Source organism: Sorex fumeus, unplaced genomic scaffold (assembly GCF_029834395.1).
Source record: "Sorex fumeus unplaced genomic scaffold, SorFum_2.1 ptg000122l, whole genome shotgun sequence".
In the NCBI taxonomy this organism is placed as follows: Eukaryota; Metazoa; Chordata; class Mammalia; order Eulipotyphla; family Soricidae; genus Sorex; species Sorex fumeus.
The window spans coordinates 39,923,926-39,993,844 of NW_026606179.1; the positions used below are offsets into that span (position 1 = coordinate 39,923,926).

General features: G+C 56.3%; 1 protein-coding gene and 1 pseudogene across 1 annotated transcript; both read left to right on the forward strand.

The window, feature by feature from the left end:
• Window positions 1–12,419: 12,419 nt before the first annotated feature.
• On the forward strand, window positions 12,420–32,410 carry MMP15 (matrix metallopeptidase 15). Its single transcript, XM_056137134.1, has 10 exons — window positions 12,420–12,675; window positions 22,604–22,752; window positions 23,211–23,339; window positions 24,303–24,610; window positions 26,466–26,627; window positions 27,320–27,549; window positions 28,059–28,197; window positions 29,518–29,668; window positions 29,740–29,855; window positions 30,590–32,410. The coding sequence occupies exons 1-10, from the start codon at window positions 12,481–12,483 to the stop codon at window positions 31,051–31,053; spliced, it is 2,043 nt and encodes a 680-aa protein (XP_055993109.1). The 5' UTR covers window positions 12,420–12,480; the 3' UTR covers window positions 31,054–32,410.
• Window positions 32,411–62,465: 30,055 nt separating this feature from the next.
• LOC130044125 (60S ribosomal protein L7-like) lies at window positions 62,466–63,313 on the forward strand (annotated as a pseudogene).
• The last annotated feature ends 6,606 nt before the right edge of the window (window positions 63,314–69,919 follow it).

Consider the following 69,919-nt stretch of genomic DNA (forward strand, 5'->3'; position numbering starts at 1 on the left):
CTTGCTTGGAATGCTTGTAAGACAAAAGGATACGAGGTCTGGCAGTGCCCAGACTTCGAAGGAAGAGAAATGATCTGGGGTCCATTTCAACCAGAAAAACAAAACAGTCTCAGGGCTGGAGCGATAGCAAAGCTTTGCCTTGCATGTGCCGACCCAGGTTCAATTCCCAGCATCCCATATGGTCCCCTGAGCACCGCCAGGAGTAATTCCTAAGTGCAAAGCCAGGAGGAACCCTTGTGCATCACCAGGTGTGACCCAAAAAATAAAAAAAAAAAAACAGTCTCCAAGGAGGTAAATGCCGACTCTCAATTGCTACTGAATGCACAGGGAGAAAGAACCCCTGGCGCCGAAAGGCAGCCTCCTGTTCTCCTACACGGACATTCAGCCCTTCCTGATGAGCCTCTATCCTGATTCCTTGACACTCCCCTGCGGCTCTCAGAGCACAACACAATTTTCCTCTCATTCTCCAGCCAGTCAGAACCTGTCAGGAAGGAATCTTGTGCATTAGGATTTAGCAGTTCACTGTGTCCCTGAAGGACCCCTGCAGTACCTGAGCCCTCATAGCCCCGCTCATCTAACCCCTCCAACCTAACACACACTCACGCATCACGCACATGCACACGCACGCAGACACACACACACACGTTCCGGATTTTAGTCCCTGTACTTCTCCATCAAAAGCCCCTGCATGGGGGCAAGAGCGATAGTACAGTGGGGAGGGCGTTTGTTTTGCATGCAGCTGACCCGAGTTCGATCCCCAGCATTCCATATGTCCCCCAAGCACCGCCAGGAGTAATTCCTGAGTGGCAGAGCCAGGAGTAGCTCCCCGAGCAATGCCGAGTGTGACGCCCCCCACCAAAAAAAAGCAAAAAAGAAAAAAAGTTCGTGCATGGCTCAGTGGCTGACAGCCTGCCCTGCAGGGATGATGCCATGAGTTTGGTCCCCAGGCCTACCCACGTGTGCTGAGGGTGGACCCAGAAACTCAGCTGTGCAGGCAGCCACGGGACCTAGCAAAATGTGTGGTCTCTGGCGAAAACCCCAGCTACAGGGAGGCAAGCACTACAGCGAGGAGCACAGGCGTGAGCGTGACAGAGACCCCTTGTTGAGTTCTAACACCGCCACCACCACCCTCTCCCCCAACCCCCAGACAAGCACACAGTAGTGGCAACCAGAGGAAGGGGAGGGGGCTGGGCAAGTGTGTCAGACAGCCCAAGGTCTGGAGTCTGTCCAGACAGTGGTCACACTGGTTTTAGTCCCCTCATTCAGCATTTTAGTCCCGAGATTCCTAGTTCTGAGGGTTCTTGTTTGCCTTTACCTGGGGTCCCTCCACAGGATGCCTGGACAATAGGCACAAGGTTTGTCCTCTCACACCTAAGTGCCAAAGAGAGGGACCACCCTTTAGCTCTCTTTGGGTGACACCTTCTTCCCACGTCTTCAGGAAAGGGCCCGGGGGCGGGGGGGGGGGGGGCAGGTAGCTGAGGAGGGAACCACTTCTCAGAAAGTGCGGGAATGTGGGTCAGGACTCCACCACAGACCAGCCTCCGTGGCTCCGCAGTCAGTGCCTGCTCTCTGGAAGGTTTGGGGGAACAGATGTGTTACTGGTGTCTCCATGTGTGTCTCACCGCGCCTTACAGTGACTGCGGAGCACCCACCGGCTGCCGGGACCCTCAGGGCTCTCCCCTTCCAGCACGGCCCTGGGCTTCCTTCCCCTGGATCCCGCATGAGCTGGAGGGGTGAGTGTGAGCGTGAGTGCAAGGGGCATGTCTGTGAATGAGGGGTGTGTCTGGGATTGTGAGGGCCATGTCTATGAGGGACATGTCTGAGTGTGAGGGGCATGTGTGTGACGGAGGGGGCATGTCTGTGTGTGCGGAGGCATGTCTCTGGAGGGAGAGGTGTGTCTGTGAGTGTAAGAGGACCTGTTTGTGTGAGGGGGCATGTCTGTGAGTGTGAAGGGGGGTGTCTATGAGTGGGCATGTTTGAGTGGGAGGAGGCAGGTCTGTGGGCATGAGGGGCATGTCTGTGAGTGTGAGGGGCGTGTCTGAGTGTGAGGGGGTGTGTCTGTGAGTGTGAGGGTCATGTCTGTGGGCGTGAGGGGCATGTCTGTGAGTGTGAGGGGCGTGTGTGTGCATGAGGGGCATGGCTATGGGCGTGAGGGTCATGTCTGTGGATGTGAGGGGTGTGTCTGAGTGTGAGGGGTATGTCTGTGAGTGTGAGGGACTTGTCTATTGGTGTGACGGGGAGTGTCTGGGTGTGAGGGGGTGTGTCTGTGAGTGGGAGAGGAGGAGCTTGTCTGTGAGTGTGATCGGATACGCAGCTGACACTGGAGCCTACTGGGATGTCACAAGTTGGCCTTCAGCCCAGGAGCAAAGGCACAGAGAGCGCCTTGCCAACAGGCGACCGCCACCAGCCCCTGGCACTCAGGAGGAGGCCACCTCGGGGCCCTGTGCTGATTGCTTCCTGAAAGGCCCAACCCTTTTCCACATACTGGTGACCTCTTATCAAATCTTATGATTCCTCTGTCACCACACATTTATGTCAAACCCTAATCCTGCCAACATGCTTCTCTTATCACTGCCGGGACACCCTGAGTCATCGGAAAACCCTCTCCCCTTTGGGCCTCATTTTTCATTTCAAAACCCAGAACGGAAAATGTGCCTTTTGGGGCTGGCCATGCCATCCACTGCCCGTTGAGATGCACCTTCTGGAATCTCCGACGCTTCGTGGAGCTTCTGGAATCGTGAGCCCTGCCAAACGTCAATGCCGCCCTGAGAGCTGAGTTAATTGCTTCTCCTCAGGCTGGCAGAAGAGCAGAGCAAGGGAAGGATAATATTTCTACTGGTAGCTGCCGTGCCTTTGAGTCTGTTACGGAAACAAAGGATTCATGAGCTCTCCCTCTCAATAGCGCAATTTCTAGAGGATTGTTATTGCTCTGACAGATCATTAGATCATTAGATCATTAGAGTTAAAGCCGAGGGACACAGGGACAGGATGCAGGGACAGGGCCAGAGCACACACGCTGCTTATGCAAGGCACAGAGTTTGATCCTGGTATCACAGTCTGCCCCATGCATCCCCCCACCCCCCCACCCCTGAATCACCAACTGCTGGGCATGGCCCTGGTCGCATTCATCACCGGGCCCAGGCAGCATTAAGTTGCAGGACCCGAGCATTGAAATGTCCAGCTTGGTTGGTCAAATATTCCAGGGGCTCCTGAGCATTGATTAGGAGATTCCCCACCAGGACAAAAACAACCAACACAAAAACTGAGGGTCATAACCAAAATACCCAGCCAGGCTCAGGGAAACAGATTGACAGGCACAAACACTAAGCTGCCTCTTCCTCAGTCACCCAAGAAATCCAGTGTCCAGAACTTGGGGTTATGGCCCTGCCTGGATCCCACCTTTAACTCCCGGGGAAGGGACGGCTCCCTGTGGAGGGCAGGAGAAACTTAGCACCACCCCTGAATGAGAGCCACTGAGTCCAGTGAAAGGTCAGTACCAGGAAGGAGTCTTCAGACCCAGAGAGGAAATCTGGATGGCCAGTCCCTTCCGATAGACTTTGGAATCAACCAGAGAGAGCCCGGTGGCCCCAAGTCTATCTGTCCTGTCATCATAACTCACTGTAGGGACCTCTCACTCCTCAGGAGGTGTGCCCCCCCCCTTTGGGGACAACTGTAGACTCCGCTGTGTACACTCTATAGGATACAGGGACCCTAAGGGACTCACACACCTTATGGGACACATAGACTCTATGGGACACTCAGACCCTATGGGACACACACACTCTATGGAACACTTGACCCTATGGGACACACATACTCCATGGGACACAAAGACCCTATAGGACACACACACCCTGTGGAACTCACATACTCTATGGGACACACACATTCTATGGGACACACATTCTCTATGTGACACACAGACCCTATGGGACACTCACACCCTCTATGGGACACACACACCCTCTGTGGACACACACACCCTATGGGGCACACACTATGGAACACTTGGACCCTAAGGGACACACATACTTTATGTGACACACTGACCCTATAGGACACACACATTCTATGGGACATACATATTCTATGTGACACACAGACCCGATGGGACACAGACATGCTATGGGACATGTAGTGGTTTGCGTCCTTTAGCTTTCTTTTGGACCACGCAGTTGTCCCCTGATACAGCTCTGAGAAACAGTCATCCCAGAAAACGGTACAGGCAGGGCTGGGAAGAGAGGGGTTCCCCTTCCTTTCCTGGGTGAATATCTGCCAAGTCGAACTCACTTTCTGAGCAGCAGGAGGGTCTCCCGCTGCAAGGACAAAGAACCCCTCCCCACCGCAGAGACACAGGCCCTCATTTCCTTGGCAAAATTGAACAGGAAGCGGAAAAGGCAGCAAGACTCCATCCTGTGTCAGTCACCAGGCCCCACCAAAAGAGCCAACAGCATGTGCAAGTGGCCAGTGTCTGCAGATCTGGACTTCCCGGGACCCTGAGCACCGGTCTCTGTGCTGGAACTCGGGTTCTCTACCATCTCTGTGACCAGGACCCTAGCTTCATTCACTGTGACCGTCCTAGGCACTCTCGAGGGTTAATGAAATATAAGCCAGCTTCTAGCTACAACTTCGGGTGCCCCTTGGCTGCCTTCCCTGTAGAAGGTCCTGACCCGGGGCTGGAGAGATAGTCCAGCGGCTAAGACGTTTTTGCCTTGCACGCAGCTGACCTGGTTCAAACCCAAGACTCCATATGCTCCTCTGAGCACCACCAGGAGTGATTTCTTGAGTGCAGAGCCAAGAGTAAGTCCTGAGCACAGCTGGTTGTGACCCAACAACCAAAAAAAGAAAAAAAATTAAATAAAAAACATCCCACCCATCCCTTGACATGGCTTTCAGTTTGTTATTAAGGTTTCCTAGAAACGCCACTACTGCAAACAGAGCCCAGATGGAAGGGGTTTTCACTCTCTTTGCTTACATGGCTCTCACCGCAGGGCACTTGACCTCAAGGGGGCATGCTGGGTCATGTCTCACAGGACATAAAAGAACCCTCCAGGCTTGCTCGGGATGGGAGATGCGTGCTGAAAGTAAACTATGGACCAAACATGATGGCCACTTCGTACCTGTATTGCAAACCATAACACCAAGAGGGAAAGAGAGAGTAAGAGGGAATGTGCCTGCCACAGAGGCGGCAGGGCGGAAGGGGAAGGGTGGCAGGAAGGATACTGGAAACATTGGTGATGGAGAATGGGCATGGGTGGAGGGATGGATACTCGAACACTCTATGACCAAAACGTAATCATGCAAGTTTGTAAGCCTATAACTGTATCTTACGGTGATTCACTAAAATAAAAATAATTTTTTGTTTGCTTTTTGGGTCACACCCGGTGATGCACAGGGGTTACTCCTGGCTCATGCACTCAGGAATCACTCCTGGTGGTGCTTGGGGGACCATATGGGATGCTGGGAATTGAACCCGGGTCAGCCGCGTGCAAGGCAAACGCCCTACCCGCTGTGCTATTGCTCCAGCCCCAAATAAAAATAATTTAAAAAAAGAGCCCTCCAGACTGTAGAAGTGTTGGGCTGGAGTGATAGTATAGTGGGTTGCAACTTGGAGGTTGCACATGGCCAAGCCGGGTTCCATCCTGACACCCCACATGGTTCCCCAAGCCCTCCAGGAGTGATTACTCCCTGAGCAGAGTCGGGAGTAAACCCTGAGCACTGCTCAGTATGGCCCCCAAACAAACAAAAAGAAGTGTTCTAAGAACCATCAAACCAAGGTTCTATAGGGCCCCTCCAGAAGCACATGACAGCAGAGGCAACAGCCTCCCCAAGGACTTCGCCAAACTAATGAGGCCAGGAGGTAGCCAAGAGCACATAACCACTCTCTCCTTTCTTCCTCCTCTCCCCCTGCATCTTTGTTGCTGTTTTGCGTCACACCCAGAGATGCTCAGGTCTTACTCCTGGTTCTGCACTTAGAGATCACCCCTGGCGGTGCTGGGGGGACCATACGGGATGCCAGGGATCAAATCTGGGTTGGTTTTGAGCAAGGCAAAAGCTCTCCCGGTGGTACTACTCATCCAGCCCCTTCCCCTGAATAGTCATCCTTGCCTGTGGCCATGAGATGCTCCCTCCTCCCATAAGCACCCTTTGCCTTTGGGGGAGCTTCCCGCCTTCACATTTCCCTCTTTTAGGGGTTCTGGCTCCTCTCCCTCTTCTAGCCTCTCATCAAGTCCACTGGCCCACAAAACCTTTGGCTCAGATGAATCAAACTTGTCTCCAGGGGCCGGATCGATAGTACAAAGGGTAGGCCGTTTGCTTTGCACATGGCCGACCGGGGTTCAATCCCCGGCATTCCATATGGCTCCCCGAGCACTGCCAGGAGTAATTCCTTGAGTGCAGAGCCAGGAGTAACCCCTGAGCATCGCCACGTGTGACCCAAAAAGCAAAACAAAACAAAAAATAAAAAAACTTGCCTCCACTTACCTTCATGCCACAGTCTGCCCTCCAGGGGGCCCTAGCATCCCCTGGGGTGCCTAGTATGCTAGCACCCCTCTTCTCCTCCCTCCACCCTTTCTGACTGGACAGCTGCTAGCTGTGAGAAACGATGACCTCTCCCCAGCTCCGCTTACAAGGCTCAGGTCTGTGTCCCACGGACTTGCACCCGGCCCCTTTCTGGGAGTGGACATCTGTCATCACTTACTAGCTGTCACTAAATCCAGCAGAAAGCCCCAGTGCAGGCAGTGGCCCCCTGGTTCCCCCTCGGAAGGAGGAAGATGGCCCGTCCCTGCCCGCCCGCCTTGCTGCCCTGAGCCAGCCACATGAGGATGGCCTCTTTTTTTTTAAGAGGCTTTTATTTCTTTTTTCCTTTTTTTTTGGGGGGGGGGGGGGTCACACCCAGCAATGCTCAAGGCTTACTCCTGGCTTTGCACTCAGGAATTACTCCTGGCAGTGCTCAGGGGACCATATGGGATACCGGGGATCGAACCCGGCTCGGTCGCATGCAAGGCAAACCCCCTACCCATTGTGCTATCGCTCCAGCCCCGAGGACGGCCTCTTGCCAGCCTTCCCCACCTTCATCAACTTGTGGAGGTCGCCCCTGGGTAACCTTTTTCTCCCCCCCCCCCCCCCCCCCCGGCTTACCCCATGGTTGCCTTTGACTGTGAAGCCCAGGTTTCTTGGTTGTTAGCTGCTACCATGCTAATCTTCCTAATCCCTTCCCTCCGCTCAGCTTTATTCCTGGCTCCAAATCCAGGGATCACTCCTGGAGGGGCTCAAGAGACCATGGGCACAGATAAGACCCAGGTTGGCTGTGCAGCGCAGCGCCCTGCCCACTGTGCTAGCTCTCCAGCCCCTCCCTTTGTTATTTAGTTTAGTTTTTTTTTTTTTCCTTTTTGGGTCACACCCAGCAATGCACAGGGGTTACTCCTGGCTCTGCGCTCAGGAATTACTCCTGGCGGTGCTCAGGGGACCATATGGGATGCTGGGAATCGAACCCGGGCTGGCCGCGTGCAAGGCAAACGCCCTACCTGCTGTGCTGTTGCTCCAGCCCCACTTAATTAGTTTTTGATATAGGGCCCGCAATGCTGAAGGCACATTAGCACTATCCCTAGTGTTGCGAGGGGGCCATGCAGTGCCGTGGGTCAAAGGTGGGGTGTCCCCGAGCCAGATCTCTGCTCTCCCACTTGTGTTACTCCCCAGCCTACTTTCTACCTTTCCTGAACTTTCTAAACTGATCACTGATCCGTCTAGTTTCCCTTGCCTCCCTAACAGAACAAGAGGTATCTAGGGGGGGCAGAGTGATAGCACAGTGTTTGCCATGCACGCGGCCAACCCTGGTTCCATCCCCGGCATCCCATAGGGTCCCCCGAGCACCACCAGGAGTAACTCCTGAGTGCAGATGCCCAGGAGTAACCCCTCAGCATCGCTGGGTGTGACCTAAAAAGCAAAAAAAAAAAAAGAGGTATCCAAATCATCACAGGTCCCCTGAGGAGATTTATCCAAAGCAGGTACAGACGGGGCATACGCTCAGCCCACAGCCTCACAACCTGAGGATTCCGTCTCCTGACTGAAGAATTTAGGCTCAGGCTGAGAGAGATATTCTTGGGGGGGGTGAAGGTCTTTGCCGTGCATGTGACCAACCCCAGTTCAATCCCCACATGGTCCCGCGAACCACCAAAAATGACCCCAAGTGCACAGAGCCAGGAGTGGCCCCCGGCACGGCAGAGTGGCCCTCCTTTCCTCTCCCCACTCCCCAGGAAGGTGGACTCCACAACGGAACCTTGGGGTCACAGACCCAACAGAGCCCTGGGGTCACAGCTGTCCTCTGGCTAGCCTCCGTCTGGCGTCAGGTCAGTGAGCCCCGCCTAGGAGAACACCAGTGCTCTGTTCTCTGTTCTCCAGAATGAGCCTGTCTGCCCTGGGGGGCACTTACCCAGAGGCTGCGGTGAGTGATTCACCCGTGTCCCCAGCCATGCAGGTCTCTAGCCTAACTAGACAGATGACAGACAGGAAGAAACATGTGCAGCTGGGCCAGGGCATTGCCACCTCTGGGAAGGACATGGTTCCAGGCCCCTGCTGGTCCAGGGACGCTGGGCAGATATATTCAGCGTCTCTCCTACCCCCCCCCTCAATTTGTTGGGGGAGGGCTGTGTTGCAGGAATCAAGCCAGGGCCTCACACATGGAAAGCAAGCATTCCGTCGCTGAGCTATGTCCCCTCTGAAGACAAGGCCCTCACATCTGTCTTTCTGTTTCCTTTCGAGGTTTTCTTTCTCACTGAAAGTCTGCACACCCAGATAATCTCATCATCGGCCACCATCCAGAGTCACATGTCCTTCTCTCCCGGAAGGGAGCATAACATGACACTCACTATAACCATGCCGCCAGACCCTGCCGCACCAGGCTGTTTCACTCAGGGAGCCCCCGAGGGGGGTGGGTAAGACCCCTTCCTCCCCCAAAGGACCCAGCCCCAGCGGCTGGAATCCTCCAGAACCCAACCACTGCCATGCTCACGGCCGCTCCCCATGAGTGAACCTATCCTGGACCATGTGACCGCACATGCAGCCACGTGACACTTCGTACCACATACCCTACCCATACTCCAAGAGTACCACACCACATTTGATGGGGTTCAAATGGGGAAGCAACTAATCTTAGAGGGAATTTATTTTTACACACACACACATATATATATACATGCATGCAAGGCTCAACCTTTAATAACATGTTAATGATCTCTTATAGAAGGGCTTAATGGCTCTTGGGTGAAATACAACAATCTTCACACTCTTTCCTCGCTAAGGAAACTTTTTTGTAGCATTTTCAGCAGTTTTTCATAACAAACAATACTGTCAATACAAAACGTATTATTTTGGTTCTGCTTTGGGACAGGGGTTGGGGTTTCTGATGGAAATCCAAAATATGGTGGTGGGAAGGTGTAATGGTGGGATTGGTATTTGAATATCAAATGTAATCAAATATTGTGAACTACTTTATAAATTTTTTTTGGGTCACACCCGGCAATGCACAGGCGATGCACACTCCTGGGATGCTGGGAATTGAACCCGGGTCAGCCGCATGCAAGGCAAATGCCCTACCCACTGTGCTATCACTCCAACCCCACTTTATAAAATTTTCAAAAATTAAAATAAAATAAAAGTCTTCACACATGAGGCTGGAGCAACATGCGGGAGGGCATTGGCCTTGCACGTGGCCGACCTGGGTTCAATTCCCCGTTTCCCATATGGTTCTCCGAGCACCACAAAAGTAATTCCTGAGTACAGAGCCAGGAGTATGCCCTGTGCATCACCAGATGTGGCCCCCAAACAGAACAACAACAACAAGAAACTAAAGTCAAGGCACAGCCACCTGTAACCGTCACTAAATCTTGACTGTTCAGCGGAGCCTGGAGGAAACAAAGGACTTGCACTGCTGAGAGGAAAGAAGGCTTCTTCCCTGGAAGGAGAGGGATGAAAATCCCTTCCTTAGCCGCAGGTGAGTCCTGCTCCCTTGAGCCCTACCCCAGAAGGCCCATCACAGTACTTCCTCATAGGACGCAGTTTTATCACAAAACCTGCTAAGTCAGTTGGAGCAGAATCTCCCACCCTCAATATCTGATCCAGCCGGAATCCCCACTGCCCCCCAGGTGATATCTGATCTCACACACACACACACACACACACACACACACACACACCCTTCTCAGACTGGCCTCCTCTTGGCAATTTTCCATCCCCAGTGGCCACTCCCCCCTCCCCCACACTTGCCTCGTGGCTATAAATCCCTACTTGTTCTGGCTGTATTTTGGATTGAGCCCAATCCTATACTAGAATCCCTCTTCCCCTATAGCATTTTTTTTAAAGGGAGGGGGGTGGGGTGGGAAGAAGGGTGGGGAGGGCCAAGGTTCATTTACCAGAAGTTGGCTCCTGTATTTTTATTTATTTGGGTGTTTTTTGGGTGTTTTTTTTTCCACACCTAGAGGTGCTCTGCACGCAAGAATTTGTCCTGGCAGTGCTTGGGGGACCATAAGGGATGCCAAGGATGCAACCTGGGTCGGCCTGTGCAAGGCGAACGCCTTATCCCTTGTACCAGCCTCTGACGCCCCCTACCCACCCGCTCCCCCCTCCACAGCAATTTTTAAAAGAGGAAATCTGTCATTGTTACCACTTTGACTTTTATCTGTTCTCTTTAACAGCGCGTTTCCCCTCCCCCCTTCACCTGTGGGTTCAAACAGGTATTTTCTAATAAACTCTCCCAGATCCCTGCGGATTTCCGGAGGTGAGGCGGGTGGGCGCGCAGGTAAGGAAAGCTGCGATTTCCGGGACCGGGAGGGGAGCAGGCGGGGACGGTCCCCGCCCTCCCGCGCCCTCCGCCTGCCCTCACCTCCGGACCCTGCCGCCCCTGCCCTGGCCGGGACTGCCCCGATCTGCAATCGCAGCCTCATGGACCTTGCACTAGCCCCCACCTCCAGGGCCGCGAGCTCAGGCCTTCCGCATCCACCCACCCCACCCCACCTGCGGGTCCCAAGCGAGCAGAGTAAGATCGAGCAGACTCAGCCACAACGTGGCGTGTCACTGGCAGCACGCACTGGCCACTGCATGGTCCCCTCCTGTGCTCTAGGACCGGAGAGGAAACAGACTGAAGTTCTCGCCCCAGCCCGTGATCCCTGTCCTGGAGAAGGACGTGGAAACTGAGAAAGCCCCAGGGAAGTGGCCGGAATATGCTCTGTCCACCGCGGCCCTCATGTGGCACCTGGGGCAGGTGGCCAGGTCAGCTAAAGACACCCTTGCCTCGGACCAACACGTGCCTAGGGCTTTGCCGAAAGCAGCACCCCTTGGGTGCCTCCTCCCCTGGCCCTCCTTCCAGCCCTTCTCCCACCCTGCATCCCCCCAGGTGGAAGAAAGGGGCCTCTCCAGTCTTCTTCTTCTTTTTTCTTTTTTATTTTTTTCTTTTTGCTTTTTGGGTCACACCCAGCGATGCTCAGGGGTTCTTCCTGGCTCTGCACTCAGGAATCACTCCTGGCAGTGCTCAGGGGACCCTGTGGGATGCCGGGGATCGAACCCAGGTTGGCCGCGTGCACCCGCTGTACTGTCGCTCAAGCCCCTCCAGACAGTCTTGTCATCGCCCCCTTCGGAGGCGGGGGGTAGCTTTGGAAGTCCATCTCCCGGCCACCCCTCCCCTGCACCCCTAGCACCGATCGGGAGTGACTGGGAAAGTGGGCGGGCAGGGACGCCTCCCGCCGTCTGGGAACCGTCGCCCCAGAGCCACCCCCGTGGGGCCTGGCCGCCGGCACCTGCCGCTGGGGGTCCCGCCCCCCCGGCCCCGGCGCGGGCGGCGCGCAGAGAAGGCGCGGGCCCTTTAAGAGCGCGACGGCCGCGGCGCGCGGGGAGGAGGGCCGGGAGCGCCCCGAGCTGCGCCGAAGTCGCCGGGGACGTCGGGCGCCGGCTCCCCGGCTCCCTCGCTTGCTCGCTCGCTCGCTCGCTCCCGCCGGCCGCCGGCTGCGCCTCCTCCCGGGACCTCGCGGGGCAGCCGGGCCCGGTGGGGCGCGGGAAGCGCGGAGCGCCCGGGCGGGCGGGAGGGCGCGCGCCCTGCCCCGGGCATGGGCAGAGGGAGCCGGGCGCGCGGGGGGCGCCGCGGGACCGGGCGGCCGGAGCGCTGAGCCAGACAAAGGCGCGGGACTTGCGCCCACTCTCGGCCGCCGGGCCCCGGGCGCGGGGCTGCGGGACGCCCCCGGCGGTGGGCGCGGGCCGGCCAGCTCGGTGCGCGGGGGACCTGCCGTGCGCCCCGCGTCCCCGTCGGCCGTGGGAATTTGCCGGGACGTGGCGGCGGTGGTGTGGGGGGGCGGGGGGACGCCTCGGCGGACCCCGGGACCGGGCGGGCAGGCGGGCAGCGTCGCAAGTTTCGGCGGCGCGTGCGGAGCCCGGGCGAGCCGGCCGGCCCCGCGCTCTTGCCGCGCGCCCGGCCGGACCCCCCGCGCCCCGAGCATGGGCGGCGGCGACGCGGGCGCGCCCGGACGGTCGGGCCGGCCGAGAAGCCCCCTAGGCGGCCGGGAGGAGGAGGAGGAGGAGGCGGCGGCGGCGAAGGCGCGGCCCCGGCGGCTGCCGCTGCTCCTGCTGCTGCTGCTGCTGGGCTGCCTGGGCCGCGGCGCCGCGGCGGAGGACGCGCAAGTCAACGCCGAGGTAAGGACCCCCGCCCCCCCCCCCACGCCTAGCCCCCTCGGCCCCGGGGCCGGGGTCTTGCGGGGGGTTGGGGGGGGCGGAGGTAGCCACGCCCGCCGGCTGGAGCTCGGAGATGGAGGGCGCCCACTCGAGCCCCCCTCCCCCCCGGGGGCGGGGAGGAAAGGGGACCTGGCCGGCTGTCCCCTCTCCAGCTCGCCCGCCGCGGGGTGCCTCTCTCCAAGTCCCCGAGGACGCTTGGCTCGCGCCCGCTCCGCACCCCGCCGCCCGGCTCCGTGCACCGATGATGCCTCTGCGCCCCCACTCCCGGACCTTGCCTCCCCCTTCCTTCCTGTGTGGGCCCCCCTGGATTCCTCGAGAGCCCTGCGGGCGCGACGGGATGAGCTTGGCTAGCGGGCCGGGGGCCGCTCCGGGCGGGGGTGGGGAGACCCCGGGTGAAGCCGCTGTCGCCTGGGGAGTCGCTGATCCGAGTGGCACAGCCGCGCGCGCGGTGAGGCGGAATGGGTGGTGGGAAATGGGGAGTGCGAATCCGCGGGGCAACAGACCGTGGGGTGCTTGGGCGACTTTTTCTGGACTCTCGCGCAGGTCAGAGGGAGACGCTCTCTCTCCCGGAGCTGCCTCCCCGCTGACCCCCCAGCGCTGCGCGCGGGGTGGGGCGCGCGCGCTCCGTGCATCTTCTGCCCGGAGCCCGCCTGACGTCCCCGCGGGCCCTTCTCGGGATCGGTCCCGGGGGTGACAAAGCACGGCCTTCTGGTGCAGGGCCGGGTCCAGCAAGAGCCCCAGGCTCCGTGGGGTGCCTCAGCACCGCCCTCCCGAGCAGCAGTGAGCGCACCAGCTCCGGCTGCCCCGCAGCAAAATGGGGAGTCGTTCTTTCCCGACTCGGCGCGACCTCGCCTCCAGTCCAAGAGACTGGACAGCGAGCATGGGGACTTGAGATGCAGCCGGCTGGAGCCTGGGTGTCCTTGGGGCGGCTGGAGCCTCCCTGCGGGGCCCAGTGCCTTGTTTCTATTTGCAGCCGGTGGGTGCTCCCTCCCAGTCCCAGTCGCTTCCCCACCTCCCCGGGCAGCCTGGGAGATTTTTCTTATGGAAGCCTGCCCTTCCCCGCCCTACTTTAATAAAAGCCGGGGACGAAGGGCAGGGAATTCCTCCAGGCTCGAGTTACACCTCCCGTCAGTCTCCCACCTGCTCACCGTCCTCCCTCCTCCCCTCCCTCCCAGGCCAGCCTGGCGAGTAACTGCCGAGCACTGGCCCCTGGCAGCCTGGCAGGAGACAGAGGCGGAGCCCAGCAGCCAGCCATCCCCATTCACACAGAAGCTCAGGCGGGGGACTGGTGGCCTGCCAGCCCTGCAGGGAACAGAAGAGTGCCTGTGGGTACACCTGCCACTCGGGAGCAGAGTCCAGGGAAGCACCGCAAGTCCCAGGCCCTCCCGGAGTTTGAGTCTCTGGAGATCGGAAGCTGCTAGGGATGTAGCCAGCGCGGCTGACCGTGCCCTGTGCATTGGCCTCCAAGATGGCCAGGCTTTGGGCGCTGCAGCTGAGCTGCAAGGGGCTTCCTGCTCTTCTTTGCTTCGGTCTGCTGCCGCCCATTCCCCCGCCAGCCCCAGAGGGGGCCCACAGACTACACAGCACCCAAACGTCATGGTGGCACCAGTTTCTCTGACCGGCCCGCAGCCCATCTCTGGGTCCTGCCTGGGAACCCACAGGGCTTACAGGACCTTCGGATATTGGCGGCGGGGAGGTAGATGAAGTTGGATGGAGGGTCCGGGCAGAATGTTCTTCCCAGCTCCGGTCATCTCTGGGCTGGATCTGTTCTTTGGAGTCTGTCCCTTCTGACCCGATTGGGCGCAGAGGATTTTCCCAGCTCCAGACTTGGAGCCTCCTGCCCCCGAGCAGGGCTGAGTGGGCAGGCGGGACCCCAGACTGCAGTTGGTTCGGGCTGGAGGTGCCCCAGTACCTCGATGGGGGCGGAGTGGGCCAGCCCCTCCCCTCCCAGTGTTCTCTGCTCCCCTCTCCCCCCACACAAACACACATGCACATGCCCTGGGAGGGTTAGGGTTAGGGTTAGGGTGCTGCAGGTGTTCTGCCCCACCAGGCTCCCACCCAGCCTGACTTGGTGCTTCTCACCTAAGCACCCTCCTGCTCTCTGCCCTTCTCTCTCTCTGCCCCTCCCCCCGTCTCTCTGTCTCTCTGTCTCTCTGTCTGTCTGTCTCTCTCTCTCTCTTTTACTCTATTCTGCCCTCCCTCACTTTCTTCCTCTCTGTCTCTCCCTCTCTCCTGCTCTCTCCTCTCTCTGTCACACTACCTCTCGCTCTCAGTCTGTCCCTCCCTCTCTCACTCACTTGCTTTCACCCTCTCTTTTGCTCTCTCTTTGCTCTCTAACTAGCTCTCTCTCTCCCTCCCTCTCTTTCAATCTCGCTCTCCCTCTGACTGTCTCGCTCTGTCTCTGTCTCTGTCTCTGTCTCTCTCTCTCTCCCCTGCGGGCCACACCCAGCTGTGCTCAGGCCTTACTCCTGGCAGGGCTCAGGGACCATATGGGATGCCGGGATCAAAACTGGACTGCCCACACGCAAGGCAGGTGCCCTCCCAGCCTCACCCTTCTGACCTGCCCACCCTGCAGAAGTCAGTTTTTTTCAAGGAAGCCCCGTCCCTTCCAGCTGTCCTCGCCCCTCCCCCACTCACCCTCCCTGCAGGTGACTCACCTGCCCGCTGCCTCCACAAGTGTGGTAACTGCCACTGACACACAGACACACCAGATGGCCAAGATGTGCAGAAGGAGGGCAGAGGGAGCTAGAACTGGGGTGCTGCCCCTTGGGTCTGCTCGAAGTCACAGCCCCCTTTCCTGTGCTTCCCTGTCCGTCCCCCTGCCCCCAACAACCCCCTTTTTTTTTTGCTTTTTGGGTCACACCCAGCAATGCTCAGGGGCTACTCCTGGCTCATCCACTCAGGAATTACGCCTAGTGGTGCTCGTAGGACCATAGGGGATGCTGGGAATCGAACCCGGATCAGCCTCATGCAAAGCAAACACCCTACCTACTGTACTATCGCTCCAGCCATCACACCCTTTATGAGGCTATGATGAGTTCCCCCCCCACCCCCATCCTTTCAGGGTCCGGCGTAATGTGAGGACCAGTGAAAGCCCATAGAAGCTGCATCTTCTCTCTTCTCATCCTGGCACCGTTGTGTGTGTGTGTGTGTGTGTGTGTGTGTGTGTGTGTGTCCTTTGTTCCTTCTCTTCTCCATCTTCTAGTTCCAACCCCAGAGAAACGCAGACCATTGGGCATGGTGGGGGGCTGGTTGCTGTGATTTGAACCGCATGGGATGCCCCTGAGTGGAAGTCAGATGCCTCCTCATGGGAAACAGCAGAGGGACTGGGCACCAGCCCTGAGGCCTTTTGAAGACTGGGCACAGATCTGTTCACCCACTCCTAGGGTGGGGAGAGGCAAGATAGGGACACATCCAGGCCTCGCCAAAGACGACTGCCAGAATCCCCATGCCCATGGCCCCATACTCTGATGCCAGCTCGGGTTAGCAGAGCTGCCAGGCGTGGCCCTCCCTGCCAAGCACTCAGTTCTGGTCACCCCACCCTCCTTCGGCCTCATCTAGTAATTCCCTGCCATCAGCTGTTATCAGTTCAGCTGGGCCGGGAGCGGGGACTCAGGCCTGAATCCGGGTGTCCCCATGGGCTGCCCCTGGACTGGGAGTGAGCCTGGCTCCGGTTGTAGCCAGTGCAGTCCAGTGATGCCCACATACGCAGCACACCCCGATTCATACAGCAGAAGCTTACGTCCAGAGTAGTGATAATGAGGGGTGGGGGGTCAGGTTGGTAGCCAGAGCCTCTGGGGTGGGATTTGTGCCTGAGGACCTGTCTGGACATCTGCCCTTGCCCCGGATGAGGGCCCGTGAGAAGGTGGCAGAAGGTGACACCCAGGAAGAGGGCTCTTCCCAGCCCCCAGCACCCCAGTCTTGAACTCCCAGCTCCAGGGCCAGAGAGACAGTACAGTGGAGAGGGCATTTACCTCACCTGAAGCTGACCCAGTTCGATCCCCAGCATTCCATACTTAGGGTTCCTGAACCCCAGCCGGTGTAATCCCTCAGTGCAGAGACTAGAGTAACCCCTGAGCATCTCTGGGTGTGCCTCCCCACTCCAAAAAAGACTTGGAATTCCCAGCGCATAGAACTGTGAGGAGTCGTGGCAGGTCAGGGGAGCTGCTGGCTGTGGGGTGCTTGTTCCGGCAGTGCAGGGAGGAGGGGAGTTACCAAGCCCCATGGCCAGACATTTCTGGTGCTGCAGAAACACAAGTCAGAGGCCTCTGCTGGGTTCCCACTCCTTTCCCAGGCATCCTGAAAAGCACCCACCCCCAGATATGTGTGAGGCCCAGGTACTCGGGGCGCCTTGGCTGGAGGAGCCCTGGAAGGAAGGAGGCTGCCCCTGCAGACACTGTCCCGGGGGCTGGAGTCATAGTGCAGAGGCACTGCATTGCACGCCGCTGTCCCAGGTTTGATTCCTGGCACCCCATATGGTGCCCTGAGCCCCACCCAGAGTGATCCCCAAGTATCGCCCGCCGGGTGTGGCCCAGAGACTAAAGAGAAAGTGTTCGGGCAGCCTAGGCGCAGTAGCTGTCGGCGGCTGGTCTGCGGGCGGGTCTGTTGGTTCTGCAGCCGCAGGCAGGAATCTCAGAGGTGTGCCGGCTTGGCCAAGCGCCAGGACAAAGCCGAGCTCTCTTTCCACACCCCATTCCCCTCGTGGGGCTTTGGGAAGTGAGCGTGGCAGCCCAACCCCCACACTCGTCTTGATAGACCCGGGTCCCTGTGGGCAGCCACCCTGGAGACCAGGGTCTGGGTCGGCTCTTGGGCTGGCCCCTAGCCCTGGGTCCTCACTTCCTCTTTCCTGTCACCCTTGGGTGAGAGCCCAGATCTACACCCAGCATGTACAGGCAGGGCCCTTGGGACCCAGGAAGCATTTGGGAGACGGTGGCAGCACCCACTGACGGGTGAAAAGCAAGGGGCGGACACACATGGTTGGGCCTGTTTTTCTGGGCTTATAGAAGGGGAATACTCCTGGGGCCAGAGCAAGAGTCGGGGGGGGGGGGGCGCTTGCCACGCACACAGCTGACCCGGGTGTGATTCCCAGCATCCCATGGGGTTCCCCCGAGTGCCGCCAGGAATGATTCCTATGCAGGAGTAAGCCCTGAGCATAGCCAGGTGTGAGCCCCAGACATCAAAAAGATTCCAGCACCTCTTGGGGCAGCACTGGGGAAAGGCTGACCAGTGTGTCCAGGACTGAAACAAGGCGCCTGTCCGGGGCTGAGGAGGGGTGTCTGTGAGGGGGGCAGTGGGCTTCTCAACCTCCTCCACACGCTGTCTCTGGCCCCCACTTTTTACTTCAATGCTGCTTTTTTCTTCATTGGAGTGTTAGGACTTGGGGGCTACACCCAGCTCTGCTCCAGTCTTACTCTGGGCTCCAGGATCATTCCTGGTGGGGCTCAGGGGGTCACACGTGGTTTTGGAGAAGGACCCGGCCTTTCTATGAGCAAGGCAAGTGCCTTACCCGTGCTATGATCTCTTTAGCCCTGGACGCTGCCTGTGTACTTGATAGGCATAGGTATACGGTTGCTACCTCATTATACAGCAGGGGAAACTGAGACCGAGGTCGGAGAAGTGACCCCAGATCTCTGTAGCCAGTGGGGTGACGTCAGGGCAGAGCTGAGTCCAGATGACCGGTCTGGCTTGGAGCCCGGGTTGCCAGCCTCAGGCTTGGTGGAAACTGTCGGGCAGGGCCTTGCTGCCCTGCTGAGGCCATGTCATCTGAGGAGCCTGCTGGGCGGCCGGAGGGGGCGTGGGAGCCAGAGGGTCCTAGTCTCCAGCACCAGCCCAGCCCCCTGGAAAGCAGCACCCACAGGGGTTCCCATGGAGGCCCCTAGCCCTGACCGGCAGCCCACCTGAAGCTTCTAGGAAGCAGGGCGCCCCCCACTGCTGGGCCCTGCTGGCTTTTCCTCTAGGTTGGGGGTAGAACTGGGGGTGTCTCCTTCCTGCCCCTGGACTGGACAGCCCCCTATGCCAGCCACTTTCCCTGTCAGTCATCCAGAGCTCCATTCTCTGCTCACGGTTCTTTTGAGGTGGGAAGATCTGAGCCCCTCCCCCTCTAAGTGACTGTGTCCTCCTCATCCTGTCCAGCCCAGGTGATAGAAGCAGGAGGTGGGGCTGGGCCTCTCCCACCCTAGAACGTGGTCTGGACCCAGGCAGATGGTGCCAGGGGCAGATTTCTGCTCAGCCTAAGAACTTTCTAGCATCCTGTGCACAGGCTAGAGAGCTCCCTGAGTGGCAGTTGGGGGAACCCGTCTCTGCAGGGGTGCTGGCCTGGCGGCTGAGGTCCCTGGAGGTATCTCAAGGTAGCTGGACTTAAGGGCCTTTAGGTCACCCCTAGCTGGTTTGTGAGCTCCTGGGTGAGGTGCGCCTGGGGCCAGGGCCTGGCCAGGGTCCGCCTGCTCCACGCCCGCCCCGTGACCCTGGTCATGGCTGAGATTGAGGAGCCCACCCCCCCCCGCCCCAGGCTAATGCTGGCAGGGAGGAAAGTGCGGGCAGGCGGGCATGCTGCCCAGGTCTGGTGCCATCGCGGGGCCGGCTGGGGCCGCCCTGCCCTCCCGGGCAGCTGGGCCAGGACTGCAGAAGGCCTGGTGACAGCCCCAGAGCTGACAGACCCCAGACTGTCCTCATGGCAGCCCAGCGCGGGCAGCCCCTCCCCGGGGCTACTTAATGCTGGCTATTGATCGGAGCTGCCGGCCTTGGCCTGCACTCCCGCAGGGGGCGGGGAGGACCTGTCCCGCCGATGACATGGCCCTGCGCCCAGCCCAGCCGGCAGAGGTGGGGGTGCAGGGAGGGTCTGCTGCTACGGTCACGGCTCCCAAGCCTGGCCAGGCCTGTGTCTCCCAGAGGGTCCTAGTCTCCAGCACCGGGAGGAGCCGATCTCTCGAACTGCTGACCCTAGCACCTGGGTGGCCTGCTGTGTTGCTGCCCATCTGTGGGGGCTGCAGTGACTCTTGCTACGCTGGGAGCAGGGTCACTCTCAGGGGTGCTCAGGGATCCGGAAGTGGCAGGGATCAGAGCCTGCTGAGTGCATGCAGCCCTCTGACCATCTCCCTGGCCCCCACTGCCCCTCTCTGAACCCCACCATTCATCTGCGGGGAATGGCCTTAGAGACCTGCTTGGGGGACCCGTTTCCAGCCTCCGCTGCAGGTGGAGAAGGTTGGCAAACAGTGCTTTGGGATGCAGTGACTTGAATGGCTGAGCGGGCGGGCGGGCTGATCGGGCTGGCCCCTGACAGCCGCAGCTCTTGGCTGCTGCCTATGTGGGCTGCCGGGAAGGCCAGGCACCAGGAATCCCCCCTGACTCTGGGGGGCCCGTTCTCACCTCTCCCCTGAGGCATCTGTACTGAAGACAGGCTGGGTCTAAGCTCAGGAAAGAGGAGGAGAACCGGGGCGCAGCCTTCCTTCCCCGGCCTTCTGTGCCTCAGTTTCTCCACCTGCACAGCTTTGGGGGTCAGGCCAGGGTGCTTGTATGAGCCCTGCCCTGGGTCACCCTGGGCTGGAGGCTGAGGGGCCGTCCACCCCTTCCCCGTTTTGAGACTGGGAGGCGATCACGAAAATTGGGAATTGTTCCCTGCCCCCCTTTTGTTGTTGTTTTGGGGCCACACCCGTTGTTTTTGGGGGGTTTGCTCCAGGCAGGCTTGGGGCACCATATGGGGTGCCAGGGATCAGAGTCGGGTCAGCCATGAGCAAGGCAAGAGCCCTGCCCCTCCCCCCCCACTGTACTGTTGCTGCTCCCCCTGTTTGAGCCCTGGCAGCAGAGCACCCGAGCGGGTTGGGGTCCCTGGGGTGTGGGCGTCCCCACCCCCAGCACGAGAAGCACTGTCCCCGGTGCACCCCTGACCAGGCTCCCCACACGCCCCAACACAGCACTGCAGGGGGTGCGGGCCGGATGCCAGGACCAGCCTCCACTTGCCCCTGCCAACGGCAGGTTCCCTGGCACCACTGGCCCTTGGCACCCAGCCCCTGGCCTGCTTCTGCCGAGCTCGGGCTGCCGCCCGCCCTGAATGCCTGCTCAGCGGGGACTCTCCTGCCCCGCGGGGACCCTGAGGCTGGGGGTGTTCAGGGCAGCTGACACACAGCCGGCCATTTCCCTAGTCTTCTAAGAAGGGTCCCCAGCCACCGGGGGAGCTGCCCGCCAGCCTCTGTGCTGCCCCCTCGGGGGCCTCCCTCCCCGGGTAGATAGGCCCAGCGCCCCTCCCCCACTGCCCCAGCCCCCCTCAGCTGCCTCCTGTCACTGGCAGACACTAATCAGCCCCTTGGTGGCCCGTGATTGCGCTCGCTCGCGCGGAGATATTTTTACCCTCCGAGCAGGGTGGCGGCGAGGTGCCCTTGTCGCGGCAGCACCCCCTGCCTCGCCTGCGCCCTCAGACCTCCCCGCTCCCTGGACGCCCGTTCCCCGCCCCCAGGCACCCAGAACCGCCACCTCGGGAGGGGTTTTCCGCATGCAGGCCCCAAGCTGGGCCCCCCTTGGTGAGGTGGCCATAGGGGCACCGGGGAGCTCCTGTCCCCTCTTGAGGGGGCCTTCTGCGCCCTAGAGGCAGGGCACTTGGGCCCTGGGCGAGCTTGTGCCCTTCCACCCAAAATGCATTGCGTGGGGGCCACCACAAGGGCCACTCCCTTCCCTCAGAAGCCCCTGTGAGACCCCCTTATGCTGACTATGGGCGAGGCCCAGGGAGGCCTCGCCTCCCTCCCTCCTTACTCTCCCTCCCCCCTTCTCCCTCCCTCTTCCTTCCCTCCCTCCTTCCTTCACTCCCTTCCCCCTTCCTTCCTTCCTTCCTTCCTTCCTCCCTCCCTCCCTCCATCCATCCATCCTTCCTTTCTTTCCCTCCTTCCCTCCTCCCTCCCTCCTTTCCTCCCTCCCTCCTTCCTTCCCTCTCTGCCTCCTTCCCTTCTTTCCTTCCCTCCCTCCCTCCTACCCTCCCTTCCTCCCTCCCTCCCTTCCTTCCTTCCTTCCTTCCTCCCTCCCTCCCTCCCTCCCTCCCTCCCTCCCTCTCTTCCTCCCTTCCTCTCTTCTTCCCTTCCTTGGATGTCACTCTAGTGGCAGGCAGGTGTGGGTATGGCCAGTGACACATGTTTGCTCACTGTTAGCCAGCCTTGCTCCGTCTAAGACCCCCAAAGAACTTCACAGCGCCTGGCTTTGGGGGCCTGTGGAGCCAAGGTGGGCCAGGAAGGTGCTGGGGACATGGTCCCATGAGGACACGCCCCCAGCAGCCCCCTGCAGTGGACTTCATGCTCTCCCAGCCCGGGGGCTTCAGTTGTCTGGAACCTTTAGGGTTCCCAGTAGTTTGTCCCATGAGGGGCTAGTGGGAATAATTAGGGCCACAGCTTCCGGGAGAAGCACACGGGGAAAGCTCTCGGTAGAGTGCGTCGATGGCCTCTGAGGGGAATGAGGAGAGGGAAAGATCTGAGCTTTTCCACATCGATATTCCTCGAACACCTCCCTGGGTGATGCAGAGACCTGGAACAAGCGAGGTTCTGAGCCACCCAGGCACTGCAGGAAGCAGGGAGGTCTCCTGGCAGTAGGAGCAGCGAGTGCAAAGGCCCTGTGGCCCCCAGGGAGAGCCTGCCTGGATGGTTGAGTGAGAGCTGAGCGGAATCAGGCCCAGGTGGTGAGGGCCTGGTCACTCCCACAGGGCTTGGCTTTTCCTCTGAAATAAGAAGCTTCCGGAGCATTTAAAGCATTGGGCAGATCCCATGGAGGGGACCTTTGGTCCAGGTTTTCGAGAACAGCTCTCAGAGGCGGAGGCAGGGAGAGCAAGGAGCAGGGTCCGGCTGGAGGTAGCGGGTGTGTGTGTGTTGGGCGCGGGGGGCTGACCCACTGAGCGGTCATGGCCTTGTCTCTGCAGAACTGGCTGCGCCTCTACGGTTACTTGCCCCAGCCCAGTCGCCACATGTCCACCCTGCGCTCCGCCCAGATCCTGGCCTCCGCCCTGGCTGAGATGCAGCGCTTCTATGGCATCCCCGTCACAGGTGTCCTGGACAAAGAGACCAAGGCGTGAGTCCCTGTAGCAGGACGGCTCTTCCCCGCCTCTGCCAGGCACTATCTGGGCACGCGGAGTTACAGGAGAGAGATCTGGTCCTCGGGGTCCTTCCAACAGGTCGGGAGGGGCCCCGTGTGGATCTTGGCTTGGAACTGCCGAGTGACGTCTGGCACAGGCGGGGAACTGGTGCCATGTCGTGTGTCCGGGGCCACAGCCCAGCCTGGCCTTGCTCTGAGTCAGGGACGCCCCCTCCCTGCTGAGCAGAACTACTCACGGACAGGCTTCCAGAATGCCCCTCCTGGGTGACATGGGGCACCCCATCCTCCAGCTCATTGGTTCTCCTGATGAGCCCCCAGGAGTCTCCCGCTTCTGCACCAGGGCCTGTTGGAGGGGCTGGCCGAAGGGGGGCACCCTTGGGAAAGGCAGAGCTGTGGAAGGCAGGCTGGGGGCTTACTCCCCACCTCTGGCCCAGGTGGATGAAGCGGCCTCGCTGTGGGGTGCCAGACCAGTTTGGGGTGCGTGTGAAGGCTAATTTGCGGCGGCGGCGGAAGCGCTACGCCCTCACCGGGAGGAAGTGGAACAGCCATCACCTGACCTTCAGGTAGGGACCCCTCGGGAGGCTTCCTCTCCCAGTAGTACACCCTGGGGTACTGGTCAGTGCCATAGGGTCTTGCTCCCACGCTGATCACTGTGAAGCTGCTTCCACCCGGGAGTCCTCCCCCCTGACCCCAGCGGCAGAAGCAGCTCCACCCAGAAGGACTCCTGGGGCCCACGCTGGGCATGGGGGCAAGCCAGGCAACACCAGGTGCGGGAATCCTGGCATCTGTCAGGGGGGCAGGCAGCCAGGCACCCACATGAGCCCCAGTCCTGGCACCTTCTTCCTTTCCACGAGTCCCCTGGATCCCAGTCCCCAGGGGGCTCTGTTCCAGCCCAGCCACCCAGAACCTGGGGACTGGAGGAGGAGCAGCTGAGCCGACAGCTTGGACCCCAGCTCCCCTCTGGGGTCCAAGCCCCTGGCCGTGGAGGTCTGGTCAGCTCCCTGATGCTTAACCAGGTTTATGGGGTGATCGTGGGCCTCTTCTCACTTGGCGGTGCACGCCCAACCCGAGTTCACTGATTCAGTCCTCCTGGGGACCCCAGGGCGGAAGCAGTGGTCACCTGGAACTAAGACTAGCAAGGCCGAGTCCCCTGCCCAAGGTCACGGCGATAAGGTTAGAGCCCAGCCTGGAATCGGCCCAGCGCCCAGCAGCGCTCGGCCGGCATTTCCCCCCCAACCCTCAGCCCTTCGCCCGCCTCCCACCTTCTAGGACCTTTTCTTGGCCGTCTGTCATCTGTACTTTTTTTTTTTTTAACTTAATGGCTTTCTTAATTAAATAAGCTTGTTGGGCACAGTGCAGTCTTATTTCATGATACCCCGACGAGCCCCCAGGCCTGGCATGGCAGTTCCCTTGGGCAGGGAGCTGGTCAGTCTTGTCCCTGGGCTCTGTCAGGCCATGTGTGAGTCCCGGCCACCTGCCTAGAGCCCCAGGCTCACTGGCCCGTGTTGCTGCGCCCTCCCCCACAGCATCCAGAACTACACGGAGAAGCTGGGCTGGTACCACTCCCTGGAGGCAGTGCGCAGGGCCTTCCGGGTGTGGGAGCAGGCCACGCCGCTGGTCTTCCAGGAGGTGCCCTACGAGGACATCCGGCTGCGGCGGCAGAAGGAGGCTGACATCATGGTGCTCTTCGCCTCTGGCTTCCACGGGGACAGCTCCCCCTTCGATGGCATGGGGGGCTTCCTGGCCCACGCCTATTTCCCCGGCCCGGGCCTGGGTGGGGACACCCATTTCGACGCTGATGAGCCCTGGACCTTCTCCAGCACAGACCTGCATGGTGAGGACAGCTCGCTGGGACAGTGGGGCCAGGAGGGCCCCCTGATAGCCAAGCCCGACACTTGAGCTGTCAGTCATCCCTGTCCACAGGCTGGTAGGGAAGGGCTGGGATCAGTGGGGATCATTGTCCCCATTTCTCAGATGGGAAGTTAGAGGCACAACAAACAGCCTGTTTTTTTTTTTTATTTTGTTGGGTTTTTTTGGTTCCCCCCCACCCCACCCCCACACACAGAGCACATGGGAACACTGGAATCAGGTCTTACTCCTGGCTCTTGCTCAAGGATCACTCCAGGTGGTGCTTGGGGGACCATATGCAGTGCCAGGAATTATGCTGGGGTCCTGTACAGGCAAAGCAAGTGCCTTACCCACTATACTATTTTTCTGAACCCTTTGCCCCCCTCTTTTTTTTTTCTTTTGCTTTTTGGGTCACAACTGGTGGTGCACAGAGGTTATTCCTGGCTCATGCACTCAGGAATTACTCCTGGTGGTGCTCGGGGGATCATATGGGATGCCGGGAATCAAACCCAGGTCGACAGCATGCAAGGCAAACACTATGTTATTGCTCCAGCCCCCCCTTTTTTTAAAATGTAGGAGTACTGCTATTTACTCAACTATTGTTTAGGCTGATTGAATTGGGAATGAACTCCACCTTACTTTATTATTTTTTTTATTTTTTATGATTTTATTTATGGAATCACCATGAGAGCAGTTACAAAGCTTTCGGGTTTAAGTCTCGGTCATCCAGTGATACACTCATACCTTCACCAGTGCCCATTCTCCACCCCCAACAACCCCAGTCTACCCCCATTCCACACCCTCCCCCTACCTGTGGGGCAGATGATTTCCATATTACTCTCTCTCTCTACTTTGATCACATTCAATATTTTGACACCAGACCCACCATTATTATTTGGGATTTTACCCCAACACTCAGATCTCCTGAAAAGCAAGAGTAGACAATTTGTTTTTTTTTATTCCTGGTTAAGAATGACCTATGATGGCGTGTGGCTGCAGTAGTGGCTGCGCAATTTTGAAATTCCGAAACTTTAACACTTAAATCTGGAGGGATTTCTGCCAAAACCTGCTGGGTTCTGAGGTTTATTCCTGAGTCTCTGGGATCATGGCCGTTAAGCAGCTTGACGAAAGGCCATTCATGGGCGGCAACTCGGGGTCTCATTGGGACGGGAAGGAAAGGGCCGGCTCCACCCCCATCCCATGAGGGCCCAAACCTGACTGTCCAGTGACCTCTGAAGGATGGCGGCCACCAAGCCGCCTAGAGGGAGCAGGTGGAGGGACAGCACCCTTTCCCCGCTGGGGTGGCCCGGTGACAGTAACCTACTGCGGGGTCCGGACACATTTCTGCCAAAAGCCACTGGGTTCCGAGATTTGTTTCTGAGTCTCTGGGATCATGGCCATTAAGCAGCTTGATCAGGAGCCAGAGAGGCCATTCATGGGCAACGACTTGGGGTCTTGTTGGGGTGGGGAGAAAAGGTCTGGCTCCACCCCTATCCCGTGAGGCCCCACATGTCTTGTCACTGAGGGCCCAAACCTGACCAATGGCCTCTGGAGGATGGCAGCCACCGAGCTGCCTAGGGGGAGCAGGCGGAGGGACAGCACCCTTACCCCCCTGGAGTTCCAACCCCTCTTTTTTTAAAAAAAAAAAAAAAAAAACTTTGTGCCACACCATTGGTGCTGGGAGAAATACCTGCCTGTGCCCGGGGTTGTAGCCAGTGGTGCTCAGGGCACTGTGCTGTGCTGGTGATGGAACCCAGACCTCCCCCATGGCACACTCACTCTTCTGGGAGTGAGGCAGCAGCCAGGAGAAGCCTGAGCTGACCGCGCCACCACCTCCCCAGGGAACAGCCTCTTCCTGGTGGCTGTGCACGAGCTGGGCCATGCACTGGGGCTGGAGCACTCTAGCAACCCCAGTGCCATCATGGCACCCTTCTACCAGTGGATGGACACCGACAGCTTCCAGCTGCCTGAGGACGACCTGCGGGGCATCCAGCAGCTCTACGGTGAGGGGCGCAGGGAGGTCGGGCGCCACAGTGGGGCCCAGAGGGCCAGGGTCATCTCCCCTAGCATAACTGACCACCCCCCACTCACCTGTAGAGACATTCTCTCATTGGCCCCCACTTCCACCTCGGCCGCCCTGATAGGCTCCTTAGACCTGGGGTTCCTGAGACCCAGACCCCGTTCCTCTCAGTCTGCCGTGTTGCAGAGTGCTGCCGGCTTGTCACATCCTGGGGGTTTTAAAGCAGGTGGCAGCCGCTCCCTTGGTATCTCCCTCCCCAGGCCCCACCTGAGAAACCCTCTGGGTGAGGCCTCCTGAGGGCCGTTAGGTGGGTCAGGGCCTATTCTGGCTCTTTACGGAGGCTCCCACAGGAGGCCCAGGACCAGGTGAGTGGGTCCCCGCAGGGACCTCTGCCTGTGTCCACTGCTTCTTTGTGGCTGTTGAGAACAGCAGCCAGAAGAGGATGTCCCTGGGGCATGTGGAGGCAGGGGTGGCCTGGGCACAGCACCCCAGCCCCGGTGTGGGAAGTGGAGAAGGGGGTCCTGAGGGTGGTGGGTGTGGGCAAGGGTCCACTGTGGGAGGAGTTTTCACAGCTGGGTACCCTGCCCATCCAGACTGGGGTGCTGGGACAACCTGGCATTCTAGCTCGATTCTGGGGCTCTCCCTCATTACCCTCTCTTTACCCCTGCTCTGCAGGCACCCCAGATGGTCGACCACAGCCCACCCGGCCTCTCCCCACGGTGACACCCGGGCGGCCAGGACGACCAGACCATCGGCCTCCCAGGCCCCCGCAGTCGCGACCCCCCAAGCCAGGACCCCCAGCTCAACCTCGTGCCACTGACCGCCCCGACCAGTATGGTCCCAACATCTGTGATGGGAACTTCGACACAGTGGCGGTGCTTAGAGGGGAGATGTTTGTGTTCAAGGTCAGCCTGCCCTGCCTGTGGCCCCGCCCATCCCCCAGCCATTGGCTCCTCCCAGACCCTACTCCAGCCCCGCCTCCTCATCTCAGGCCCCGCCTCTGCCTTTGACCCCGCCCAGGACCCGCCTCCCTCACTGGCCCCACCCACACCCTCCCTTCCTGACACTGGCCCCGCCTCCAGTTTGTGGTCCCGCCCATTCCCCGCCTCCCTGGCACTGGCCCCGCCCCTGGCCACACCCCCACCTGCCCCCCATCCTAGCAGCTCCTGCCCAAGCAAGAGGAGCCAGTTCCTGGGCGAGGGTAGGACCCAGTTAACGTAGGGGTTAACTACGTCCCACAGTTAACGTAGGGGTCTCCCACTGCCAGCGTGCTCCCCCTGCTGCCGCCCCAGTTTTCTCAGCCACCCTCCTCCCTCAGTGACCTCCACAGCCTCCTGAGCTGAGCTGGGAAGAAGGGGAGCAGGGAGCTCCCAGGATTGGGCGGTGCAGTGAGCCTACTTTACTCCATCCCCAGGGCCGCTGGTTCTGGCGCGTCCGGCACAACCGGGTCCTGGACAACTACCCCATGCCCATCGGGCACTTCTGGCGTGGACTGCCCAGTGACATCAGTGCCGCCTATGAGCGCCAGGATGGGCGCTTCGTCTTCTTCAAAGGTAAGTCTTCTCCTGTTATCATATCTGACGTCGGACTCCGCTGGGCTCAGGAGGGGAGTCCAGATCAGGGCCTGACGTCCACTCGGGGCTCCTCTGAGGGATGGGGGTGAGGCCCCCAGCACAAGTGGGGGGGGTGGATAGACAAACCCTGAGCCTGCCTAAGTGAGGGCAAGCGTGCACTCTATTCTCGTCCTCCTCGCCTCCCCCACACCCACTCCTCTCTGCCCTGGTCAGGCAGGATTTCTAGGGTCTGTCTGCAGAGACAGCAGCCTCCTTGGGCGGCTCCTCAAGGCTGTGTCCTAGCCCCACCAACCTCAATGAAGTGAGGAGTGCTGGGCCATGTGCTGGGGTACCCTAGGTTGCAGCCCCTACACCCAGACACCCGCTCTCCCTCTGTCCAAGAACCGTGGGGTGAGGGTTTCACAAGTGAAGTGTGAGGAATGTGGGTCATTGGTTCTGGTACCTGGGAGAGCCGAGTGTGCCCGACATGGGGGTGAGTGAGGTTGCGTGTGGCTGTGAGTCTGTGGGTGTCAGTCAGTGGATTTCTGCCTGTGGGTTGGGGTGTGGAATGTTTATATATGGGGGTAATGGGTGTGTGTGGGATGTGTGTATCTGTATTTGTGGGTGTTTATGTGTGGACATGGGTGTGTTGTGTGTGTATATGGGTGGAATGTTTGTATATGGGTGTGTGTATGTGTGTATGGATATTAGTGTGGAAAGATGTGTGTGTCTACATTATAGGGGTGTTTATGTGTGTACATGGGTGTGTTTGTATATGGGTGTGTGTATAGGTATGCATGTATAAGTCTGTGTCTGTGTATGTATGTATGTGTCTGTGTGTATGTGGGTGGAATGTTTGTATATGGGTGTGTGTGTGTATGGGTGCATATTGGTGTGTAAGGGTTGTGTGGGTGTTTATGTGTGTACATATGTGTGTGTATTAGTGTGGAAGGGTGTGTGTATATTAAAGGTAAAGGTAAAGGCCCTCCCGTTGATCGTCGATTTGCTCGAGCGGGCCCAGTAACGTCTCCATTGGAGACTTTGTTGTTACTGTGTCTGGCATATCGAATACTCTCGGTAGCTTGCCGGGCTCTCCGAGAGGGGCGGAGGAATCGAACTCGGGTCGGCCATGTTGGCCGCATGTAAGGCGAACACCCTACCCGCTGTGCTATCGCTCCAGCCCAATGTATATTACATGGGTGTTTATGTGTGTACTGGTGTGTGTGTATGAGGGGTGTGTGTGTATGGGGGGTGTGTGTCTGTGTTGAGTGTGATGGTGCACTCTGCCCTCCTTCAGCGCCCCTCTGCCCCTTCCCACAGGTGATCGCTACTGGCTCTTCCGGGAAGCAAACCTGGAGCCGGGTTACCCGCAGCCTCTGACCAGCTACGGTCTGGGCATCCCCTACGACCGCATCGACACGGCCATCTGGTGGGAGCCCACGGGCCACACCTTCTTCTTCCAGCAGGACAGGTGAGTGCCACTCCCTGCGCCCGCACCCCTGCAGCTGTGGGGTGAAGTGCTCCAGCTCCCACTTCCCACAGGTACTGGCGCTTCAATGAGGAGACGCAGCGTGGGGACCCCGGCTACCCCAAGCCCATCAGCATCTGGCAGGGCGTCCCCGTCTCCCCCAAAGGGGCCTTCCTGAGCAACGACGCAGGTACCCAGCACCCCTGCCCTGGCTGTCCAGCACTTGCTACCCCTGGGAACTGATACTGTGAGGGCTTAGACAGAGGACATCGGTCAGATCTGAAGTCCCTGGCATCCTCCCCGAGCCCCTTGGAGCAGCCGGACATGAACATGAACCAGAGAGCTGGAGCCTGTGCCCAGATCCCACCCAGGACTGCCCGTGCCCATCACACTTGCTTGTGGCTCTCTCCTGCAGCTTGAGGGGTGGCAGGGTGCAGCCCCTCCTAGAGCAGCCAGGCTCTGTCAGTATCACCCAGCCATGGAGAAATCCCCTCCCCAGAACAGCGGGGGGACAGGTGAGTCCAGAACCGCCACTAGCGCCCTCCCGCGACAGCTATTCTGGGCCCTCCCTCCCCCCAACCCGTTCTGCTCAGCAGAGCCCAGGCGGTCCCCAGGCCTGAAGGGCTGACGGGCCATGGCGGGTGGCAGGAGGCTGGGTCCAGCTTAGCCTAGGTCTCCACTGCACTGTCAGGTGGGTGAGGCCGGTAGTGCCTCCAGCTGCTGCCCCTCCCTAGCCGAGGTTAGTGGTCAGCCCTGGGTGCTGGACCCACACCCGAGGTCCTCTGTGTCTTGGAGGGTGCAGAGCCAGGAAGCAGAAAATTCATCCAGGGCACAGGAGGTGTTGGAAAGTGGGTCTGCTCAGCGGAGTGGGGGATCCCCGTGCCCTGACCCCTCTCCGGCCTGCGTGTCCCCCCCTGCCTGCAGCCTACACCTACTTCTACAAGGGCACCAAGTACTGGAAGTTCGACAACGAGCGCCTGCGGATAGAGCCCGGCTACCCCAAGTCCATCCTGCGGGACTTAATGGGCTGCCAAGAGCACGGGGAGCCGGGATCCCGCTGGCCCGACGTGGCCCGGCCGCCCTTCAACCCCGACGTGGGTGCCGAGCCCGGGGCGGGCCGGGAGGAGGAGGAGGCAGAGGAGGAAGAGGAGGAGGAGGACAGCGCCCGGCCCCGGGGACCCGACGGCGGGGCCGGGGACGGCGGCAGCCGCGTGGTGGTGCAGATGGAGGAGGTGACGCGGACGGTGAACATGGTGCTGGTGCTGGTGCCGCCGCTGCTGCTGCTGCTGTGCGTGCTGGGTCTCACCTACGCACTCGTGCAGCTGCAGCGCAAGGGCGCCCCGCGCATGCTCCTCTACTGCAAGCGCTCGCTGCAGGAGTGGGTCTGAGCCCGGGCACGGTGCTAGGGGCGTCCGGGCCACGCCCGGGCGTGGTGCTGCAGAGAGGGGGTACCCCGGCGGCGGCTGCTGCTGCTGGGGCCCCGCTGCTCTGAGAATTGCCCAGTGCCGAGCAAGCACGTGGCTGGTGGGTAGAGCTTCAGCCGCCCCCTACCCCCGCCTCCGCCCCGCCGGCGTGCCCCCTTTTTTATTTATGCCCGGATTACTCTTCCTTGGTGGGCGCCTAGCTCACTAACTGCATTTGTTTCCCCCTCCCGCAGCAGCCTAGAGCAGGGAGGGGGCTCGGGCTTTGTAATTGGGGGGCTGGGGGGTCACAGCCCTGCCGGGGGCAAAGTGGGCCCCCCTTTCCCATGGGGTGGTTGGGGTTCCGCCCAGCCCACCCTCTGTGGCCGGAAGCTTCTGGTTGTGGGAACTGCTGGGCCCGAAGGGGGGGTCCGCAGCCCCCAGTCTCTGCCTTAGGAAGCAGTAGGGTCTTTCCTTCTGCCCCAAGCCAGCCCCAGTGGGAGGTGGCCGTGATGCCGAGTGTCCCCCGTGAGGTTGGCCTCCTTCCCGGCCCACCCCTGACCACACCAGTTCACTCAGCTGCTGCTGTCCCAGGGCCCACACTGCTCTGGGCTTGCCGAGGGGCCAGCATCCCCCAGCCCCCATGTCCCATCCCTGCCACCCGCCCCCCATCCCCGAGCCCACACTCCTTCCCTCTGGAGAAGGGGCCCTAGGCCTGCCTTACCAAGGACCAAAGGGGTCTGCCAAGGCCCCTCCCTGTCGGGGAGCCCTGGGCCACCCCCAGCTACTTCCCAGCCCCTTCCACCCACTCTTCTCTCCCTGTTGCCACACCTGCCCTCTCCCTGCCTCCCTTTTGCCCCCTGGTACCCATGCCACTGTCCTCAGGGGTCTCAGGAACCCCCCACCCCGGTGTGCCAGTGCCCCCGCCGCCCTCCAGGAAGAGGGACTGCTAAGTCCGGGGTTGCCTGCTTGCAGCCCCTGTGCTGGAAGATGGGGAGAGGCCAGCTGCCCAGTTCCATGCTGCCTGCTGTGTGCTGGTGACCCCAGAGACCGCTGGCCTGAGAGATGCTCCCCACCCCCCAGCCCAGAGAGAACGGGGGTGCGGCTGTGGCGGGAACAGGGAACAGTACTGTCCTTGGACCTAGTCCTGTCCCCGGAGCTCCCTTGCCCTCCGAGCCGGGGCACCCGGGTTCCCCACATAGGTCTCGCCTGTAAATAACCTGCGTTGATTAAACTGGTGGCTGGCGTGGCCTCCTTTGTCAGAGGCCTTGCGCTGTGGGGGCTGCGGCCTGGGGGGTGGGGGCCCCTTCCTTCCCCAGGGCCTGTGGACGGGACACCCTGGGCAGGCTGAGCTGGGAAGGGGGGGTGCGGTTCACTCAGGGGGAGAGAGGGCCAGGCGGGGAGCAGTCCAGGCCCCCGTCTTCCGGGGTTCCCCAGGGGAGAAGAGGCGGGGCAGAGCCTCCCGCCCTGTGCCTGCTTCTGCTCTAGCTTCCCTCTGCATACAGCCTGCCCACCCCGCCCCCCAATCCCTGCCCCCTCCTTTCTGAAGCAGGAAACCTGGACAGGCTCAGGGGCCTCTGCCCTGGTGTCGGGCAAGCCTGGGACCCCACATTCGTGCTCCAGGCTGAGTCTCGGGTCTGACTGGCTGTCAGGAGTGTGTTCAGCTGCGAGGGTCCCACCACCAGCTGGCCCCCAGCAGGTCAGGCCCCCCCGCAGGGCCACGGGCAGGGTCCTTCCACCCGCCCCTGCAGCTGTGCACCCCTTCCTAGCCCCCCTGGATCCCACCCTTTCCTCTCTTTGTGTTGAAAGCTGGCTGCGCAGAGTAGGAAACACAGGCCCTCGGGAAGCCCAAAGGCCTCTCAGGCAGTCGAGGAAACGGCCTGCGGGCGTCCCCCCCAGCAACACACAGGCCTTGGCAGCCCACATGGGGGCGGGGGCCAGGCAGGCGCCCTCTTGCCCACTTTCCTGTGTGGACTCCTGGCGCCCCACACCCCCGCCTTTCACCCTGAGCCCCCCACAGAAGTCGGTGTGAGGTGGGCAGCCACGTGCGGGTCCAGGAGGGAGCTGGCCAAGCGGAGGGCAGGCTTCAAGGAGCCGCCAACCCCCAAGTCTGGCCAGTCTCAGGGTGGCCCACCTCAGAGCTCAGCTGAGCCCGCCAAGGGGACCCAGATGAGTGAGAGGCGGGCGGAACACCCCTCACCCCACCTCCTGCGCACATCAAACAAGAACCCGCATATTTATTTCATTTTCTTTGTTTTGTGTGTGTGTGTGTGTGTATGGGGGAGGGGGTTACTGTGGGGGGGGCTGCTCTCTGCTCAGTGCTCTCTCTCTCAGGGGTCTCCTGTCAGTGCTCAGGGGACCATGTGGTGGCAGGGATGGAACCTGGGGTTCTCCCAGGTGTGCTGAGCGCTTCCCAACCCCACCCCGGGCCTGATTCGGGAAGTTGTTTTCTGTGCGATTCTGACCTCAGCTCACCCTGGGTCCCTTTCCCTCTGGCTAATTCCCAAGTGCCACAATTCAGACATCCCAGACAAAGAAGTGTCACCTCCATTCTCCCAGCCCGGTCACCCCCCAGCGTGCCTTTTGTTTTCACTTCTGCGGCTGCAGAGTTCCGAGGTCTCAAATGTTGAGAGGCTCAGGCCCAGAGTCATAGTACTGCAGGGAAGCCATTTGCCTTGCACACAGCCAGCCTGGGTTTGATCCCCAACACCCCCATACGGTCCCCTGAGCTCAGCCAGGAGTGATTTATTTTTTTTTCTTTTTGGGTCACATCCAGCGATGCACAGGGGTTACTCCTGGCTCTGCACTCAGGAATTCCTCCTGGCGGTGCTCGGGGGACCCTATGGGATGCTGGGGATTGAACCTGGGTTGGCCGCATGTAAGGCAAACGCCCTACCCGCTGTGCTATCGCTCCAGCTCTATCCAGAAGTGATTTCTGAGTGCAGAGCCAGGTGTGCCCCCCCCCCCCCCGCCCCAAACAAAAAAGTGCGAAGCACTCCTGCCTCGCCACTGTGAACTCTTGAGCTGGTGAGGGGGTGACCCCACCCACCTCTCAGGCTACAGGGAGAATGAATGGCCAGGTGGCTGGCACTTGGCGAGAACCCCGTGTGCCAGCATGCCCTCTGGCTCACGGGTCCCCACTCCTCAGGAGAGATGTGCAGTCCAGGCCCCTCTGCTGCCCGCATGGATGCTGGGCACCGCACCCAGACAGCCTGACGTCCATAGCCAGGCGCACCCACCCTGGGGCTGCTGGAGAATCAGGATGGGTGGGGGCCCCGTGCATCCCCCCCCCCCCCGCCCCACACACACACATTCTCCGCAGGGGAGACCCCAGGGTCACCAACAGAGCCTCCTTTCAGGCTGGGGTGGGGGGAGCAGTCGCCTCCTCCCCCTCGGTCGAACTTGGCAGAAAAGCCTTTTTGTTGTGGTGCACACAGAGACCATTCTGCGGGGCTCGCAGGGAGGAATGGCCGGCTTCCTGTCCACCCACGGCCTCCCGGGCCTCCGTGCCCTCCACCCTCCGGTCTCCCTGCCGGGCGATGTCCCCCACCCCATGAAGCCAGACCAGGCGGTGGGGGTGGCCTCGGCCCCTCCGGTTATCCTGGGGGGATTCTAGGCCTGTGGGCATTCTCAGGGTGCCGCTGGTGACCCCTGTCCACTGCGTGACCCACAATGCCTTGATTCCAGCGTTGCTGGCGCTTGCCTCACCCCTTCGCTCAGGCTGTTCCCACGTTCTGGAAAAACCCTTCCCTGCCCGATTCGTTCGGCCTGAGCCACATGGATAGCCTTGGCAGCGTGCACTCGCACCCCTGCTTGCAGCCACCGTCTCCTCCCTCCGTTGCTCACCCAGCACCTGTGCCCTGGCTGGGCTCCCCTCACCGCCGAGTGTAGCCTCTCGAGCCTCACCCACATGCCGACGGAGACGACATCACTCAGGCTGTGTGTCCTTGGGCAAGTCCCTTGGTCTCTCTGAGTCCAGATTCCCCTTCTGTAGAATGGGGTGGATTCCATGTCTGTTTGGGGCCACAGTGAAGCCCAACAGTGATGGCAGCACTTGGCCCTATGGGAGACTCAATTCTGTTTTTGTTTTGGGGGTCTCGGCTGATGGTACTTGGGCTATGCCTGATGTGTTGCTTGGGGTGGGGGGTGGGGTCAATCAGGGTGGCCCTCGGGGGTCAGGTGGGATTGACCCTTGGCCGCCTTGCAGATGGACAGCCCTCTTAAGACTCACCTTCCCCAGAAGGCTCTTGCGTTGGTTACTGAGCCAAAGAGACAGTCTGGGGTTCAGGTGCTCACTTGCCTGCAGCCGACCCTGGCTCCATCCGAGTGACTCCTGAGCACGGAGCCAGGATCCTTGCCAGCACCGTGAAACCAGCAGCTGCGGCCCCGAAGAGAATTCCGTTACTGCATCTCTGTTAGGGGTGCACAGTGCAGCCAGGCACCAGGACCAAGAGATGGAGGGGCCTTCCTCCTGGTCCAGGAGTGTGGGGGATGGGGCCCAGGGTCAGCGTCCTGGGGCCAGACAGTGGCGGGTGGGTCAGCTCTGCCCTGCCAACTCGTCTGAGGCCTCTCAGGAAGGATCCCGGGGCCGAGTGCCCAGACCCAGCCCATCTGAGACCCTGGCATTCTGCCCCGGCTGAGTCTCCCCAAATGCCCCAGTACCTCCCTAACCCAGCGCTGCACCCACCTCCATCTCCACCGGGAGCAGCCGCCAAATCCCCTAACAGACAAGCCAAAGGGCCCTACCTGGAAAAAAAACTGCGTCGCTCCCCTCACCAAGGGTCCCAGGGGCGAGCTACAGGGACTGAGAATCCCTCGGTCAGGTGCCTGTGATGCCAGGAGAGGTCAGGCACTCAGGACCCTCCTGCAGCCTGCCAGCCTTTGACAGGTGGGGACACTGAGGCCCGGTCACACTAAAGCCTTGGGACTGTCAGGCTTCTGCCTCCCAGGCAGGACTCTTCCCTGCCCCCCCCCCCGTGTCCCCCGCCACCCTGATCCCTTTGCATGGGGCCAGTCCCCTTTTCTGCTCTTTGGAGGAACTGAGAGCAGAGAGGTATAATCCATCTGGCTTTCCTGATAAAGGGCACCTTCTGGGGTACCTCTTTCCTCCCCACTCCAGCAGTGCGCACACACACACACACGCACGCGCACGCCCTTGTTCTGGGGAACCTCTTCACTCTTCCATGGAACCTGATAGAATGAGCCCATCCCCGTCATGACCCTGCATCTGCCACTCGGCCCTCAGTGCCTGGGCGTCCCTGTGTCCTCAAACCTGCAAGAAGCCCCTTGTGGACCTGGGCTGCTGAGCTGCTGGAGTAGGAGCCTGACATCATTAATGGTTCCGCCCGCACCGCTGAGAAAACCGACCTCAGAGTGCGTGACCAGCACAGAGGCAAAAAAGAATCGTGAAGGTTCTAAAGGCCCTGTTTGTGCGCCTGCACCCAGCTGTTCCTGAAACAGCATAGCCCACTCGCCGGCTGCATCTATCACGAAGTTCCCTTCAGGTCTAGAGCCCGAGCCGCTTGCTAGTGTCTCACGTTTCCCCCTGGCGGGTGCCCCCAAAGCCCCAAGATCCAAGCCTGAGCTTAGCTTCGCCCTTCTCCAGCCTCGAGCATGGCAGCTTAAGCATCTCCCTCAAGCACTTCGCTTTTCAGTAGAGACACTGGACAGGGTGGGGGCGCCCCCAGAAACACCTGGAGGGTGAGCCAGCTTGATCTGCATCATTTGGTCACCGCACATTCAGAAACCTCTCCTGTGGCCACGTTCTTCTATCTCCACTTGCTGGCACGGCCAGGAGCTAGGCTCCAGGCTGCTTCTCAAGGCCCAGCGAAATTCTCAGCACCTCCGATGATTTACAGTTTTGGTTCTTGTGCTTCCCGAGCAGGGCTTGGCTGGAGGAATGGGGCCAGGAGCTTCCTTGGGTTATTTTTGACCAACTGGACCAGAGTAGTCCATGGGAGGCCAGGAGTTGGTGCAGCTTGGGCCCTGCGATTCCAGGAGTTGCCCACATGACCCCAGGGGTGCTCAGGGCCTCCAGGTCTGCACCTCGTGGTGCCTGGGAGCAGACACGTGTTTCTGGGGACCAAACTGAGGCTGGCGGCTTACGCGCCGAGCGCGTTAACCCCTACATCTCTCCTGCTCTGCACCTTAGTGTTGACTGAGGAGGACCCAGGGCACACCTGGGGCCCCTGGGACCCCCATCCCCAGGCCCCACGTGCTGCCTGAGACTGCCGCGGCCCTTGCGTCCCTGCCAGCCATTCTAGGAACCAGGTAGGGGACAGGCATAGCTGTGTGAGCTGCTTGCATGGCAAAGCCTGGAAATGACTGAAAGCACGAAAAAAGGGCTGGAGAGATGGTCCAGCGGGCAGTGGTTGACCCAGGTTTCACCCCAGCACCATAAAAGGTCCCCTGAGCCCTGCCAGGAGCCCCGCAGGCTGCCTGCACAGCCTCCTGTAAGTCTGACAGGCTTCCTTACAAATAGGTTGCCATTTCACGTCTGAAAAGAGACCAGGGTGGGAGCGATAGTACAGTGGGAAGGGCGTTTGCCTTGCACGCAGCCAACCCGGGTTCAGTCTCCCCGAGCACTGCCAGGAGTAATTCCTGAGTGCAGAGCCAGGAGGAACCTCTGCTGAGCATTGCCAGGTGTGAGCCAAAAAAGCAGAGAGAGAGAGAGAGAGAGAGAAGAGAGAAGAACGAGTTCAGGAGGGGCTGGAGTGGGTAGGGCATTTGCCTTGCATGCGGCAGACCCGGGTTCAATTCCCAGCATCCCATATGGTCCCCTGAGCACTGCCAAGACAATTCCTGAGTGCAAAGCCAGGAGTAACCCCTGAGCATCACCAGGTGTGACACAAAAAGCAAAAAAAAAAAAAAAAGTTCAAACCAGAGGCTTCGATATGGCTCAATTGGTATCACAGGCTGGAGGGAGGCCCTGGATCCCATCCCCCACATTGGACCATCCCAGAGCACCTCTGGGCCCAAGTGCCCAACCATCGGGTCTGGGCCCCCTGTCAGTTTTCCCAGAACCTCTGAATATGGCCTCTGTAAAAGTAAAAATAAAACTGGGGCTGGAGAAGTAGTACAGTAGCTGAGATGCCTGCCCTGCATATGTTCCACTGAGCGCCATCAAGAGTGACCCCTGAGCACTGTCGGATAGAGCCCCCAAACCAAACAAAAAAATAATAAAGTAAAATATTGAGGACAGTACAGCAGTTGAGGCACTAGCCCTGCATGTGGCTCACCCGGGTTTGACCCCTGGCATCCCATAACACCCCTTGAGCACCACCAGAAGTGATCCCTGAGCACAGAGCTGAGAGTAAGCCCTGAGGGTAGTTGAGTGTGGCCCCCAAATAAACAAAAATAGTAATAATTAAATAGAATACTGGGCCCGCTCGAGCCAATCAATGAACAACAGGAGGACAGTGACAGTGAGAATATTTTTAAATACATTTTTTTTATCACAAATCATCCTCGAGGGCTTTTGCAACCCTCTTCCCTGCTTGACTGTAGTTAATCCTGATGAGACCCCCCTCCCCCACCCAGGAGATTTCCCCCCACTTTACCCCAGAGGGGTACAAAGCTCTCCTCAGTGGTGGCTTTTTATGAATCAGTAAGTTTTGCAGCTACTGGGGACACCTCCCAAACAATGCTTGGATCTGGCAGAGCTCAGAGACCAGCAGGGTTTCACCCAGGGGTATCCTAGAAACTATGCAGAGAAGGATCGAACCCCGGGTCTCAGCCCTGCAAGGCCTGGGCCCAGTCGCTTAAGGATAAAATCTTATCCTCAGCCAGTAAGTAAGTTATAGAGCTATAAGTCTAGTTATGTTTTTGTTTTGTTTTGGGCTCAGGTCACACCCAGAGATGCTCAGGGTTACTCTTCCTGGCTCTGTGCTCAGGAATTATTTCTGGCGGTGCTCAGGGGCCCATTAGGGATGCCAGGAATTGAGCCCTGGTTGGCAGCCTGCAAGGTAAATGCTGTACCTGCAATACTGTCACTTGGCCCCTAGAGCTAGAATGTTCTTATCCCACACCAAGTATCTATAAGGCCGCCCCCTGGCCCTGGCCCTGAGGACTTTCTCTGACATTGACAGATGTGCAAATGATGTCAGCCCTGGAGGAACTGGTCCCAGGGTACAGAGCTGCCCTTCAGGAGAGGCAGGAAGGGGCCCCCCTCGCCTCTTTGTCCCAGACACCAGGATGAGCCCCAGACGTGGCTGGAGATGGCCGCACCCACGCCATGCTACCGCAATCTGTTCCAGGCGGAAGTTCAGCCTTGGGCTTGCAGAGGTTCCCAGCAGGGCCAGTGGGGCTTGGGTAAGACACACGTGCTGATAACTCAGTCCTCAGAAACTCAGGGTCGAGCCATAGTACAATGGGGAGAGCATTTGCCTTGCATGAGCCAACCCAGGTTTGATCCCCAGCATCCCATAGGGTCAAGAGCATGGCCAAGAGTGATCTCTGAGTGCAGAGCCAGGAGTAAGCCCTGAGCATGACTGGGTGTGGCCCAAACACAAAAAAGCAAAATAAAGAAAAATTCCTTCTTAAAAAAGAAAGAAAGGTGCTGGAGCGATAGCACAGTGGGCAGGGCATTTGCCTTGCATGCGGCTGATTGGGTTTGATTCCCAGTAACCCTTGTGGTCCTCCAAGTATTGCCAGGAGTAACCCCTGAGCATCGCCAGGTGTGACCCAAAAAGAAAAAAAAAAGAAAGATAGAAAGAAAAGAAAAGAAATGCAGGGTCCAGCTGTGCCTTGGTAGTCCTATGCTCTCAGTCTTGGCTGGAATGGGGGGTCAGGTTCCCGGAGCCAGTGCTGAGAACCAATGAAATGATGAAGAAAGTGAGCACAGGGCGAGTGAGCAAGGCCCAGCCCCTGCTGTGCTCATGGTCCATGCTCACGTGTGAGGAAGAAGCTCTGGGTTCCAGGACAGTCCTGTTGCCCTGCCCCATCCCAGGCCCTTCCCGCCTTCAGACTGCTTCTGTTACAGTGGACAAGCTACGGCCCTTTAGTTCTGTGTTTGGCTTTGGGGGCCACAGCCAGCGGTGCTCAGGAATCCCTCCTGGCAGGCCCAGGGACGGGGTGCCAGGGCTAGAACTGGGGTCAATGGCATGCAAGGCAAGTGCCTTACCTGCAGTCCTGGCTCCCGGGACCCTGCTTCTGCTTTTAGGGTCACTTCTAAAGAAAGAGAGGTGGTCGGAAGAAGAGTTTCCACTCGGTCCCCTGGATGGTGGGTCCTGAGGCCCCTGGGCAGGATGGAAGCAGCCTCGGCGACCCCAGGGAACCAAGGAACCCCAGGTGACCCCATAGACCCAAGGATCCCCCCACCCCACCACCCACAGGGACACGGGCTGAGCAGATACAGCGCACATGCCCCCTGCCCCGCCTTGTGGTTTTGTGCCCCCTAGTTTTCTTTATAACCCTGGTGCATGGGGTACACGCTGCCTCGTCACCCTTTCTTTATAGAGACCCCCATTAAGACTCGCACGGGGGGCTGGAGCGATAGCACAGCGGGCAGGGCATTTGCCTTGCATGCGGCCAACCCGGGTTTGAATCCCAGCATCCCATATGGTCCCCTGAGCACCACCAGGAGTAATACCTGAGTGCAGAGCCAGGAGTAACTCCTGTGTATCACTGGGTGTGACCCAAAAAAAGCAAAAAAAAATAGACTCGCATGGGGGGTGGCCGAGAGATAAGAACAGGCCTGAAAGCATGTGCCTTGTATAAGGCTGGCTCTGGTTTGATCCCCGTATGTTCTTGCAAACCCTGCCAGCAATGATCCCTGAGCACAGAGACAGGAGTGAGCCCTGCGCCCTGTAGGGTCTGACCCCCAAACAGAAGCCAACACACACAGAACAGGGTTGGCGACATAGTCAGGTGGGCAGAGCATTTGCCTTGCATGCAGCTGACCTGGGTTCATTTCCCAGCGCCCCCCATATGGTCCCCCGAGCTGATGCTCCCCATATGGTCCCCCGAGCTGATCAGGAGCGAACTCTGAGCACAGAGCAAGGCGTAAGGCCTGAGCACTGCTGGGTGTAGCCCCCAAAACCAATAAAACAGGAACAAAATCAAAAAATGACTCCTTAGGCATAAGTCCTGGGTTTGAGTCTCAGCACGCAGGGTCCCAGAGCACTACTCACAGTGACCCCTAAGCACAGAGCCAGGAATAGCTCCCAAGGGCTGCTGGAGGGAACCCCCAAACCAAATAGCAGTAGTAACGCTGTGTCCTGCCTGGCACTGTGTGGCCCAGCGGAGAGCAAACTGCCCTCCCCTGGTGTGACAGTTTTAATGCTCACCAAGTTAGAGCCATCGCACCCAGCCCCAGGGCAGCCTGCAGGGGATGTGAGACCTGGAACCGCCCCCAGTGGCATGGGGGCCACACACTGGTCCGAGAGTTTCCAGAACCAGTCGGCTTCCAGGCCGATCAGTGATCCCACTGGGGCCCCGCCGGTCACCTCCAACTGGACGCGTGCCCAGGAGCACGTGAGGGGTCAGCTGGTGCCAGCTGCGACTAGTCCCGGCCACTTTCCCCTGCCCTGCTCAGGGGCGTGTTCTCAGCAACCTGAGAGTTTCGGGCCCTCTCAGGGGGGCCTGTTTGTGTATCGGGTCATGCAGTTGGCTGCCCTCACCCCTTTCTTTTCTCTGCCAAAGTGACATTTCCCCGGCGGCGGCCCCTGGGAAGCTGCACAGGGCGAGTATCTGTTTCCCTGTCCTTGGTGCCTTTCGTCCTCTGCTCCTGATTGATACGCCCCACCTGACCACCCGCGGAGGCCCAGCCAGGGGCTGCCACTGGGCCAAGGTCACACAACAAGTTAGTCACAGTGTTAAATTGAAGATTGGTGGGGCTGGAGCGATAGCACAGTGGGTAGGGTGTTTGCTTTGCATGCGGCCGAACAGGGTTTAATTCCCAGCATCCCATATGGTCCCCGAGCACCGCCAGGAGTAATTCCTGAGTGTATGAGCCAGGAGTAACCCCTATGCATCGCTGGGTGTGACCCAAAAAGAAAAAAAAAATTGAAGACTGGCCCCATGCCCCCTGCCAGGGCCCAGGCCTGGCAGCAGACCCCCCTCTCCAGGCCACTCACTCACGGGGGTACCAGCACCCCAGCCTGACCCCTGGCCCCATCCCGCCCCACCCCCGCCTGGGCTGGGGCCAGCCTCTCTCACATTTGTGAATCATCTGGGTCTGCTTCCTGCTCCCAGGCAAGTCCAGTCACAGCAAGCCCATCTGGGGCCCATATCTAAAGTACTCACTGGCAGGCCCCGTCCAGAAAACATTTTCCCAACCAAGGTCACATTGTGACTTTCCAGTCATTTTTGCTTGTTGACAGTGCCTCACTTCTTTAAAAAGAGAAATAGAGAGAAATAGTGTGTGTGTGTGTGTGTGTGTGTGTGCGTGCGTGTGTGTGTGTGTGTGTGTGTGTGTGTGTGTGTGTGGTCCAGAATCTTTTGCATTTTCCTTTTTTCTTTTAATTTTATCTGGCTTCTTAGCGCTAGCTACCCCCAGCGGTGAGCAGGGATGACTCCTGGAGAAGTGTGAGGGACCGTATGCAGAACTGGGAGATTGAACCTAGATCAGCCGCATACAAAGCAAATGCCCTACCTGCTGTGCTCTTGTTCTGGTCTCTTTATTGCTAAATTGATTTGATTATTTTTGTTATTTTGGGGGGCCACATCTGGTGGTTTTTCAAGGCTTACTCCTGGCTCTACCCTCAGAGATCATGCCTGGCAGGGCTCAGGGGACCAGATGTGGTGCCGAGGATTCAACCGGGATCAGTCGCTTACTTACCCAATGTACTATGGCTCTGGTCCCAAGAGTACTAATTTGGAATAAATGCAAACAAGGCCATCCTGACACCTGGCTGGTAGTTCAGCAAGTAAGGCATTTGCCTTGCACGTGGCCGACCTGGTCGGCCCAGGTTCGATTCCTCCGCCCCTCTCGGAGAGCCTGGTAAGCTACCAAGAGTACTTGCCCGCACAGCAAAGCCTGGCAAGCTACCCGTGACATATTCCATATGCTAAACACAGTAACAACAAGTCTTACAATGGAGATGTTACTGGGCCCGCTCAAGCAAATCAATGAACAACAGGAGGACAGTGCAAACAAGGCCAGAGAGATCATATAGGTATTAAGGTACTTGTGCTGCATGTGATCAAACCCAGATCAATCCATGGCACCTGCTAGAGTCGGCCAGGGGTCCTGACAGGAGTCTTTCTTGAGCACAGTCAGGTATGGGCCCAAATAAAAAATCAATCAAAATTTTAAAGAAATGAAAACATTTCCAGAGGCTTGGGGATAACTCAGAGGTCAGACACCTGCCTTTCAGGCCTGAGGCCCGAGTCCCATCCCTGGCATTGCCCTGTATGCTGAGGGTGACCCAGTGGCACTGCGACTTGGAAGCCCTGATGCCACACAAAGAAGCGTGGCTCTCGGTGCCATGCAACCTAGTGTGTGTGAGCCCTGGTTGCTGGACGCAGCCACCACCAGGGGAACGGGGAGGAAAGAAAACGAAGCAATGCAAACATTTAACAGGCCCTTGGAAGGGTGGTGAACCCCGGCGCTGATCCTCTGCACCCCATAGAGAAGCCAGGCTGGAGGCGGCTACACAGAGCTCCCAAAGGAGGCACCACTGTGCTTGGTCCTTTCTGCAAAAGGGGAAAAGTTCTGATGACTTTGGAGAGAGACCAAAGCAATGCACACATGTCTTAGCACACACAAAAGGTTTTTTTTTTTTTTTTTTTTTTTTTGCTGTCTCCTGCCCCCGCACTTGGCTGTCCTCACCCGGGGCCCCTTGGAGGAGGGAGGGTTGAGTTTCTCTTCCCCCCCCCCCCCCCGCCGCCCCGAACAGAGCCCCAGCAGCTGAGGTCCTCCAGAGCTAACCACGGCCATACTGGGACCACTCTCCACATGTCCGGACGGGCCTCATACATGAAAGAACTGGCAGATGAACCCAGGCATGCGGGTCCCGGGGCTGAGGTCTCCAAGCCTATTCGGATTGGGACTGGGCCTTCTCCACCCAGACCCCCCATCTTCCAGTAGGTAGGCGTCACACTTACCAGCTGCCACCAGTGCCAGGTTGGTCCCATCAATGGCCAAGATGCAAAGACTATAAAACCCAGCTCCTGGAAGCGCAAGGCCGCATTTGCAGCCGCACGACATCTTACTATCTTATTTTTCCTTTGGAGAACTTGGCAGGCTACCAAAAGTATCCTGCCCGCACGGCAGTCTGGCAAACATCCCGTGTCGTACTCAATAGGCCAAATACCAGTAACAATGATGGGTCTCATTCTCCTAATCCTGAAAGAGCATTGAAATGGCTCTTTTAAAATCTCAGGGTTAGGAAGAAGGAGACATTACTGGTGCCTGCTCGAGGAAATCGACAAACAACAGGGTGATCGTGATCGTGATCATGGGTCACACGCAGCGATGGAGCAATAGCATAGTGGTAGGGCATTTGCCTTGCACGCAGCCAGCCCGGCTGAGCAGGGTCCAATTCCTCTGCCCCCCTCGGAGAGCCCGGAAGCTACCGAGAGTATCTCACCTGCAGGCAAAGCCTGGCAAGCTACCTATGACGTATTCAATATGACAAACACAGTAACAACAAGTCTCAAAAATGGAGACGTTCATTGGCCTGCTTGAGCAAACCAAGCATTGAACGCAGTGATGCACAGGGGTTACTCCTGGTTCATACACTTAGGAATTACTCCTGGCCATGCTCGGGGGACTATATGGGATGCTGGAAATCGAACCCAGGTCGGGCCACGTGCAAGACAAATGCCCTACCCACTGTGCTATCACTCCAGCCCCAGCAAAAAAGGTTTTATTCCCTTTCAAATTCCTTCTCTTTGTATTATTCCAAATTATTAACACTTTGGGGCTGGAAAGATGGTGCAGTGGGTAGGGCACTTCCCTTGTACACAGCCAACCAGGGTTCCAACCCTGGCACCCCATACTGTCCCCTGAGGCCTGCCAGGAGTGATCCCTGAGGGCAGAACCAGGAGTAATCCCTGAGCACCACTGGGTATTACACAAAAATAAACACAAAAAAATTTAATTAGTTTCCTGAAATAAATCATAGAGAATGTGGTCATAAAAATACTTTGAATGCCTCTAAAGATTTGCAAAGTACGGGAGCTGAGCATTATACAGTGGGTAGGGTGATTGTCTTGCATGCCACCTGCCCGGGTTTGATCCCCAACATCACGTAAAGCCCCCTGAGCACCATCAGGAGTAATTCCATAGTGCAAAGCCAGGAGTAAACCCTAAGCATTGCCGTTTGCCTTGCACACGGCCCGACCTAGGTTCGATTCCCAGCATTCCATATGGTCCCCCGAGCACAGCCACAAACAAACAACAACAACAACAACAACAACAACAGACTTGCAAAGTTCTGAAACACTCCCTCCCTCCTGCTTTGTCTCATTCACCCCTCCACTCCTTTCCCCATCCCCTTTCCTTACCCCAGCCTCTCCCTCCCACCACTAACATGATCTTTGAGGTGTACTGGGCCACACATGCTGCCCTTGGGCCTGTTGCCTCTGAAGTGTCTATTCTTTTGAGGGAGTTGAAGTCTTTTGGATGGGCCACACCTGGCAATGCTCAGGAGGACTCCTAGCTTTGTGCTCAGGAGACCATCTGCAATGCCAGGGTCAAACTGGGATCAGCCGTGTGCAAGGCAAGTGCCCTGTCACTATACTTTTAGGGGCCCTGCAAGGCTTAATTCTAGAGCATCAATTATCTTCACTGAATGGCTCTTGAGCACTTCTTGTGCAAGGAATTCATGCAATGACTATACCTTGGGGGTTTCCACTATTTTTTTTCCAAGAATTTTATTATTACTAATTTTGTTTGCTTGTTTTTGTTGTTGTTTGGGGGCTACACCTAGCAACGCTCAGGGCTTACTCCTGGGCTCTGCACTCAGGAATTACTCCTAGTAGTTCTCAGTGACCATTTAGGATGCTGGGGTTTGAACCTGGGTCGACCATGTTCAAGGCAAATGCCCTACCCACAGTACTATCTGTCCAGCCTCAGAGTTCCACTATTTTCCTATTACAACACTAGAAGAACAAATACTTCTATATGAACTGGCTGAGTTCTTTCCCCCTCTAAAAAAATGATCTGGGGCTGGAGTGATAGCACAGAGGGTAGGGCATTTGCCTTGCCTTGCACGCGGCTGACCCGGGTTCAATTCCCAGCATCCCATATGGTCCCCCAAGCACGGCCAGGAGTAATTCCTGAGTGCATGAACCAGGATTAACTCCTGTGCATCTCTGGGTGTGACCCAAAAAAAGCAAAAAAAAAGATAAGAAATAAAAAATTTAAAAAAATAATAAAATGATCTGAGAAAAAGGAATGCCCTGGTATCCAAGTTCTGATACAGCCTCTCTTGTCCATTTGTCTGTCCGTTCATAACCTGATACATTCTGATTGCTGCGTCTCCAATCAGGAAGTACTGTTTGGGGAAGACCCAATAGCCTGAGCTGACCTCAAACAATTCTAATTTTGGTGGTTGGTGGCAATCACCCAGCTGATGTGGTTGAGGGCGAAAAAAGGATGCAAAGAGGTTTACCAGGATTCAGTCATTTCTCCCCTGGGGATGACTTCACAATGGCAAGTGCTAAATAATGCCGCAAGCAATCTTTGGAAGAGTAAGTTAGAAAGCAAGGCTTTAAAATGAAGAATGCTTACGCACCACGCACCATTGAGAAACTGAAAAGTAAACTTAGCTCCAGCACAGGCTTGAATTCGTAAGAGATCAAGGACTCTTATAAGAAAAAAAAATTGAAAAGAGCAATTGATTTCCCCAAATGAATAAAAGACTTAGCCAATAGTTTGTTTTTAATAAGTATGGCAGGAAGGGAGCAATAGTATCAGGAGAAGACGCTTTCCTGCATGCAGTCAACCCTGCACCTGATATGGCCCCCTGAACATGGTCAAGAGTGATTTATGAGCACAGAACCAGGAGTAAGGCCTGAGTACAACTGGGTGTGATACCTCCCTCCCTAAGAGGTTTTTCCTGGATAGTAAGAATGTAGCTCCGTGGCATATGTAAAGCACTGGGTCTGACCACTAACAGCAGTGATGATGATAATAATAACATCAATAATAATATATTATTTAATATATTGTATAATGGGCTGGAGCGATAGCACAGCGGTAGGGCGTTTGCCTTGCACGCAGCCAACATGGCCGACCCGAGTTCGATTCCTCCGCCCCTCTCGGAGAGCCCGGCAAGCTACCGAGAGTGTCTCGCCCGTACGGCAGAGCCTGGCAAGCTCCCCGTGACGTATTCGATATGCCAGACACAGTAACAACAAAGTCTCCAATGGAGACGTTACTGGGTCCGCTCGAGCAAATCGATGAACAACGGGAGGACAGTGACAGATATTGTATAATAATAATAATAATAACAACAACAACAACACCGCAATGACTAACAACTATGCAAAAACATGTTCACCTACTTTAGCCATCATGAAAATGCAAATGTAAACAACGATGCAATTCGATAATCTACCAACCAGAGGAACTAAAGCAAATATATAAGACAAAAGTGAGCGTAGACAAAGATATGGAATGACTGGAAATCTTGGACCTGTTGGTGGGAATAAAGATTGCACAGTTTTGGGAAATTGATTCTTTTCTTGACAAATCATGTGTGTGTGTGTGTGTGTGTGTGTGTGTGTGTGTGTGTGTGTGTGTGTGCCTGCATGTGCAGTGGTGCTCAGGGCTTACTCACTCCTGGCTCTGCACTCAGGGGATACTCTTAGAGGGGTTTAGGGCGTTGGGGACCATCTGGGATGCCTGGATCAAACCTGGGTTGGCCTTGTGAAGGCAAGTGCCCTGCCTGCTGTACGATCTTTCCAGGCCCCTTGCCAACACCTTCCGTGAGAGCTGGACATATTTCTACTCTTCAATCTGTTGCTTTACTCCTTACATCTATTCAGCAAAAATTCAGTCCCATGTTCAAAAAAAAAAGACTTTACAGTCTTTACAGTCTTCTGATACTGCGATTGACAAGAAGAAATATATATTGGTCTGAAACTCCATTTCTGCCTTAGAGAATCCTAAATTTCCTAAGCACTGACAGGAACCATTAAAGTATCTTTTTTTATGGTAATGAGATGATTTTGGGAAAGTAATCAGAAGATGTTGCCAGGATAAGAGTCAAGTGGTTAGATTAGAGGATTAAAAGTTTTAGAGATATAACTAAAAGTCAACTCTGGTAAATGTGCATTTTCCTTTAGAACAGAAAAAGAAAAATAATTTAACCGAAGGATTCCTTCTTATCCTTATTTTCTCTTGATGTTTCATTTACAAAAATATCTTCTTAATGTTAAAAAAATGTTTGATAGGTGGGGCTGAAGCAATAGTACAGAGGGAAGGGTGTTTGCCTTGCACACGGCCCACTCGGTTTTGGTCCCCAGCATCCCGTGTGGTCCCTTGAGTATGCCAGGAGTGATCCTTGAGTGCATAGCCAGGAGTAAGCCCTGAGCACTGTCGGGTGTGGCCCAAAATCAAAACAAAAACGTTTTACATCCAACCCCATCAAAAAATGGGGTGATGAAATGAACAGAAACTTTCTCAAAGAAGAAATCCGAATGTCTAAAAGGCACATGAGAAAATGCTCTACATCACTAATCATCAGGGAGATTCAGATCAAAACAACAATGAGATATCATCTCATGCCACAGAGACTGGCCCACATCCAAAAGAACAAAAGCAACCGGTGTTGGCACGGATGCGGCGAGAAAAGGACTCTCCTTCACTGCTGTTGGGAATGCCAACTGGTTCAGCCCTTTTGGAAAACAGTATGGACGATTCTAAAAAAATTAGAAATTGAGCTCCCATTTGACCCAGCAATACCACTGCTGAGAATATATCCCGGAGAGGCAAAAAATATAGTCAAAATGACATTTGCACTTCTATGTTCATTGCTGCACTGTTCACAATAGCCAAAATCTGGAAAAAAAGTGCCCCAAAACAGAAGACTGGTTAAAGAAACTTTGGTACATCTACACAATGGAGTACTATGCAGCTGTTAGAAAGATGAAGTCATGAAATTTACTTTCAAGTGGTACTACATGGAAAGTATCATGCTAAGTGAAATGAGTCAGAAAGAGAGGGACAGACATAGAAAGATTGGACTCATCTGGGGAATATAAAGTAACAAAAATAGGAGACTAACACCCAAGAATAGTTGAGATAAGTTCCAGGAGGTTTACTCCATGACTTGGAGGCCAGCCGCACATGCTAGGGGAAAAGGCAGCTCAGACAGAGAAAGGAGCACCAAGTAAAGTGTGTTGGGAGGATCCTCCCAGGATGAGAGATACAAGCTGAAAGAAGACTATAGACCGAACATGATTGCCACTCAATACCTCTTTTGCAAACCACAGCACCCAAAAGGAGAGAGAGAGAATAAAAGGAATGCCCTGCCACAGAGGCGGGGTGGGATGGGGGGATGGGGGGATAGGAGGGATACTGGGATCATTGGTGGTGGAGAATGGGCATTGGTGGAGGGTTGGACACTTGATCATTGTTTAACTGAAACCCAAACACAGAAATTTGTAAGTCTACAACTGTACCTCATGGTGTTTCACTAATAAAAATTAAAAAAAAAAAGTTTAGGCATTCCTTCTCCATTTACATAGTCCTTTAAAAAACAAATAAACAAACAAAAAAGTTTTAGAGGGGCTGTAGCGATAGCACACTGGGTAGGGTGTTTGCCTTGCATGCTGCCGACCCAGGTTCAATTCCCAGCATACCATATGGTCCCCTGCCCCCCCTCCAGCACTGCCAGGAATAATTCCTGAGTGCATGAGTCAGGAGTAACCCCTGTGCATCACCGGTGTGACCCCAAAAGCAATAAATAAATAAATTTTTAAAAATTAATAAAATTACTGCAAAAATACGTTTTAGAGGTACCTAGGGGCAATTGTATCAGATGAGCTGGTCACGTAATGAGATTTAAAGACGACCGCTGGACTAGAGCTGTTACTGACTGGATTCCACGGGATGTCAAAAGACCGCGTGGCTGCCCACCTACCAGATGGTCAGACTTCTTCGTCAAGATCATGAACGATTGGTTTGAGGCTCTTCATGTTCCCAGAGCGAACAGATGCCATTGGGCTACACTAGCACGCGACAGGGACAAATGGAGACATTACTGGCGCCCGCTCGAGCAAATCGACAACTAACGGGAAGTTAAGTGATTAAGTGATTAAGTGAAGGGGCAATTGTATGGGGTCTGGGGCACTTTGGTGGTGTTGGAATGCAGTAATTTTGCACATCAACATTGACACAATTGTCATCCTGTTTTCTAAGCTTTTAAAGGAGGTGGAGTATAGTGTAGCAGGAAGGGTGCTTGCCCGGCCTGACCGAGGTTTGATCCCTTCCCCCCTAACACCCTCAACCCTCCATGCAGAGCCAAGAGAAGTCCTGAGCACCACCAGGTATGGCCCCCAAACCAATAAATAAACTTTTTTCTTGGGGGGGGGGGGGGTTAGGCCACACCCATTGATCCTCAGGGGTTATTTCTGGTTCTGTGCTCAGGAATCATTCTTGGTTGCGCTTGTGGGACCATATGGGACGCCAGGGATCAAACCCGGGATGGCTGTGTACAAGGCAAATGCCCTATGTTGAACTATCACTCCAGCCCCAATAAATTAACTATTTTTTTTAAAATATAAGCAACCAAAAATAAATAAATAAGTAAAATACAAGCAACCAAAGAAAGAGAGAGAATCTAATGGGTAAAGATCTTGCCTTGCTCGTGGCAGACCTGGGTTCAATTCCTGACGTGACATTCAGACCCTGAGCACTGCCAGGAGTGATCTGTAAATATAGAGCCAGAAGTGAGACTTGAACAGTCAGGTGTGTCGCAAAAAAATATTTTTTAAAATTTATTTATTGAATCACCGTGAGAAAAGTTACAAAGCTTTCAGGTTTAAGTCTCAGTCATACAATGATCAAACACCCATCCCTTCATCAGTGCACACTTTTCACCACCAAGAACCCCAATATACCCCCTTCCCACCCCTCCCGATGCCTCTGAGGCAGATGATTTCTACTTAACTCTCTCACTACTTTGATTACATTCATCATTTTGACAAAAGATGCACCATTATTATTTGGAATTTCCCCCCCCCCCCCCCAATCAGAACTGCTGAAAAGGCATTGTGAAATAATTTGTTTTCTATTGCTGGTTATGAAGACCATATGATTTTGGATTTCTGATATTTTACTAATTAAGTCTGAAGGGATTTCTGCCAAAAGCCGGATAATTACAAGATTGGCTTGTGTGCCTCTGGGGCCATGGCCATGCTGGAGAACCGCTCGTGGGGGGCAACTCTCGGCCTCAGTGGGGCGGGAAGGACGTGCCAGTTCCGCCTCCCCATCCCATGAGGCTGCAGTTGCCTGTCACGCCGGTGCATACCTGGCTGTCGAATAAGCTCTTAGTTGGCGGCCACCATGCCGGGGAGTTGGAGGGGGAGGGGGAGCGGGGAGAGGTGGAAGAGACAGACACCCTTTCCCTCCCAGTGTTGGGGGACGGGGGGCACAGCACCGTAGTTTAACACATAGTCCATTCACATTTCTGCCACAAGCTTCTGGGTTCTGAATTGTGCTGCAAAATTTAAAAAAAAATAATTTCTCTCTTCTGCCCCACTTTTGGAGAGAAACTGGAGATTAATTTGATCATCAAGGACCCATGTCTTAATCCATCACACTATGTAGTGAAGCTGCCACAAAAAACCAAAGACGGGGCCAGATTTAAGGGGCTGATGTGCTGGCCTTGCGTGCACACTCCTTGCATGCATCTGGCTCCCCAGCAATGCATTAGGTCCCCAAACACCACCAAGAGTGATCCCTGAGCACTGCCAGATGGGATGCCCCCCTCCAAAAAAAATCAACAAAAACAAGGACAGACCTGAAGAATCTCCAGGTTGGTGAGCAGGTGGAGCGGTGGGGGCGCAGGCAGCTCTGCACCCCTTCCCACACACCTCAGACCTCGCCCCCTGCCAGCGCCCATGAGTTTGCTCTGTCACTAAAAATGGGTCATCCGAGCAAGCCAGCCGTTTCTCTTAAGTTCTCTGATCCACTCTGGCAAACCCACAGAACCCTGGGAGGGAGTCATTACAACCTACAGAATTGTCCCAGCTCTGGGGCCGGTTCCTCAGAAGCACTGGTGAAGCCCCAAATTGAGGGCAAGGTCTGAGCTGGGGCCCTGAGAACACCCCGGCAGGATGGCGGTGGGGGTGAGGGGGGTCTATTCTGTGTCAAGCAGGATCCCTTGCTAGCTCCAGGGGCACAGCTTTGGAATGCAGGTGATTACTTGGTGGTATTGGAAAAACCACAGATTGGAATGGGTGTCACAATCCTAAATACCATTTGTAATTCCTGAAGATTGTAAGCAAACCCTGAGCCCTTTGGCAGGAGAACAGATAAATGATGTGCACGCAGATAGCATGGAGCTCCAACAGAGGAAACGGTAATGACAGTGCACGGCCCTTTCCCAAACACGGGAGCAGAGGAAGCTAGACACGCAGGAATATAGGCATATGATTCTATTTATATGACTGTCAAGGACAGGCCGCGCAGCCAAAAGGTGGAAGCAGTCTGAGAGTTCAGCAAGAAATGGGCAGATAGGGCCGGAGAGATACGGCGGGAAGGACACTTGCCTGGCTCATGGCTAAGACTCAAGCTCTGTCCCCAGCACCATCTGAGCACGGCCAGGAGTGATCCCTGAGCACAGAGCCAGGAGGAGCACTGAGCACTGCCAGGTGTGGCCCAAACCCTCTCCCCCCGCCCCCAAAAAAGAGCAGATAACCATCAGATTAAAAAGAGTGATCTCTCCATTCGGTAGGATATTATTAACCACACAAAAGGAGAGTAACTCTATTAGAAGTTGAGATAGGGATGAACCCAGAGAGCAAGATTTTGAGAGAAATAAATTGGACACCGAAGACCAGCCACTGTCTGATCTCATCTATGTGCACTGGTTGGAAGAGGCAAAGTCCTCTGAGAGAGAGAAAGTAGGGTAGAGGTTATTGGCTACTGGAGGCTGATGGGGAATCAGGGCATATTTCTTTATACTTAAAGAGCCTGCTTAGGGTATTGAAAAACTTCGGAAATGCACAATGGTGATGCTTACAGAGCACCGTGGAGGCAATTATTGCCACTAGACTTACATCTAAAAATAAAGTGGTGGTGTTTATCATAAGTTACCCTGGTAACCATTTTTTGTTTGTGTGTATATATATATTTTTGGTGTGTGTCTGTGGAGGGGGGGGTGCACCCAGCTGTGTTCAGGGCTTACTCCTGGCTCTGTAATCAGGGATCACTCCTGGTGGGGCTCAGGGACCATATGGGGTTCCAGGAATTTAAACAGATCTAGGTCAGCTGCATGCGAGGCAGGTGCCTTACCCATTGGACTATCTCTTCGTCTCCACAGTAACATTTTTTTAAAGACTCACAGAGTAAATAAAGAGTGAAGTGAAGGCAGCTGGGATGTGGCTCGTTGATTGTGTGTGTGCTTTGGGGGTGAGTCCTGGGTTCCATCTCACTGCTCCACGCCCTGAATGAAGTTAAGTTGTCCCCAGGGAGACAAACTTCTAGATTAGCTGGTGGGGACTCCCTGGAATCTGCTCAGACTCCAGACCTGCTTTTACCTTAAATCACTGGTGTGGGGCTTCTGCTGTTTTATTTTAATTTTATTTTTGCTTTTTGGGTCACACCCGGCGATGCTTAGGTGTTACTCCTGGCTCTGCACTCAGCAATTACTCCTGTCAGTGCTCAGGGGACTATATGGGATGCTGGGAATCGAACCCAGGTCGGCCGCGTGCAAGGCAAACTCCCTACCCGCTGTGCTATTGCTCCGGCCCATCTGCTGTTGCCATGAAAGGAGTGTTGGCTGGTCAGCAAGGCTCCTGGACAGACACAGCGAGTGCTGGGAGTAACTGAGTGACCCCCCTCTTGACCACGTGGTTTGGGGGTAATCATCAAACAGGGCCTCCCAGGGGGAGAGGACCAGGCGTGGGGTGCTCCTCCCATCCTGTGGGTCAGGATGGCCAGCCCACATGGCTGGAACGTTTTCCCTGGGCTGTGCCAAGTGGTGATGACACACTTGCGTGGAGTGTGTGAGGCTCTGAGTTTTGCCCTGACACCCGACCACCTCCTGCCTTGTGACCCCAGACTCTTCCTCTTCCTTCTCGAAGAAATAAATTGTGGCATCTGGTCTCTTGGTCTATGCCCTGCTCAACTCTCTGGGACCCCTAGACCTCCCCATTTTCATCCGGCACTGCTCAAACTATTCATTTATTCTTTCTTTTCTTTTTTTTCCCCCTTTCAAATATGCCTCTGAAGCTGACGTGGACAAGTGTCCAAACAAACTGACTTGTTCTCCTCCCACACGCCTATCGATTATCTATAAAGCAACGTGTGGTGCTGATGTCAGGATGGTTCTCTCTGTAATAGCTCTGGCTGCAGCAAAAAACTCCCACACCAATCTCACTTTGTGGGATTTACATCCTACTAGGGAATCCCAGTCCCAATCAATAACTCAGAAAACCACTCAAGACACTGGAGGAGGCACTGGAGAGAGAGCGCACGCGGGAAGGAGGGTGGGGAGGCTGCTGCCAGGGCGTGCCCATGCTGTGCCCACATTTGCTAATGGTGCACCTGGGGCACGTTTTCCTGGAAAGGTCACCTTGGAGCAAAGGTTGCAGGCCACCAGAAGTAAAGGACATTGGATGGTCCCACTCGACCCGGAAGTGTAACCTTAGTTGGGAGAGAGTCTTCGCAGATCTATTCGAGAACAGATGTTTGCAGTTAGGCTCCCAAAGGGGGTCTTTTGCTCCGGCAGCCCAAGGGTGCTGATCCAGGAGGGAGTCCTGTGGCATTCTGGGAGGGGAAGAAGGTTCTTGAAAGGGACAAAGGACAAAGGCCCCAAGGCAGGGAACAAAGAGCACGGAGAGGACAGACTGGGGTTATGGTCCAAGGGGAGGGCGAGGCTGTGGAGAGGGGGTTAGGGGAGCCAGCAGGACCCTGCTGGCTCTCACTCTAGGTGGGAACATTGGGAGGTGGGGAGTCTTGTGAACTGAGCAAGAGTGAATAAAAGCACAGCGGCTAGCACTTACCACAACCAACTTGTTTATTTATTATTGTCATTTTGGTTTCTTGGCCATGCCCAGCAGTGCTCACAATTTATTTCTGGCTCTGCCTTAGGGATCACTCCTGGTAGGCTTGGGAGACCATTTATGGGGGTGCAGGGAATCGAATTTGTTCCTGCCAATCAGAGGGGCTCTTTTATACTCTTAGTGTTGGACTTCAGTGGTGTAAGACAAGACAGGAACTGAGACAGGACAGCGACTAGGTCACTTGCCTTGCACATGGCGACCTGGGTTCAATCCCCAACACCCCATAGGGTCCCCAAATATTGCCAGTAGTGTTTTCTGAGTGTAGAGCCAGGAGTAAGCCCTGAACATAGCTGGGTGTGGCCCTAAAACAAAAACCAGGGACTGGAGTGATAGCACAGCGGGTAGGGCGTTTGCCTTGCACACGGCCGACCTGAGTTCGATACCCAGCATCCCATATGGTCCCCTGAGCACTGCCAAGAGTAATTCCTGAGTGCATGAGCCAGGAGTAACCCCTGTGCAAAGCCGGGTGTGACCAAAACAAACAAACAAAAACTTTAAGACAGGGGCTGGAGCAATAGCACAGCAAGTAGGGTGTTTGCCTTATACGCGGCCAACCCAGGTTCAATTCCCAGCATCCCATATGGTCCCCTGAGCACGGCCAGGGGTAATTCCTGAGCGCAGAGCCAGGAATAACCCCTGAGCAATGCTAGGTGTGACCCAAAAAGAAAAAAAAAAAACCTTTAAGACAGTGTAGACAGTGTCTGACCCAGTTGTCTCTAGTTTAAACTGGTTGACCCATGGGGCTGGAGACATAGTACAGTGGGTAGAGAGAACACTGTACTCTCTTTGAATGAGACTAACCCAGGTTTGATCCTTAGTACCCCATGTGATCCTTTGAGCACAATCCAGAGTGATCCCTGAGCATTGAGCCAGGAGTAAATCCCTGAGCACAGCCAGGTGTGACCCCACCCCCCAAAAAAAAAACTTCTCAAACAAAATTTAAAATTGGGGGTAAAGGCAGAATGATAGTACAGTTGGTAGGAAGCTTGCCTTGCATGCATCTGTGGCCTCAAAATTTAAAAAAGTATATAAAGATTAGTGGGTCCAGAGAGATAGTATAGTGGGTAGGGCACTTGCCTTGCATGCCCTGACCTGGGTTTGATCCCGGCACCCCATTTGGTCCCTGAGCACAGAGGCAGGAGTAAGTCTGAGCACCTCAGGGTGTGCCCCAAAGACCAAAACTTCCTCCTCTCAGCTCCCCAGTTTTCCAGTAGCTTGGCAGTCACAACCACAAACTGCCCCTGGTGCCACATAATCTCATCAACAGCCAAGATCCAGACTATGAAATAAAACTTCCGGCAGAGAATGACACAGAACATTCTGGAGTACACGGCCGCATTTGCTCTTATACTTTAGCCTGTTGCTGTGCCAAAAGTAGCACACTTGTTTGGGTTTAACATACATGCTGGTAATCGCTTATATAAGGGCTTAAATGCCTCCAGGATGAAATACAACAATCTTCACACACTTTCCGCTTATGGTGGTGGGAAGGGGCCCGGTGGTGGGATTGGTGTTTGAATATTATCTGTAATGACCTATTGTGAACAGCTTTATAAAAATAAAATATATTTTAAAAAGACCAAAAATTCGGGCTGGAGTGGTAGCACAGCGGGTAGGGCATTTGCCTTGCAAGCAGCGACCTGGGTTCGATCCCTGACATTCCATATGGCCCCCCAAGCACTGCCAGGAGTAATTCCTGAGTGCAGAGCCAGGAATAACCCCTGAGCATTGCTGGGTGTGACCCAAAAAGAAGAAAAAAGACCAAAAATTTTAAAATAGAATAAAGATCTATGAATGGATGGTGAAGGGATCAATTTTTGTAGGGTGTTCATCTTGGAAGCTCGATGGTGGGTAAAAGAGTGTTCATTCCACAGTTCTTTCTGAATATTGAAATTTTTCATTAAATGGGGGAGGCTGGAGGCCCCATGACCAGGGCGTGTGGATGGCGAGACTGTCCTCCACCTGTCAAAAATACAAGGAGACTCTTCCACCCCACCTGACTGCCAAAACCACTCATGACAAGGGACAGGCAAGATGGTGATTCTCACACACTGGATGGGCAGGGCCTGGGCTGTGTCCCCGCCAAAACCAGTGGCCTGACCCCCTCTCACTTCCTTCCTGTCCCCTTCCGGCCCTGTGCGTCTTGGCCTTTGCATCCGATGTATACAGCATTGTGTCCTGTTCTCTCAGCACTTCCCCGGCTTCCTTCAAAACTCTTCACAAACAGGGGACATAAAGAGGGTACTTGAGACAGGTATCAGGGGATTTTTTTCCTTATGGTTACAAAGTCGAGTATAGACCATTCAAACATACAGAAAAGAACAAGGACCATCAGAATCCCCTAAATCCGCCCACTCGAACATCCTGTTGACTTCCTTTCCTGTCACTTCTATGTGTGACCACACATACTGATTTTTATTTTTGCGCATATTTTTGGGTGGGAGCACACCCAGCTGTGCTCAAGGCTTAATCCTGGCTCTGTGCTCAGGGGACCATGTGCCGTGTTGGAGATTGACACGGACCGGCTGAGTGCAGGGTAAGTGCCTTGCCTTAACCCCTGAAATATCTCCCGGAGGCCCCCATTGGTGCGTATCTTAACAAAACCGGAATTCTATGGGACATTGTGTTTCGTAACTTGCATTTTATTTTCTCTGTTTTTTCTTCTGTTGGGGCACACTCGGCAATGCTGAGGACCGTGCAGCGCCGGGGATCAAATCCTGGGCTACCACATAAAAGATGTCTCTGAATCATCTCCCTGGCCTCAATTTGCTTTTCTTTCTTTCTTTTTTTTTTTTTTTGAGGGGGTAGCTTTTTGGGTCACATCCAGTGATGCTCGGGGCTTACTCCTGGCTCTGCACTCAGGAATTACTCCTGGTAGTTCTCAGGGAGACCATCTGGGATGCCGGGGATAGAATCCAGATTGGCCACGTGCAAGGCAAATGCCCTACTCACTGTTCCACCCTCCCCCACCACCACAAATTTGCTTTTTTTCAAAGGAACGAAACTCTGGAACACGGAGCTAAGTTTCTGGTTCTCTAAGGAAGAATCACTTTTTAAAAATTTTTTAAAATCTAGTTACTTATTTATTTTGGTTTGGGGGCCATCCCCAGCAGTGTTCAGAGGTGATTTCTGGCTCTGAGCTCAGGGATCACTCCTGGTGGGCTTGGGGGACCAGGTGGGCTAGTGGGGATTGAACCCAGGTAGGTTGCATGCAAGGCAAGTGCCCTCCCCGCTGTACTACGGCTCCGGCCCCTGGCCCCATGGAGAATCGCTCTAATTCTCTCTGGTTAGGGTCCAGGTGGAGTCAGCCTTGTGACTCTGTGGGTCCCTGGCAGAGCCTGCGAACAGGCGGACAGTTTCCACACAGACTCAGTACGTGTAGCTTCTGAGGGGTTGACCCTTGTCCCCCACAGGCCTCCGCAGCTGGTCCTGGCTTGTCCTGAGCTGCCCTGGCCAGGCCGCAGTCCCTCGAGGGCTGGGGAGAGCCGGGCGTCCGGGCCAACAGTCTTGCTTCAGCGAGGATTTTGGCCTAAGCCGCATCTGCGTCCTCACTTGGGCCCCGGGCCGGGAGGAAACCCCGGTACCCCAGGCCCCATTGTGTTTGCAGGATTTCCCGTTTCCGAACCTATTTCTGGGCCACAATGGCGACCTCCCCGGAGAGGCCCCTACTGTACTTATCCTCCTCACACCACAGGCCCAGCATGGACGGTCACCTCATTACGAGTCAGTACATGGGCCTTGCCCGCCAGGAAGCTGGGAGGGCGCCACCAGGAAGAGTCTGTAGGCTGAGGGCGGGGACCACCCTGAAGTGGTGAGGGATGAGTCCACGGCAACCTGAGGGGACTCACAGTGGGGGATGGGGGGCCTCTGGCCTCTCCTTCTGCATCCTAGTTAGCCCTGCACCCATCTACCCATCTCTCTCTCTCTCTCTCTCTCTCTCTCTCTCTCTCTCTCTCTCACACACACACACACACACACACACGGGTCTCACTCCATAGGACATAGGAAACAGGAGGGGAGATTAGCCGATGCTCTCCCTTGAACACCTCTTTCGTGTTCTCTCCATCTGCTTTCCTGCTCAGGAGAAGTCTGTTCTCTCTATGAACACGTCTTCCTTTCTCCCCCCATGCCTTCCTTTTCTTGTTGTTGTTTTGGAGGGGGCTGTGCTCAGGGCTTCCTCCGATCTGCGCTCAAGGATCACTCCTGGTGGGCTCTGGGAACCATATCGGGTGCTGGCGATCGAGTCCTCGTCGGTCGTGTGCAAGGCTGGTGCCCCACCTGCTGTGCTATCGCCCCAACCCCATCCCTCATGTCTTTCTAAGTAAATTTCATTTAACAAAAACTCTCTGGCTTTGAGGCTGGAGCGATAGCACAGCAGGTAGGGTGTTTGCCTTGCACATGGCCGACCCCAGTTTGATTTCCAGTATCCTATATGGTCCCCCAAGCACCGCCAGGAGGAATTCCTGAGCTCAGAGCCAGGAGTAACCCCTGTGCATCTCCGGGTGTGACCCAAAAAGCAAAATAAATAAATAAATAAACAAAACAAAACAACTATCTTGCTTCACTAAAAAAGTGAGAGAGATAGAGACAGAGTCAGAGAGAGAGAGAGAGAGAGAGGGAGACACACACACACAGAGGGTCCAGGATATGCAGAAGATAATCCTCTTCAGAATCCTGCTCACCCCCAATGCTTTCTCTGACCCTCTTATATGTCTGAAACCCAGTGCAGAGTTCTCACCTACCCGCCTGGTGAAAGGAACATAAGAAGAGGTTCCCGCTCTCCCTGGCACCTGGCGTGTAGTCAACCTGATTCAATCCCAGCAACCCATGAGGGTCCCAAGCACCACCAGGAGTGATCCCTGAGGGCAAATCCAGGAGGAAGCCCTGAGCACTGCTAAGAATGATCCAAAACCAGAGAGAGAGAGAGAAAGGAGAGTGTGAGAGAGAGAGGAGAGAGAGAAAGAAGAGAGGGGGAGAAAGAAAGGAGAGAGAGAAAGGAGAGAGGGAGAGAGAAGAGAGGGAAAGAGAGAGAAAGGAGAGTGTGAGAGAAAGAGAAAAAAATAAGAGAGGAAGAGAGATAAAGGAGAGAGGGAGAGAGAAAGGAGAGAGGGAGATAGGAGAGGGAGAGAGAGAGAAAGAAGAGAGGAAGAAAGAGAAAGGAGAAAGGGAGAGAGAAAAGAGAGGGAGAGAGGGAAAGGAGAGAGGGAGAGAGAGAAAGAGAGAGGGGGAGAGGAAGGACTGAATGGTAGCAAATGATCAGGAGTGCATCTCCCCGCCAGACCCCAGGTCTATACCAGTGTCCGGCACTTAGGATGGATGGTGGGCGGTGCAGAGGAGGGAAGCGGAACCTGATGGCTGCTTGGATGTGAGTGACCGACAAGCACCTGCTGGATAAGTGAAGAAAGTGCAAGCCCTGGAGGTCACAAGTAGCAGAGCCGGGTTCCAAGTCACCTTTAGTAGTCAAATAAAACAAGTCCAAGTCCTTCCTCCTTCCTAGGGCAGGGGTCAAGGGGAGACGGGGTGAGATGAGGCAGGAGGAGACTCTTCCGGACCCCAGCAGAACCCACTCCCCAACAGCAAAGTGCGGGGTGGGGGTCTCTGGGACTGTCAGCCCCGCCCATTGACTTGACAGCTGGGAGTTGGGGTTCCCGGGGGACTCAGGTCAGCACCACACCCAGCGCTGACCAGTGGGCTTTGTAGTGGGAAGCTGCCAGCCAGCGCCACCAGACGTTCAAGGAGAACCCCACTCCCCTGCCCGTCTGCCAGCGAGGAGAAAGGGGGTCTTTATGCCCATGTCCCCCAGTCCCCTACAATGCCCGCTGCTGAAAGGACCCTTTGTGATGCCTCCCCGAGGGGGGGGGGGTGGCGGCCGGCAGCTGTGGGGGGCTGGTATGAGTGAGGGTCACAGCCTCTGGGCTCAGGGACCCGGGGACGAGGCCGGCTGGGAAAGAAGCCCCAGACATCCCCCCACCCCGCCCGTCTCCTGCATCCCAGCCCGCGCTCCTGCCTGGCCCCCTGCCCACTCCCAGCTGCCTGGGCCCTGTCTGGGTCTTTCTCATTCCCTGTCCCTGGGCCCCGAGGCTGGACAAGCCCGTGTCTCCACACGCGCACTGAGGGATGGGTCCAGGTCTGCCTAGGAAGGTCAGGGGGGATTCTAACCCCTTGTCCCCACTGGTGCTTCCCCCCCCCCACGGAAGCTGTGTACATAAGGTCCCCCCAGACCTAGACTCAGCCTTGGGGAATGTTCTGGAAGGGGGTGTCTTTTGGAGGCAGCTCTGGGATGTGTGTGGGGGTCCCATGGCTCCCTGGCAGGTTGGAGGGGACTCCAGTGCCCTCAAAGAGAGTCCTTTCTTGGAGCTGGAGTGATAACACAGCAGGTAGGGCGTTTGCCTTATACGCGGCCGACCCGGGTTCGATTCCCAGCATCCCATATGGTCCCCTGAGCACCGCCAGGAGTAACTCCTGAGTGAAGAGCCAGGAGTAACCCCTGGGCATCGACGGGTGTGACCCAAAAAGGAAAAAAAAAAGACTCCAGTGGAGAAGGACGAAGGCTAAGGGGAGCCAGGCGGGGGGGCATATTCTCAGCTGCTCAGCCTCACAGAGCTGAAGGTCTGCAATGAGCACCTCAGGGCTTCCTCATTCCTCTCTTCTGTCACCCCAGGCCAGCCCCTGGCTAGGAGAGGGGTGCAGTGCTCCGATCTCTCCTGGGCCCACTTTGCCCTCGGGTCCCCGTTCCTGCTCCTGCTGGGCTTTCCTGGAGAACAGGGGGGCCAGGGCCGCCCAGCCCCCTGACCCGGTCAGGAATCTCAGCTCGCCAGCTCCAGCCAGGGCCCAGGTAGGCTCTATATACCCCAGAGAGCCAGCATTTCACCCCCAGATTCGTTCATTCATGCATTCATTGAAAACATTCTCCCTGAGTCCCAGCCCCACGGGAAGAGCCTTGTCAGAGGCGAAGCTGTGAGATGCTGCTGGGCCTGGAACAGCTGACCCACCAGGAAGACTCCAGGCCGAGCCTGAGAGCTCCAGGAAAGAGAAAGGTTGGCGCGGGAGTGCAGCGGGGAAGGCATTTTTGCCTGGCATGCAGCCGGCCCGGGGGCCATCCCCTGAGCCCCTCCAGGAGTGAGCACTGAGCCAGGAGTCAGCCCTGAGCACAGACAGTCAGCCCTGAGCACACACCCCCCCCCTGCAAAAAAGAAAACAGTCTGACTGGAACCATGGAGGGCGCAGAAGAGAAGAAAAAGAAGGTCCCTGCTAAGGCAGCAGCAGTGGCCACCGGAGAGAAGAAAAAGAAGCTTCCTGATGTGCCAGAAACCCTGAAGAAAAAGTGAAAGAATTTTGCAGAGCTGAGGATCAAGTGTTCTGCGAAAGAAGTTTGCTCAAAAGATGCTTCGAAAGGCGAGGAGGAAGCTGATCTACAAAAAAGCTAAGCATTATCACAAGGAGTATAGGACAGGACAGAGATTTTCATGGCTAGGATGGCGGGAAAAGCTGGCAACTTTTACGTCCCTGCGGAACCCAAATTGGCTTTTGTCATCAGAATCAGAGGTATCAGTGGTGTGAGCCCCAAGGTCCGAAAGATGCTACAGCTTCTCTGCCTTCGCCAGATCTTCAATGGTACCTTTGTTAAACTCAACAAGGCTTCGATGAACATGCTGAGGATCGCGGAACCCTATATTGCATGGGGGTACCCAAACCTGAAGTCAGTAAATGAATTGATCTACAAGCGTGGTTATGGCAAACTCCACGAGAAGCGAGTTGCCCTAACGGATAATGCATTGATCGCGCGAACTCTGGGTAAATACGGCATCATCTGCTTGGAGGATCTGATTTGTGAGATCTATACTACCGTTGGAAAGCGCTTCAAAGAGGCAAACAACTTCCTCTGGCCCTTCAAATTATCTTCTCCCCAGGGTGGGATGAAGAAAAAGACCACCCATTTTGTAGAAGGTGGAGATGCTGGCAACAGAGAAGACCGGATCAACCGGCTGATTAGACGGATGAACTAAGGTATCTACCATATTTTTATAATCTGGTCAGTTAATAAACAATTGCTTTCAAATTGGGGGAAAAAAAAAGAAAATGCTTAGCTGGAGAACAGTCTACGTGAGAGGGGGGTGCAGATGTAAGGTCTAGAGCGCAGCGTTGATCTAAGAGAGGTTGGTGCTGAGTGCAGTGTTGGCGCGTGGGCTCGTGGGCACACTCCTGAGAGGGGAGTGTCGCTTCCGAAGAGAGATGTCAATTAAAACACTGTGCACCATCAGTGGCTCACACTTAGCTAAACTAGCAAAAATTGCAGCACCGACTTGAACCTGTTGCTACACGTGGCCAGTCGAGGTGTGTCAGTGGGTTGGGGCTGGAGCAATAGCACCGTGGGCAGGGTGGCCGACCTCGATCCAATTCCCATCACACCTTATGGTCCCCGGAGCCCGCTCTGTGCAGAGCGAGGAGTAAACCCTGCACACCACTGGGTGTGACTCAAAAAGCAAAAAGCCAACAACAAAAAAATAAATCAAATTGCTTTAAGAAGAGGGCATGCTGTCTTCTTAGACTGGAGGTGCCACCCCTGGATTCCAGCCTCGTTGGCCTTTTCTGGGGTTGTCACGGCAACCGTCAACAGCCAGCAGGAGTGGGTGAGACTTCACTAGGTGAAATTACTATCAGAACCAAGTCACCCTCAGGTCGCTGGATTCCCCCTTCTTGAGTTCTCTCGGTTCACACTGACCGGAGGCCCCTCTGCAGGGCCTCTCTGCCCTCCCCTCTGTGAGTTGTGTTTGTGGATTCATGTGAAAGCTGAGACCAAAGGTGGGAACTGAGGGAAGAGGAGGTGGGCACCGCCCACCAGTGGGTGGAAGGACAGAAGACAACGCTTGCTAGCCTGTGAGCAGGTGCAGAGAGGTTTGCTCAGGGGCTGGGCTGACTCAAAGGGCCAGGTGCGGCCACCCCCCCCACCCAGCAGAGCATAGGCCTGGGAGGAGACCACCCCCTGAGCGCAGACCCCGAGTCACAAATGTGCTCTAGGGAGGAGCAGAGGCTCCAGGTGGTCACTGAGCTCCTCAACATCTTCACAAGGAAAGCGTTTTCCATAAGAAGCCGAGTTTTGGGGGTCTCCCTCTTGGTCAGCAGCCCCCTCCCCCACTCCCCCTGCTTCATCTCCAGTCTCACAGTTCCAGATGTGTGGGCGGTGCAACGGGGGATGAGAACAAAGCCCGTGGGCCTGCTCTCTGCGGGCACAGCCCAGGGGCGCCTCCCACCTCCCCGCATTTCTGGGAGCTTCTGTCCCCCGGGCTACCTCGTCTGTGCTCACACACACACACACACAGCCCTGCCCGACGGGGAGGTGATGTGAAGGAAACAGGGACAGGCCAGTCACCGGGACGTGACAACATGACTGCCCCGTGTGGGGTTCTGTCCTGAGCCCTCCCAGGCGCACTAGACGTGACCCCGTGGGGAGAGCTCTGGGGTGTCAGGATGGGCCTCTCAGTGCGTGCGCGCCCCACTGCAGGATTCCCAGGGGACCCTGCTTCCTCGGGCCACATCCCCTGTACCTGTGGAAGTGCGTCAAAGAGAGCGGCAGGCATAGAGGGGCCGCGAGACGGACATAAATCTAGTCAGCCCCGCTTGACACTCACTTCCTAGCACCCCCTCCCAGCTTGGAGGGGGCGGAGGATAGTTTTCCTCCTGAGAGCTCGACTCCCAGGGCCCCGTGAGTTACGAAAAAAACCAGAAAAACAAACAAACAAACAAACAAACAAAACTGGAGCAATAGTACAGTGGGTAGGGGGCACTTGCTTTATACATAGCGGACCCGGGTTCAATCCTCAGCATCACACACCACCCCCTTGAGCACTGCCAGGAGTAATGGTCAGGTGTGTGGACCAAAAACCAAAATAACAACAACAGAACACACAGAGTCCCCTGTGGGGGCTGCAGTGGGTCCCCCAGAGAGTCTGTGCTTGAAGGGAGCTTTTGGGGAGCACAGGGACATTGGAGTTTGGAGGGCGACTGGGGAGGACCCCTTGGCAACCGCTAGGAGGCTCAAGCAGATCTCTGGGGGCGTCTCTTTCCACATGCGAGGGATGCCCAGCGGCTGCTCCACAGAACTTGGGCGATACTCCGTGCTGGGAGAAGGCCCCACCTCGTCCCAGTGACCCTCTGCTGCCAGTGACAGAGCCCAGTTCTCTCCCCCTCCCACCAGGCTTCTCCCTGGCACTTGGCTTTGTGTTGCCCGGGTGCCTTGGATACCAAGGGACACCATTTCCCTGCTGAAGTCTGAGGGCCTGGCCCCATATCTCAGGTTCTGCAGAGATAGAGCTGGTGGCCTCTTCTCGGTTCTGCATGACAGAGTGATGGGTCTTCGGGTCTTCGTGGGGGAGGAGGCGTGGTTATGACAGCCATGCTGGATTCATTGCTCTGGGCCTTTCTTGCCACCGGTGTCTGGCCTATGTCACAGCCCTCTACTGTGGTGCAGAGACCCCCCAAGCCCACCGCGGGAGAGAGCTGGCCCTCTGGCTCCAGACAGAGAATCTCCATCTGGACTAGAAGTGATGCGGGATGGAGGAGAGGACAGAGAGGACAGACATTTGAGTGCAGAAACTTCCAACATCAATATCACAAATGTGGGCCAGAGCGATAGCACAGCAGGTAGGGTGTTGACCTTGTACGTGGCCGACCTGGGTTCAATCCCCGGCATCCTATAGGGTTCCGTGAGAACCGCCAGGAGTGATTCCTTGAGTGCAGCGCCAGGAGTAACCTCTGAGCATTGCTGGCTGTGATTAAAAAATAAAACAAAACAAAAATCACAAATGTTAGGGGTTCAGAGTGATAGTACAGCCAGTAGGGTGCTTGCCTTGCATGCAGCCAACCCGGGTTTGATCCCCATTATCCCATATGGTCCCCCAAGCACTGCCAGGAGGAATTCCTGAGTGCATGAGCTAGGAGTAACCCCTGAGCATTGCTGAATGTGACCCAAAAAAGCAAAACAAAACAAAACAAAAAATAACCTACATCCCAGTAATCTTTTTTTTTTTTTTTTTTTTTTTTTTAATGTGGGAGGCACAGGGCCACACCTGGCCGTACTCAGGGCTTATTTCTGGCTCTGTGCTCAGAGTGACACCTGGTGGCGTGTGGGGGACCATATGGTGTGCGCCCCACCCCTGATAATTAGTTCTCTCCTATGCTAGAAATAGAATCTTGATTTGTAGTTTTCCTTTTCCATTACAGTCATATGGTTGCTTTTGTCCCTTCTCATTGCTGTATAATATTCCAGTGTGTAAAGCAGCGATCTAGCCCACTGCTCTTGGGCCCCTCTTCCAGCCCAGCTTGGAGATCAGTTTCCTTTTTGAGCTTCATCCTAACTCTGCCAAAGAGTAACCAGCTGGTCAAAGAAGTTGAGTGACTGAGGTGTGGAACGTGAAACACCTGAATCAGAGATGGGTCCCCACCACCAGGACCGCCCCGGGTGAGTGGCATATCCCCATGCCTTGCTTTTCTCATCTGTACAATGAGAGTAAGAGTGTCTGTCTTAATGTTGTGGTCATTCAATAAAACAAATAAGAGTCCTCAAAACTCTGCCTGGCCCATTTGGATACATCCAGGCAAGGGCTGGGCTCTGAGGGCTGTGGCGTCATAGTCCTCATGCGGTTTGAACGAAATACGAGTGTGTGCACTTTAAAGGCATAGAGATCAGCAGTAAGGCACACACTGCCCCTGTGTGAGTCCATGGGTTTGCTATCCTGACACTACAAACACGCCCCCACACATACGCGCACTCACACATCACAGCCTCACATACACATGCACTCACACTCATACACATGCACTCACTCACATACACACCCTCACACACATCTTCCATACACACGCACTTACACAAACACACTCACACACGTGCACTTACACATACTCACATATACACCCTCACACATCTTCCATACACACGCACTCACACAAACACATCCTCACACATGTGCACTCACACATACTCACATACAGACCCTCACACACATCTTCCATACACACACACTCAAACACACTCACACACATGCACTTACACATACTCACATACACACCCTCACACACATCTTCCATACACATGCACTCACACAAACACACCCTCACACACGTGCACTCACATACTCACATACACACCCTCACACACATCTTCCATACACACACTCACCTACACACCCTCACACACGCATATTCACACATACTCACATACACACCCTCACACACATCTTCCATACACACATACTCATCTATATACCCTCACACATGCATACTCACACATACACACACACCCTTACACATATTCATATACATACCCTTACATCTTCCATACACATGCACTCACATACACACCCTCACACACGTGTACTCACACATGCACACCTTCACACATGTGCACTCACGCATACTCACATACACACCCTCAAATACATACTCACACATACATTCACACACATTCTCTCACACACACTCATACGCACACATTAATACACACCAACACACGCTCAGACACTGACACACGGACTCACACACGCAGACCTTGGCCCCACAGGTTTCTACCCTGAGCCTCCGGTTCTGGCGTTCGCTTGTGTCTGACCGGAAGTGATGAGCCGAGCCAGTGCTCCCACACAGCGCCGAGACGGTTCTGATCCTTGCGCTCTCTTCAGTAGCCAGGGGTGGCTGGCCCAGCCAGACTCGGGGGCAGGCAGGTCCCACATGGCAGTCCTGGGCTTCGTGACTGCCACCGTCAGGGAATGGGCCACATCTCACCCTTCCACTACGGAGGGACCAGCCGTCGGCCCCTGGGTTTCAGTATTGCCATCAATGAAAAGGGCCACGCGGGGGCTGGAGACCTGATGTCCCAGGGTCTGGCGGAAGGCTGCTGATGTGCTGAGTCGGTGGACCAGCAGCAGGGAAGGGCCCAGAGGACCAGCTCTCCCCAGCTGGGCTTGTTGAGATCACTGGCTCAGGGGACAGGGCAGCCCGTCCCCTCGGGTTCACATCCACTGGGCTCTGCTGCCCGTCCCGCCCCACCATCCGCTCCCCTCTGGCCCCCGCTCCGACGGGGGGCCTCTAGCCTAGCATCGCCCTTTCCTTCCTCCTTCCCTGGGCCTCAGTCGATGTCGTCATCTTTTCCCAGGGAGCGGGAGAGTCGGGGGCGAGGGGCCCCGCTGTCACCGGTGGTGCCACTATGCAGCTGGCCCGGAGCCAGCAGCGTAGATAATCCGGCCCGAGCCCTCCTCGCCCCCTCACTTCCTCTCCGGGGCTATACGGAGCGTTGGGCAGCTGCGGCCTGCCAGCCCCCAGGGAGGCTGAGGTCATCCCCATACATAGTCTGGCGAGTGCCTGGGGAGAAAGGGGCTCTGTGTGCGGCAGCGCGCGTCACTGCCCTTCTCTCCCAGCCGTTCTCTGTCCTTCCGGGAGGGCCTCGCTGCTGTCCAGGCACCACACGTAGACCCGAAGTGGGCCTGGATTTCCCGAGTCCACAAACGCATCTTTCACCCCACAGTTGGGCCGTCTGGAGATTGAGGGAAGAGACTGAGACCAGAGACGGCTGAACTCACCCAGACTCCCGCCCAGACCCTGTTCTGATTTTGACCGAGACCCAGAAAGTGTGGGCAGACGCCCGCCAGCAGTCACTCACAGCCCCAAGGGTGGAGAAACGGGCTCCAGTAAGAGCCGCTCCCCCCACCCTCCAGGAGTCCAGAAAGAGCAGGCCTCATGTGGATTGAGGGGTGCTCGGTGACGCGGAGGGGCGGTGCGGAACCCCTGGAAAAGGCAACTCCCGCCTGATCCTTTGCAGGAAGAGGAAGGGGAATGTCGCCTTGGCCCAGCCCACCCAGGTGTCAGGCATGGAATGATCAAGGAGTCCCCGAGTCACGCTAAGGGAGCCGTGGGCACCTTCTTGCTCTCCCCAGCACTTAGCTTCCTCGAAGACCCCGGAGTTCTGACCAAATCAGCGCAGCGCTGTGTGGACTGGACCCTGCCCCCAGCAGCCGTGTCCCCACTGGAACCCACCCCCCAGCCAGAGGACAGGCCTGGGTAGAGCGTCTAGAATGCTCTGCTTTCACGAAGGAAAGAGGGGGGGGGGGGAGAGAGAGAGAGAGAGAGAGAGAGAGAGAGAGAGAGAATGCAACAGCCAAGCCAGGTGTGAACTCCAGTAACCCAATGGTGCCCTGGGCACAGCCAGTTGTGTTTTTTATTTTGGTCACACCCAGCGATGGTTACTCCTGGCTCTGCACTCAGGAATCACTCCTGGCAGTGCTCGGGAGATCATATGGGATGCTGGGAATCAAACCCAGGTCGGTGCACGTGCAATGCAAACGCCCTACCCGCACTGCTCTGCTATCGGTCCAGCCCCCAGTTGTGTTTTTTGATTGGAAGTGTGGTCTTTCAAATAATTATAGAGACATAGGTATACCAATGATACAAATGTTCTCTCCAGGTGGTGCTCAGTACTGGCTTGTGTGCCTCGAAGTACTAGTTATACCTCCATCTGCTCCTCTCTGTCCCCTAACTGGCCCATACAGGAGGTCCACTGAGGCCTGCATGGCTTGTCCTGCCCCCAACTCTGCGTCTGCCTAGAATGCGGCTAGGCCAAGCGGAGGACAGCTTCAAGGTCTCTCCTGAGTGATTCTAGTGTTCAGAGAAATGGTTTTTC

What these genes read in the sequence shown, in the direction of transcription:
- MMP15 (XM_056137134.1), top strand. Translation starts at nt 12,481, where the DNA reads ATGGGCGGCGGCGACGCGGGCGCGCCCGGACGGTCGGGCCGGCCGAGA. An exon ending in GGGCATCCAGCAGCTCTACG is followed by an intron (nt 26,628 to 27,319) that starts GTGAGGGGCGCA and finishes CCTGCTCTGCAG; the next exon opens with GCACCCCAGATGGTCGACCA. An exon ending in GCGCTTCGTCTTCTTCAAAG is followed by an intron (nt 28,198 to 29,517) that starts GTAAGTCTTCTC and finishes CCCTTCCCACAG; the next exon opens with GTGATCGCTACTGGCTCTTC.